This window comes from Ranitomeya imitator, chromosome 4 (genome assembly GCF_032444005.1).
Source record: "Ranitomeya imitator isolate aRanImi1 chromosome 4, aRanImi1.pri, whole genome shotgun sequence".
Lineage (NCBI taxonomy): Eukaryota > Metazoa > Chordata > Amphibia > Anura > Dendrobatidae > Ranitomeya > Ranitomeya imitator.
Window position 1 is genome coordinate 524,254,115 of NC_091285.1, and position 72,089 is coordinate 524,326,203.

Below are 72,089 nucleotides of genomic sequence, written 5' to 3' on the forward strand. Positions count from 1 at the left end.
ACCCTCTGGGTCATGACTTCAGAGCCCCCGAGGGCGAGTGAACCAGATGGTGCCACCCCCTGTACAGGGAGCGTTAGGGACAGGTCCAAGGAGGGTGAAGCCGCAACTGCCAGAGCCAAAGGGACGAATGAGGATAGCGCAGAGAGAGAACTGAGGACGGAGGGAAGATGGAGCTACTGAAGGGGCTAGAATGGCGGAGGCACTGGACAAATAGAGGTAGTAAAAGACAAAGTACTGACCGGAAAGATGAAGGCACACGTAGACAAAAACAACGGGAACTAGAACTAGCAGGCACAGCAGGAATACAGGACTGGCGGGTATGGCAGGAACATGGAACTGGAAGGCACAGTAGGAATACGGAACTGATAGGTACGACAGGAACACGGGACTGGATGGCACAGCAGGAGCACGGTACTGAAGGGCACAGCACGAACACGGGACTGGAAGGCACAGCAGGAACACGGTACTGGAAGGCACAGCAGGAACACGGTACTGGAGGGCACAGCCAACCTAGAAACAAAGCAAGAGATGCACGGAGACTAGGAACCTAAAGAGATGCTGGTAGTAACCAGCAAACGCGATAGATGCAAAGGCGTCTTACCCAGGCAGATGCAGGGGAGAAATACCCAATGGGCGCCGCCATATTGGGGGCGGAGCCAGCGGGTCACGACCTCCCAGAAGCCCCGACGGTGAGAGGGGCACGTCTGCGCATGCGCAGACCGCCGAAGGGACGAACGCCGGGGAATCCAAACGGAGAGGAGCGAGTAGGAGTGTCGGGAGCACGCCAGCCGGACAGGTAAGTATAGCGTGGTGTAACACTGGGTAACATCTCATCTGCGATTTGTTTTCTCAGCCGAAATCAGACTGAGAAAAAAATTGCAGCATGCTGCAATTTGATGGACATCTCGTATGAGACTTGCCAATGCAAGTCAATGGATGTGAGAAAAAAAACACACAGCACTCGCTCCATGCGAGTGCTGTCCGTTTTTTTACACACCGGTGTCCTTTCAAAAGCCGGCAATTCATATGCGGCTACTGTAAATATCACACTGACAGGTTATAACCGAAAAGATAGAATGGATATATACACATAGAATACATATAGATATATATATATATATATATATATATATATATACACAGTATATATATATATATATACATGTCAGTAACACACATATATGTATGTATTTATATTACATAGAGAGATAGATAGAAGAATAGACGGTAATTCATTTGAGGGTTCTGTAAATTCACTGCAGGAGCCGACAGGATAGAAGAGATGGATTGCATACAGTAAATACATATAGAATAGGTAGATATATAGATATCAGTGACAAATACAATTAGTACAATGTGTGTGCAAATTAGGGGACATATATGTAATCAATACACGATTATTTTACAAAAAAAATGGTGTGGGTTCTCACGGAATTTTTAAAACCAGCAGAGGGAAAGCTAGCGATTGGGGGAAGATGTTTATAGCCTGGGAAGGGGGTAATACCGATGGAGCTTCCCAGGCTATTAATATCAGCTCACAGCTGTATACTTAGCCTTTACTGGCTATTAAAATGGGGGACACCCCAAAAAATGACATGGGGTCCCCATAATTAATAACCAACAAAGGCTATGTAGACAGCTGCGGGCTGATATTAATAGCCTGGGAAGGGACCATGGATATTGCCCCCCTGGCTAAAAACATCAGCACTCAGCCGCCTCAGAAAAGGCACATCTGTAAGATGTGCCAATTCTGGCACTTAGCCTCACTCTTCCCACTTGCCCTGTAGCAGTGGAAAGTAAGTTAATATTATGGGGTTAATGTCACCTTTGTATTATAAAGTGACATCAAGCCCGGCTTAGTAATGGAGAGGTGTCAATAAGACACCTATCCATTACTAATCCTATAGTTGGTAATGGGTTAAATAAAGACATAGCCAGAAAAAAGTCTTTTAATGAAATAAAACACTAAACACAGTTTGCCATCTTTATTATCCTAATTCATGCGACGCCTTCGATCTTCTGTACTAAAGAAAAAAAGAAAAAAACAACAATATACCATACCTGTCCGGCATTCAGTCCTACGCCATAATTCATATCTGGGGGATATATAGTTTGCAACCAGGAGCGGTGCTAATGCGACCGCCTCGGATGTAAACCACTGATGAATGAATAAGAAGCTGCCGGCGGCAGCATCAGTGACCAGCGCTGACGTCACTGATACTACTCTGACTCTTTGTCTTCTATCCTGTCGGTTCCTGCAGTGATTTTACAGAAGCTGACCAATGAATTAACGGCTATTATTCTATATCTCTCTCTATGCAATATAAAGACATATACAGTATATATGTGTGTCACTGATTTTATATATATATATATATATATATATATATATATACAGTATATATACACCTATTCTATGTGTATATATCTATTCTATCTATTCTATTATAACCTATTCTATTCTATACTGTACACGGCAGATGATTTGCTAGCATTTAACACCTTTACCCCCAAGTGTGGATTGCATGTTAATAACCAATTTAAATACCAAAATGTGTCTGACTGTAAGCAACTATGGCACTTCAAAGACAGATATACACCAAAGGCGGTCTTAAATTCACTTATCCGCAAGAAGAAAACCATTTGATAATAAATTATTACAAATATAAATCTTTATTTCAAGCAAAAAATTACCAAGGACACCGATATCAAAAAGAACAGAGTGTAACAGGAGAACAACACTCTGCACTAGGGTTGAGCAAAACGGATCGGACAAATTAAAAAATCGCCGACTTTCGGCAAAGTTGAGTTTCATGAAACCCGACCCGATCCTAGTGTGGGATCGGCCATGAGGACGGTGATCTTCACACCAAAGTCGCGTTTCGTATGACGCGTTCAGTGCCATGTTTAAGCCAATGAAGGAGGACGCAGAGTGTGGGCAGCGTGATGACATAGGTCTCAGTCCCCACCATCTTAGAGAAGGGCATGATACTGATTGGCTTGTTTTCTGCGGCGTCACAGGGGCTATAAAGGGGCGTGCACGCCGACCGCCATCTTACTGCTGCCGATCGTAGCATAGGGAGAGGTTGCCGCAGCTTCATCAGAAGAAGGGATATAGTTAGGGAGGGAAGATTAAGCCCCGAAACTGCTTGTGCTGTAGCGATTTCCACTGTCCAACACCACCTTTTCTTTGCAGGGACAGTGGAGTTTATATTTTTGTACATCAGCTCTGTAGCTTATTAGGCTGCCTTATAAGGCTCCCTGATAACCGCATTGCTGTTTGGACGCCGCTGTGCAAACCAACTGCTTTTTTAAAAGCAAAAATCCTGTTGCTCCTTTCTGCACAGTTATCTTGTTTATTTGTCCACACTTTTGTGTGCAGCAGTCCTTTTTATTGCTGCTATACTTGTCCTGAGATCATTGTAGGGAGATTGAAATTGTACTACAGTCCTTGTATTTTTTCATGTATCTTCCAGCCACTTTCTGCCACTTACATTGTGTTGTTTTATGCACAGGGCCTGAGGTTTGGTTTAGTCTCCCCCCCAAAAAAAGTGAGATTCCAATTATCACAAAGTGGATATACTGCAGTCCTGTTAGTTTGTGGTATATCAGCCAGCCACTTTCTGCCACTTACATTGTGTTGTTTTATGCACAGGGCCTGATGTTTGGTTTAGTCTCCCCCCCCAAAAAAAGTGAGATTCAAATTATCACAAAGTGGATATACTGCAGTCCTGTTAGTTTGTGGTATATCAGCCAGCCACTTTCTGCCACTTACATTGCGTTGTTTTATGCACAGGGCCTGAGGTTTGGTTTAGTCTTTCCCCCCCAAAAAAAAAGTGAGATTCAAATGATCACAAAGTGGATATACTGCAGTCCTGTTAGTTTGTGGTATATCAGCCAGCCACTTTCTGCCACTTACATTTTGTTGTTTTATGCACAGGGCCTGAGGTTTGGTTTAGTCTTCCCCCCAAAAAAGTGAGATTCAAATTATCACAAAGTGGATATACTGCAGTCCTGTTAGTTTGTGGTATATCAGCCAGCCACTTTCTGCCACTAACATTGTGTTGTTTTATGCACAGGGCCTGAGGTTTGGTTTAGTCTCCCCCCAAAAAAAAGTGAGATTCAAATTATCACAAAGTGGATATACTGCAGTCTTGTTAGTTTGTGGTATATCAGCCAGCCACTTTCAGCCACTTACATTGTGTTGTTTTTTGCACAGGGCCTGATTTTTTGTTCTGTCTCTCAAAAAAAAAGGGAGATTTAAAATCTCAACACGTTTATATACACCTTCTACCTTGTTTTACAGTACCATATAATTGTTGTTATTTTGGTTAGATTTCCCAAAAAATGAGGAAGTCAGGTGGAAGAGGCCGTGAGCGGTGGTTGCGAGCTGGTAATGATGGTGGTGGTAGTGGCAAAAGCACAATAGCACCTAAGGCTGGAGATGTTGAGCCAGCGTCATCGTCTGGCTACACAAGGCCTTGAAGGCTCCCTTATCTGGGAGTAGGAAAACGGCTTTTAAAGCCAGAGCAGCAGGAAAAAGTTTTGGCTTTCCTTGCTGACTCAGCCTCTAGCTCTTTCGCCTCCTCTTCAGAAAGTTCCAAATATAAAAGCAGCGAGTCGTCAGTGGATGCTCCCGGTCAGGAACAAGACGTTTCCTTGTGTCCTTCACCCAAACCAAAAGTGAAGGATGCGTCAGGCGACACCACAGGTTACTCCATGGAGCTCTTTACACATATCGTGCCTGGGTTAGAATGGGAAATTGTTAACTGCCCATTACAAGATGAATTGGACATGGAGTGCACTGATGCACAGCCACAGCTAGATTATAATGCTGTTCCATTGACTCAGATCACTACATTGCCCTCGCAGTGTACTGAGCCAGAATCTGACCCTGATGAGACTATGGTGCCCCGTCCCGAACGCTATAGCACCTTACACGGTGACACAGAGGAAGGTGCACATGACGTTGAAGATGAGGTGATAGATGACCCAGTTGTTGACCCAGATTGGCAGCCATTGGGGGAAGAGGGTGCCGCTGCCAGTAGCTCAGAAGCGGAGGAGGATGATCCGCAGCAGCCATCTACATCGCAACAGCTGTCATCTGGCAGGCCCGTATCAGGCCAAAAACATTTGTCAAAAACAAAAACAGTTTTAGGACAGCGTGGCCATCCGGTGAAAGTAGCACAGTGTGCAATGCCTGAAAAGGTATTCCATAGTAGGAAGAGTGCAGTGTGGCAATTTTTTAACCAAGATCCGAATGATCAGTCAAAAGTTATCTGTAAGAAATGCTCATAGAAAATTCTTTTACCCAAAGCGTGAAAGCACGGTTAATAATATAACTTTCACTACTAGTGTTGAGCGATACCTTCCGATATTTGAAAATATCGGTATCGGATTGGATCGGCCGATATTCGAAAAATATCGGATAGCGCCGATACCGATACCAATGCAAGTCAGTGGGACCAAAATATCAGAATTAAAATAAACCCTTTCTTTCCTTGTAGGTTAATTCTACATGAAGGAAAACAACTAAGAATAATGTAGGATGTATTGGGGAGGTGGAGGAGACATTAAAGGCTAAGCCCAATCAAATGGAATAGCAGGTATCATTATTATTTTTTAAGACGTTCGGAGTTACAAAGATATTGACTATGCTAAGATTTTTTATATTTTGTCAGATATCTATGTTTCACTACTTCCATGCTCTTCACCTTCTTTTTTACTTTTCCCACACTTTCTTCTTTCTTCCCACTTTCTTTCTTCATCATCCTCTCTGGGGATGTCGTCATCTTAGGGGTGGTCTTCAGGGTCGTCGTCTTTAGGGTCTTGAACTTGGAAATGTAGCAGAAGGTACAAGAAGGCTGAGGAAATGCCGAGAACCAGCTGACAGTACTGGAACCCGGATGGCTACCCGAAGGTCCAAGAGCCAATGGAACTACCGAGGACCAGCTGACGGTATTGGAACCCGGTTACTAAGCAGGAGGTACCCGTGCCAGAAAGCACTACCAAGGACCACCTGACGTTGGTGGAACTCAGATACCCAGTAGGAGGCACCTAAGCCAAAGACTCTGCCTAAACCAGCTGACAGTACTGGAACCAGGATGGGGAGCAGAAGGTACAAGAGCAAAAGACACTGCCGAGAACCAGCTGACGGTACTGGAACCCGGATGGGTAGCAGAAGGTACAAGAGCCAATGGAACAACCGAGGACCAGCTGATGTTACTGGAACCCGGTTACTAAGCAGAAGGTACCCTTGCCAGAAAGCACTACCAAGGACCACCTGACGTTGGTGGAACTCGGATACCCAGAAGGAGGCACCTGTTATGTAGGCAATCCAGTGACACAGTGTGCCAGCAATCAGAGCACATACAGTGATCTGACAATAACCCAAAAACAATAGAACGAGCTCTGAGACGTGGAATCTCTGTAGACCGCAATACCTGAACCTATCCTAAACACAACTAAAGGCAGCTGTGGATTGCGCCTGTCACTACCTATGCAACTCGGCACAGCCTGAGGAGCTGACTAGCCTGAAGATAGAAAAACAAGCCTGACTTGCCTCAGAGAAATACCCCAAAGGAAAAGGCAGCCCCCCACATATAATGACTGTTAGCAAGATGAAAAGACAAACGTAGGGATGAAATAGATTCAGCAAAGTGAGGCCCGATATTCTAGATAGAGCGAGGATAGCAAAGAGAACTTTGCAGTCTACAAAAAACCCTAAAGCAAAAAACCACGCAAAGGGGGCAAAAAGACCCACCGTGCCGAACTAACGGCACGGCGGTGCACCCTTTGCGTCTCAGAGCTTCCAGCAAAAACGAATAGACAAGCTGGACAGCAAAAGTAGCAACAAAAGCAAAAAGCACTTATCTAAGCAGAGCAGCAGGCCAAAGGAAAGATCCAGAAGCTCAGGTCCAACACTGGAACATTGACCAGGAGCAAGGAAGACAGAATCAGGTGGAGTTAAATAACAAAGCAGCCAACGAGCTCACCAGAACACCTGAGGGAGGAAGCTCAGAAGCTGCAGTACCACTTGTGACCACAGGAGTGAATTCAGCCACAGAATTCACAACAGGCACCTAAGCAAAAGGGTCTGCCCAGAACCAGCTGACGGTACTGGAACCAGGGGGACCTATTCAAGATTGTCTTCTTAAGAACCAGCTAATGGTGCTGGAATTTAGATAGGCAGCAGAAGGTCCACAGGAAAAAACAAATTTGCTAGGCCGCGAGCCGGCCGTAGTTACCGAAAACCCACAGTCCTACAGGGGGAGCTTGTCCTATTGGCACTATGGAACCAGCCTTGATTGCCAGTTCCCATAGCCCACATAGGAAGCACCTAAACTGCAGGCACCATAGAGTCGGCTAACCCGACCGCAACACGACAGGACAACGTATTGGAGGCAAAGTGACCTTGACACTACCCGGAAACAGCTGGCATGCTGGGACCAGGCTGGGCAGGAGGGAGTACCCGTGCCAAAGACACTTCATAGCAGCAACTGGCGGTGTTGGAGTCCAGGGATTAAATGACAGAGTGTAGGCTGAGGCCTAATTGGAGCAAGTTGAAAAGGAACCTGTAACCCCCCTCCCAGGCGTTTGCAACTAGAAGAGCCACCTTGTGCGGTAGTAATGCTGCACAAGGAAAAGGTGGCTCTTTTAGTTATGCTCCCTGCACACGCTGAACGAAACACTTATAAAATTTGGCCCCTCATACCGTGAAACCGTCCCGGAGGAGGGACTTTCCTTCTTAATGAGACGCAGCACAGCTGTCATTCATACCCCCTTGGCACCAGGCACAGCCTCCTGATCGTTGTGTACTGGAGCCTGCGCTGTTGTTATCCCTTGGCCATGTGCAGTTAGCGCTGCCCGTCTTCTGACATCATTAGATGTCATGGGCATGCACAGTGCATATCTTCACCTCTCATCTCCTTCTGCCTTCTTCAGACTGTGCGGCGTCAGCTGATCCCTAATCACATGCCACGGCCATGATGCCGCACAGTCTGAAGAAGGCGGAAGGAGATGAGAGGTGAAGATATGCACTGTGCATGCCCATGAATCCCAGCCACGCAGTGTCTTTTGATTTATTCACACTGCGGGGCTGGGATTCATGGCCTTGCGCAGTGCATATCTTCGCCTCTCACTCATCTCCTTCCGCCTTTTTCAGACTGTGCGGTTTCAGCTGATCCCTAATCACATGCCACGGCCGTCACGCCGCACAGTCTGAAGAAGGCGGAAGGAGAGGAGTGAGAGGCAAAGATATGCACTGCGCATGCCCATGAATACCAGCCCCGCAGTGTGAATAAATAAGGCACTGCGGGGCGTGATTTCGGGCAGGGTGGCCGCACAGGCGCAGCCAGACTGACAACGATTAATGTCAGAAGACGGACAGCGCTAACTGCGCATGGCCAAGGGATAACATAACAGCGCAGGCTCCGGTACACAAACAAATAACGGTCAAGAGGCTGCGCCCGGCGCCAAGGTGGTATGAATGACGGCTGTGCTGCGTCTCATTAAAAAGGAAAGTCCCACCTCCGGGACGGTTTGAAGATACAAGGGGACACATTTTCTAAGTGTTAACTTCAGCGTGTGCAAGGAGAATAACTAAAAGAGCCACCTTGTCCAAATGCAGCATTAGTGCGGCACAAGGTGGCTCTTTTAGTTACAAACGCCTGGGGGGGACAGGTTCCCTTAAATTTCTGTTGTGTCAGCGTGGGGTCGCAGGACACATTGCCGGATACACAGCAGGGGAGCAGCTGACGTTACTGAAACCCAATAGCATGGCAGCAAGTGTTGACTGTGCAAACAGCACTTCTGGGCAGCAACTGGCGGTGTTGGAGCCCAGGGATTACATGAGAAACACAGTGTAGGCATAATTGGAGCAAGCTTCAAATCTGTAGTAGTGTGAATGTGGAGGGAGCAGGCGAAATTGCCGCACAGACAGCAGGGGAGCAGCTGGCGTTACTGAACCCCAATAACAGAGGAGCAACTGTTGACTGTGCAGACAGCACTTCCCAGCAGCAACTGGCGGTGTTGGAGCCCAGGGAAAGCAGGAGGAGCAGACTTGAGTTATTGCCGCACACACAGCAGGGGAGCAGCTGGCGTTACTGAACCCCAATAACAGAGGAGCAACTGTTAACTGTGCAGACAGCACTTCCGAGCAGCAACTGGCGGTGTTGGAGCCCAGGGAAAGCAGGAGGAGCAGATTTGAGTTATTGCCGCACACACAGCAGGGGAGCAGCTGGCATTACTGAACCCCAATAACAGAGGAGCAAGTGTTGACTGTGCAGACAGGACTTCCGAGCAGCAACAGGCGGTGTTGGAGCCTAGGGAAAGCAGGAGGAGCAGAATTGAGTTATTGCCGCACACACATCAAGGGAGCAGCTGGCAATACTGAACCCCAATAACAGAGGAGCAACTGTTGACTATGCAGACAGCACTTCCGAGCAGCAACTGGCGGTGTTGGAGACCAGGGATTACAGGAGAAACAGAGTGTAGGCTGAGGCCTAATTGGAGCAAGTTGAAAGCTAACCTTTAACCCCCCCAGGCGTTTGTAACTAAAAGAGCCACCTTGTGCAGCACTAATCCTGCACAAGGAAACGGTGGCTCTTTTAATTATGCTCCTTGCAAGCGCAGAACTAAACACTTATAAAATGTGTCCCCTCACACCGTGAAACCGTCTGAGGTGGGACTTTCCTTCGTAATGAGACGCAGCACAGCCGTCATTCCTACCCCCTTGGCACCAGGCGCCGCCTCCTCAGCGTTGTTTAAATCTGTCCCGTAGCCTGCGCTGTTATGTTAAACCTTGGACATGCGCAGTTAACGCTGCCCGTCTTCTGACATCATTTGGTGTCAGGCTGACTGCGCCTGTGCGGCCGTGCTGCCCGAGATACCGCCTCGCAGTGTCTTCTGATTTATTGACACGGCGGGGCTGGGATTCATGGGCATGCACAGTGCATATCTTAGCCTCTCACTCATCTCCTTCTGGCTTCTTCAGACTGTGTGGCGTCACGGATGTGGCATTCAATTAGGTATCAGCTGACGCCGAAGTCTCAAGAAGGCGTAGGGAGATGAGTGAGAGCCTGAGGCAAAGATCTGCACAGCGCATGCCCATGAATCCCAGCCCCGCAGTGTGAATAAATCAGAAGACACAGCGAGGCGGGATCTCTGGCAGCGCGGCCACACAGGCGCAGTCAGCCTGACACCAAATGATATCAATATAACGATGCAGAAGGTGCTCACTAATTAGTAGGTGCTCTGGAAAAAATTGATAATAATCTGAAAAAGCTCCGGCACACTATTAGCCGATACGACGTTGCTCTATTCCTAAGGGGATTTCCTTAAACCGGCGGTGTTCTTATTATCAAGGAAATTGAATCTCTTGAAAAAGGCTTCACAGCCGAAACGTAGAGATGATTTATTATATGTCCATACGGAGTATAAGAAACGTATTTTTGGAAATCCCATTACTGTTTTGAAATATAAGAATATCTTGAAAATATCCTGAAATTCACCAACATTTTCTTGTAATAAATATTTTGGATGATTCAATAAACATTTTTTGGATGAATAAGAGACTCTTCTAGTATCTAATAGTCTGATGACACCAAATGATGTCAGAAGACAGGCAGCGCTAACTGCGCATGCCCAAGGTTTAACATAACAGCGCAGGCTCCGGGACAGATTCAAACAATGCTGAGGAGGCGGCGCCCGGCGCCAAGGGGGTAGGAATGATGGCTGTGCTGCGTCTCATTACGAAGGAAAGTCCAACCTCCAGGACGGTTTCACGGTATGAGGGGACACATTTTATAAGTGTTAAGGTCAGCGTGTGCAAGGAGCATAACTAAAAGAGCATTACTGCTGCATTACTGCTGCGCAAGGTGGCTCTTTCAGATTCAAACGCCTGGGGGGAGGGGACTGGTTGCCTTTAATTTGTATTGTAGTGTCAGTGTGGAGGTCGCAGGACACATTGCCGAATACACAACAGGGGATCAGCTGACGTTACTGAAACCCAATAACACGGCAGCAAGTGTTGACTGTGCAAACGGCACTTCTGGGAAGTAACTGGCGGTGTTGGAGCCCAAGGAATGCAGAAGCATAGCCGTCATTCCTCCCCCCTTGACGCCGGGCGCCGCCTCCTCAGCGTTGTTTGAATCTGTCCCGTAGCCTGCGTTGTTATGTTAAACCTTGGGCATGCGCAGTTAGCGCTGCCTGTCTTCTGACATCATTTGGTGTCAGGCTGACTGCTCCTGTGCGGCCGCGCTGCCCGAGATCACAGCCCGCAGTGTCTTCTGATTTATTCACACTGCGGGGCTGGGATTCATGGGCATGCACAGTATATCCATATATTCTTTTATTATAATGTTGGACGGCTGTAGTGATTGTGATAAATGGCGGGGAATTAAGAGTTAATCCGATACTTTTTGTGTGTGGAGTTGGGTCACATGATCTCGCTGCCGATTCTTTCCTCTCACGACAGTGATGATATGGCGTCTGTCATATGGCTTTCCTAGACTGATGTCACTGCCCCAATATGCCCCACATCATCCATCACATGTAGTACATGGGATAGGGCCGACGCCATCAGCGACTGTAAGCCAAGTGTAGTCTCCTCCACTAATGTCCCTGCAGGTCACAGATCATGTAGAGGACGCCATATTCCGTAGTCACTGTACTTACCCTGCAGGAGATCCACACCGAGCACCATCTCAGGAGCCTCCAGCCCATCACATATGGAAAGGTGACCTGGAGCAAGGGGATGTAATGGGATAGAATATTTTAGTGCAGCAAGAGATGTATTCGGAGGATAGAGATGGAAAAGGAGGTGTCGTTGGCCGTACAGAACAAGGAGGTACAGTGGCAGGCAGAGTCGTAGTTGGCATTCATGCTTCCCTAGCATGCCCCCTACTGATCAGTCGGACTATTGTAGGTGCACAAAACATCTTTTTCAGGCAGATCTGCTCTGTAACTCACCTGAAAAAGCACTAAATAAATGCTAAAAAGAATGAACTCGTATACTGCAATGTAGAAACAACTTGTTGTTCATATATTCAGTCTTTTGAGACATAATGCAGCTAAAGTAAGTGATCAATCCATTACATGAATGGAATGGAGTGGAGGTTGATCATGCGCACTACTGCTCAATTCATTCCAATGAGAATGTCCAAGCAACCAACAACACACAAAAAAAAACACACCTACTATATACAACAACTTTAACAGAAAAGTATTTTAAAAAAGGGGCTTATAAATAATCAAGCAGGAGTAGGTTACAGAAATAAGCAATAGGGCTACTGGCCCTAATTTTGGCCTATCGGTTACCCTACCTTGCCACATATTTTGGCACCCTAGGAAACGATATGGCACCCCTGCTCAACGCTAGGTTATCCTCACTGACCCTCATAGACACTGCAAAAAGAAAGCAGCACAGTAAAAACACAAACAGGAGCATGTGACCTAAATTATATAAATACAGAGATATTCATGTCAGGGACACTAGATACAGTGCCTTGCGAAAGTATTTGGCCCCCTGGAACTTTTCAACCTTTTCCCACATATCATGCTTCAAACATTAAGATACCAAATGTGAACTTTTGGTGAAGAATCAACAACAAATGGAACACAATTGTGAAGTTGAACAAAATTTATTGGTTATTTTAAATTTTTGTGGAAATTCAAAAACTGAAAACTGGTATGTGCAATATTATTCGGCCCCTTTACTTTCAGTGCAGCAAACTCACTCCAGAAGTTCATTGTGGATCTCTGAATGATCCAATGTTGTCCTAAATGCCTAATGATGATAAATATAATCCACCTGTGTGTAATCAAGTCTCCGTATAAATGCATCTGCTCTGTGATAGTCTCACGGTTCTGTTTGAAGAACAGAAAGCATCATGAAGACCAAGGAACACAACAGGCAGGTCCGTTATACTGTTGTAGAGAAGTTTAACCCCTTAGCGACCGCCGATACGCCTTTTAACGGCGGCCGCTAAGGGTACTTAAACCACAGCGCCGTTAATTAACGGCGCTGTGGAAAAAGTCCATAGCGCCCCCCAGAGGCCGATTTTCTCCGGGGTCTCGGCTGCCGAGGGTAGCTGAGACCCCAGAGAACATGATTCGGGGGGGTTTTAACCCACCCCGCATTTGCGATCGCCGGTAATTAACCGTTTACCGGCGATCGCAAAAAAAAAAAAAAAAAGCGATCTCTTTTTAATTTCTCTGTCCTCCGATGTGATCGCACATCGGAGGACAGAGAAAAGGGGTCCCAGGTGGCCCCCCAATACTCACCTAGCTCCCCCGATGCTCCTCGTGTCTCCCGGTGGGCGCCACCATCTTCAAAATGGCGGGCGCATGCGCAGTGCGCCCGCCGGCCGGCACCGGGAGAATCTTTGGGGTCTCGGCTGCCGGGGGTAGCCGAGACCCCAAAGAGCACGATCGGGGTCGGTATTACCGACCCCTGTTTTGCGATCGCCGGTAATTAACTGTTTACCGGCGACCGCAAAAAAAAAAAAAAAAAAGTAAAGTGTAATTCTCTGTCCTCTGATGTGATCGCACATCAGAGGACAGAGAAATAGGGGGATTCGGGGACCCTAGCATACTCACCTAGGTCCCTGGATCCTCTTGCTGCTCCTCCTGGCCGCCGGCAGCAGAACATGGCGGACACATGCCCAGTGCGCCCGCCATCTGTCTCCATCTGCCGGCCGGCAGGAGAACAGCAGTTGGGGCTAAAATTAGGGGTAGGGTTAGGGTTAGGGTTAGGGGTAGGGTTAGGGGTAGGGTTAGGGTTAGGTTAGGGGTAGGGTTAGGTTAGGGGTAGGGTTAGGTTAGGGGTAGGGTTAGGGTTAGGGGTAGGGTTAGGGGTAGGGTTAGGTTAGGGTTAGGTTAGGGGTAGGGTTAGGGGTAGGGTTAGGTTAGGGGTAGGGTTAGGGGTAGGGTTAGGTTAGGGGTAGGGTTAGGGGTAGGGTTAGGGGTAGGGTTAGGGTTAAGTTAGGGTTAGGTTAGGGGTAGGGTTAGGGGTAGGGTTAGGGGTAGGGTTAGGGTTAGGGGTAGGGTTAGGGGTAGGGTTAGGGTTAAGTTAGGGTTAGGTTAGGGGTAGGGTTAGGGGTAGGGTTAGGGGTAGGGTTAGGTTAGGGGTAGGGTTAGGTTAGGGGTAGGGCTAGGGTTGGGGCTAAATTTAGGGTTAGGGTTGGGGCTAAACTTAGGGTTAGGCTTCTTTCACACTTACGTCGGTACGGGGCCGTCGCAATGCGTCGGCCCGACATACCGACGCACGTTGTGAAAATTGTGCACAACGTGGGCAGCAGCTGTAGTTTTTCAACACATCCGCTGCCCAATCTATGTCCTGGGGAGGAGGGGGCGGAGTTACGGCCACGCATGCGCGGTCAGAAATGGCGGATGCGACGTACAAAAAAACGTTTCATTGAACGTTTTTTTGTGCCGACGCTCCGCCAAAACACAAGTGATCCAGTGCACGACGGACGCGACGTGTGGCCATCCGTCACGATCCGTCGGCAATACAAGTCTATGGGCAAAAAACGCATCCTGCGGGCACATTTGCAGGATCCGTTTCTTGTCCAAAACGACGGATTGCGACGGAATGCCAAACGACGCAAGTGTGAAAGTAGCCCTAGGGCTAGGGTTAGGGTTGGGGCTAAAGTTAGGGCTAGGGTTGGGGCTAAAGTTAGGGTTAGAGCTGGGATTAGGGTTAGGGTTTGGATTAGGGTTCGTATTAGGGTTAGGGTTGGCATTAGGGTTACGCTTGGGATTAGGGTTAGGTTTGGGATTAGGGTTAAGGTTAGGGTTGTGATTAGGGGTGTATTGGGATTAGGGTTAGGTTTGAGGTTAGGGTTGAGATTAGGATTAGGGGTGTGTTGGATTTAGGGTTTTGATTAGGGTTATGGTTAGGGTTGACATTAGGGTTGTTTTGGGGTAAGGGTTGTGATTATGGTTAGGGTTAGTGATTAGGATTATGGATGAGGTTGGGATTAGGGTTAGGGGTGTGTTGGGGTTAGGGTTGGAGCTAGAATTGGGGGGTTTCCACTGTTTAGGTACATCAGGGGGTCTCCAAACACGACAGCCAATTTTGCGCTCAAAAAGTCAAATGGTGCTCCCTCCCTTCTGAGCTCTGCCGTGCGCCCAAACAGTGGGTTACCCCCACATATGGGGCATCAGCGTACTCGGGATAAATTGGACAACAACTTCTGGGGTCCAATTTCTCTTGTTACCCTTGTGAAAATAAAAACTTGGGGGCTACAAAATCTTTTTTGTGAAAAAAAAAATATTTTTTATTTTCACGACTCTGCATTCTAAACTTCTGTGAAGCACTTGGGCATTCAAAGTTCTCACCACACATCTAGATAAGTTCCTTGGGGGGTCTAGTTTCCAAAATGGGGTCACTTGTGGGGGGTTACTACAGTTTAGGTACATCAGGGGCTCTGCAATCGCAACATAATGCCCACAGACCATTCTATCAAAGTCTGCATTCCAAAAAGGCGCTCCTTCCCTTCCGAGCTCTGTCGTGCGCCCAAACAGTGGTTTACCGCCACATATGGCGCATCAGCGTACTCGGGATAAATTGGACAACAACTATTGCAGTCCAATTTCTCCTGTTACCCTTGTGAAAATAAAAACTTGGGGGCTACAACATCTTTTTTGTGGAAAAAAAAATATTTTTTATTTTCACGACTCTGCATTCTAAACTTCTGTGAAGCACTTGGGCATTCAAGGTTCTCACCACACATCTAGATAAGTTCCATGGGGGGTCTAGTTTCCAAAATGGGGTCACTTGTGGGGGATTTCTACTGTTTAGGCACATCAGGGGCTCTCCAAACGCGACATGGCGTCCGATCTCAATTCCAGCCAATTCTACATTGAAAAAGTAAAACGGCACTCTTTCTCTTCCAAGCTCTGCGGTGCGCCCAAACAGTGGTTTACCCCCACATATTGGGTATCGACGTACTCAGGAGAAATTGCACAACAACTTTTGTGGTCTAATTTCTCCTGTTACCCTTGTGAAAATAAAAATTTGTGGGCAAAAAGATAATTTTTGTAGAAAAAATGCAATTTTTTTTTTTCACGGCTCTACGTTATAAACTTCTGTGAAGCATATGGGGGTTCAAAGTGCTCGCCACACATCTAGATAAGTTCCTTAAGGGGTCTAGTTTCCAAAATGGTGTCACTTGTGGGGGGTTTCCACTGTTTAGGCACATCAGGGGCTCTCCAAACGCGACATGGCGTCCAATCTCAATTCCAGCCAATTCTACATTGAAAAAGTAAAACGGCACTCCTTCTCTTCCAAGCTCTGCGGTGCGCCCTAACAGTTGTTTACCCCCACATATTGGGTATCAGCGTACTCAGGAGAAATTGAACAACAACTTTTGTGGTCTAATTTCTCCTGTTACCCTTGTGAAAATAAGAATTTGTGGGCAAAATAAGTTCCTTAAGGGGTCTAGTTTCCAAAATGGTGTCACTTGTGGGGGGTTTCCACTGTTTAGGCACATCAGGGGCTCTCTAAATGTGACATGGTGTCCGATCTCAATTCCAGCCAATTCTGCATTGAAAAAGTCAAACGGCGCTCCTTCACTTCTAAGTTCTGCGGTGCGCCCTAACAGTGGTTTACCCCCACATATGGGGTATTGGCGTATTCAGGAGAAATTGCATAACAAAATTTATGGTTACATTTCTGTTTTTACACTTGTGAAAATAAAAAAAATGGTTCTGAATTAAGATGTTTGCAAAAAAAAGTTAAATGTTCATTTTTTCCTTCCACATTGTTTCAGTTCCTGTGAAGCATGTAAAGGGTTAATAAACTTCTTGAATGTGGTTTTGAGAACCTTGAGGGGTGTAGTTTTTAGAATGGTGTCACACTTCATTATTTTCTATCATATAGACCCCTCAAAATGACTTCAAATGTGATGTGGTCCCTAAAAAAAAATGGTGTTGTAAAAATGAGAAATTGCTGGTCAACTTTTAACCCTTATAACTCCCTAACAAAAAAAAAAATTGTTTCCAAAATTGTGCTGATGTAAAGTACACATGTGGGAAATGTTATTTATTAACTATTTTTTATGACATATCTCTCTGATTTAAGGGCATAAAAATACAAAGTTTGAAAATTGCAAAATTTTAAAAATTTTCGCCATATTTCCATTTTTTTCATAAATAATCGCAAGTAATATCGAAGAAATGTTACCACTAACATGAAGTACAATATGTCACGAAAAAACAATCTCAGAATAAGCGGGATCCGTTGAAGCGTTCCAGAGTTATAACCTCATAAAGTGACAGTGGTCAGAATTGCAAAAATTGGCCTGGTCATTAAGTACCAAATTGGCTCTGTCACTAAGGGGTTAAAGCCGGATTTGGATACAAAGTGATTTCCAAAACTTTAAACATCCCAAGGAGCACTGTGCAAGTGATCATATTGAAATGGAAGGAGTATCATACCACTGCAAATCTGCCAAGACCCAGTCGTCCGTCTAAACTTTCATCTCAAACAAGGAGAAGACTGAACAGAGATGCAACCAAGAGGCCCATGATCACTCTGGATGAACTGCAGAGATCTACAGCTGAGGTGGGACAGTCTGTCCATAGGACAACAATCAGTCGTACACTGCACAAATCTGGCCTTTGGCAGAGTGGCAAGAAGAAAGCCATTTCTCAAAGATACCCATAAAAAGTGTTGTTTAAAGTTTGCAACAAGCCACCTGGGAGACACACCAAACAGGTGGAAGAAGGTGCTCTGGTCAGATGAAACCAAAATCGAACTTTTTGGCAACAATGCCAAACGATATGTTTGGCGTAAAGGCAACATAGCTCATCACCCTGAACACTCCATCCCCACTGTCAAAAATGGTGGTGGCGGCATAATGGTTTGGGCCTGCTTTTCTTCAGCAGGGACAGGGAAGATGGTTAAAATTGATGGGAAGATGGATGGAGCCAAATACAGGACCATTCTTGAAGAAAACTTGTTGGAGTCTGTAAAAGACCTGAATCTGGGATGGAGATTTGTCTTCCAACAAGACAACGGTCCCAAACATAAAGCAAAATCTACAATGGAATGGTTCACAAATAAATGTATCCAGGTGTTAGAATGGCCAAGTCAAAGTCCAGACCTCAATCCAATCGAGAATCTGTGGAAAGAGCTGAAAACTGCTGTTCACAAACGATCTCCATCAAACCTCACTGAGCTCGAGCTATTTGCCAAGGAAGAATGGGCAAGAATTTCAGACTCTCGATGTACAAAACTGATAGAGACATATCCCAAGCGACTTGCAGCTGTAATCGCAGCAAAACAAAGTATTAAGTTAAAGGGGCCGAATAATATTGCACGCCCCACTTTTCAGTTTTTGAATTTCCACAAAAATTTAAAATAACCAATAAATTTTGTTCAACTTCACATTTGTGTTCCACTTGTTGTTGATTCTTCACCAAAAATTTACATTTGGTATCTTTATGTTTGAAACATGATATGTGGGAAAAGGTTTAAAAGTTCCAGGGGGCCGAATACTTTCGCAAGGCACTGTAGATGTCAATCCTGACTCAAAAGTAATTAAACTAGAGGCAGCTCCCATACATCACATAGATAGTGATCATCAATGGCCTTGTCTGATAACAACAAACAGGAGTAATGTCTAGTTTGTCAAATATAGAATGGGTCACAAATATGGACATAGGGATAGGGATACTGACCCTAATCTTATGGCCTAATTGTATGTCTACCTTGCCGCAGAGGTAGGCACCAAAAAGAACAATATGGTGCCCCCGCTCGATGTCGGCTTACACTATGTGGGGTCTCTGGGGCTGGCACTGTGTGGGGTTCTGGGGCTGGTACTGTATGGGGTCTCTGGGGCTAGCACCGTGTGGGGTCTCTGGAGCTGGCACCGTGTGGGGTCTCTGGAGCTGGCACCATGTGGGGTCTCTGGGACTGGAACCATGTGGGGTCTATGGGGATGGCACCGTGTGAGGTCTGACTGGCACTATGTGGGGTCTCTGGGGCTGGCACCGTGTGGGGTCTCTGGAGCTGGTACCATGTGTGGTATCTGGGACTGGAACCATGTGGGGTCTATGGGGATGGCACCGTGTGAGGCCTGACTGGCACTATGTGGGGTCTCTGGGGCTGGCACCGTATGGGGTCTCTGGGGCTGGCACCGTGTGGGGTCTCTGGAGCTGGCGCCATGTGGAGTCTCTGGGACTGGAACCATGTGGGGTCTATGGGGATGGCACCCCTGTGAGGTCTGACTGGCACTATGTGGGATCTCTGGGGCTTGCACCGTATGGGCTCTCTGGGGCTAGAACTGTGTGGAGTCTCTGAGGCTGGCACCGTGTGGGGTCTCTGTTATTTGCACTGTATGGGGTCTCTGGGGCTGGAACTGTTTGGGGTCTCAATCATTAGCACTGTATGGGGTCTCTGTTATTAGCACTTTGTGGGGTCTCTGTTATTTGCACTGTGTGGGGTCTCTGGGGCTGGCACCGTGCGAGGTCTCAGACTGGCACTATGTGGGTTCTCTGGGGCTAGCACTGTGTGGAGTCTCTGGGGCTGGTACTGGGTGGGGTCTCGGGGGCTGGCACTGTTTGGGGTCTCAATTATTATCACTTTTTGGGGTCTCTGTTATTTGCCCTGTGTGGGGTCTCTGGGGCTGGCACCGTGTGTAGTCTCTGGGGATGGCACTGTGTGGGGTCTCTAGGTATGGCACCGTGTGAGGTGTCAGACTGGCACTATGTAGGGTCTCTGGGGTTAGCACAGTGTAGGGTCTCTGGGTCTGGCACCGTGTGGGGTCTCTGTGGCTGGCACCGTGTGGGGTCTCTGGGGCTGGCACCATGTGGGATCTCTGGAGCTGGCACCGTGTGGGGTCTCAGACTGGCCCTATGTGGGGTCTCTGGGGCTGGAACCGTGTGAGGTCTGACTGGCACCGTGTGGGGTCTCTGGGGCTGGCACCGTGTGGGGTCTCAGACTGGCACTATGTAGGGTCTCTGGAACTGGCATCGCGTGGGGTCTCTGGGGCTGGAACCGTGTGAGGTCTGACTGACACCGTGTGGGGTCTCAGACTGGCACTATGTGGGATCTCTGGGGCTGGAACCATGTGGAGTCTCTGGGACTGGCACTGGGTGGGGTCGCTGTTATTAGCACTTTGTGGGATCTCTGTTATTTGCACTTTGTGGGGTCTCTGTTATTTGCACTGTGTGGGGGTCTCTGGGGCAGGCACTGTGTGGGGTCTCTGTTATTAGCACTTTGTGGGGTCTCTGTTATTTGCACTGTGTGGGGGTCTCTGGGGCAGGCACTGTGTGGGGTCTCTGTTATTAGCACTTTGTGGGGTCTCTGTTATTTGCACTGTGTGGGGGTCTCTGGGGCAGGCACTGTGTGGGGTCTCTGTTATTAGCACTTTGTGGGGTCTCTGTTATTTGCACTGTGTGGGGGTCTCTGGGGCAGGCACTGTGTGGGGTCTGTTATTAGCACTTTGTGGGGTCTCTGTTATTTGCACTGTGTGGGGGTCTCTGGGGCAGGCACTGTATGGGGTCTCTGTTATTAGCACTTTGTGGGGTCTCTGTTATTTGCACTGTGTGGGGGTCTCTGGGGCAGGTACTTTGTGGGGTCTCTGTTATTTGCACTGTGTGGGGGTCTCTGGGGCAGGCACTGTGTGGGGTCTCTGTTATTAGCACTTTGTGGGGTCTCTGTTATTTGCACTGTGTGGGGGTCTCTGGGGCAGGCACTGTATGGGGTCTCTGTTATTAGCACTTTGTGGGGTCTCTGTTATTTGCACTGTGTGGGGGTCTCTGGGGCAGGTACTTTGTGGGGTCTCTGTTATTTGCACTGTGTGGGGGTCTCTGGGGCAGGCACTGTGTGGGGTCTCTGTTATTAGCACTTTGTGGGGTCTCTGTTATTTGCACTGTGTGGGGGTCTCTGGGGCAGGCACTTTGTGGGATCTCTGTTATTTGCACTTTGTGGGGTCTCTGTTATTTGCACTCTGTGGGGGTCTCTGGGGCAGGCACTGTGTGGGGTCTGTTATTAGCACTTTGTGGGGTCTCTGTTATTTGCACTGTGTGGGGGTCTCTGGGGCAGGCACTGTATGGGGTCTCTGTTATTAGCACTTTGTGGGGTCTCTGTTATTTGCACTGTGTGGGGGTCTCTGGGGCAGGTACTTTGTGGGGTCTCTGTTGCTCGCACTGTGTGGGGTCTCTGTGGCTGGCATTATGAGGTGCCTACTGATGCCAGTTTTGGGCACAGCACAGACAATGGATCAGGTCACCGCCCTAGTATTTTTCAGGCCTCTGCACATACATGTTTGCTCTTACAAGCCGTCCACTATAATGGACAAGCCCTGACAATAATGGATTAGTGTTTCCACCAGACCCATGATAAGCCCGGGGGAATCTCAGTCTCTCACTCTCTCATGAGTCGGTCACTGCCCAAATCCCCACTCGCACACAGCGCATGCTCCACCCCTCTGCTGAGACCTGGCCCCGCCTTATGCTCCAAACTCCGCCCAACAACACTTCAGTCTACACTTTATGTAGCCCGTCTCCGCCCAGTGCCTGCACAGACCGAGGCTGAGGGGGCGGGGTTAGCATTTGCCGGTCAGTCACATGGGGCTGGCTAGTAGTAAAGCCCTTACCGAGCATTGTGGGGCCGCCGGGGTTCGGGGCTGTGCGGCATGTAGCGGGGCCACCGCACACTGATAACGCTGCTCAGCCACATTGCCGGCCGTGCTCGGTCCACAGCAGCTGCACCGCTCTCCGCTCCTGCTGGGGAATTCCGGTGGGCAGGATACTAGGGCGGCAGCATGGAGTACTTGCTGCAGGTAAAGCTGGGCTGCCTGTCCGGGCTGCTGCTGCTCACCCTCTTCTTCGGATTGGTGCCGTCCAGGATGAAGTGCTTCCAGGCTGGGAGAGGTGAGGACGGGGTGGGCGGCAGGGTGCCATATCTGTGTACACGGGGTATACGGTGCCCTGTACTGGGGCAGAGCCCCCACACCGGCCGCTACACGTCCCTGACAGTCCCGTGGTGTGTATGGGGGGCAGTGTCTTCCCCTCCCCCGCCCATCATCCTCAGCAGAGCTGTCAGCACCATAGTCTCTGCCTCCCAGCACCGCACCCTTATTTAGGAGCTGGTTTGTCTCAGGGTCACATCTGCAGGTTTCATCTCCGGTTACTTATTATGTACAGATCAGGATTTTGTGTTTACAGATCCAACAATGCAAATACTTGTGACAATCGTGTGTAAGGCCGCGTTCACACATCCAGTAATGATCCCTTAAGGTACCGTCACACTCAGCAACTTTCCAACCAGAACGACAACGATCCGTGACGTTGGATAGCGATCTCGTTGTGTTTGACACGCAGCAGCGATCTGGATCCCGCTGTGACATCGCTGGTCGTAGCTAGAAGTCCGGAACTTTATTTGGTCGCCAGGTCGGCGTGTATCGTCATGTTTGACAGCAAAAGCAACGACGCCAGCAATGTTTTACATGGAGCTAACAACCAGCGAGAACGATAAGTGAGTCGCCGTTACGTCACTGGATCGCTCCTGCATCGTTCTGGAGCTGCTGTGTTTGACGTCTCTACAGCGACCTAAACAGCGACGCTGCAGCGATCGGCTCGTTGTCGCTGAGTGTGACGGTACCTTTAGAATGGAGCCAGCAGAAATCCTTCTTGCCAGATCCATTTCAGATAGACGACAATGGATGCCGCATTAACGGATTTGTTGCCCATTGACGCAAAATAGAAAAAAAAAAACATTTCTAAGGAGATCAGTTAGTGAATAATGAACTAAAAACTTGTGTTTAACTTTTTTTTTCCTACTGGATTTCTGCTGGCGCTGTACTGACGGATCATTACTGGACATGTGACCATAGCCTGAGGCATGGATGTGCGGCTGTCCCCATAGCCAGGAATGCTCCGCCGTGCGCTCCTGGGGTCACCCGGCAGCAGCTTGCCCCCCACGTAACAAAATGATCTAATGCTGAACTTCACCTAGCTGGATCCTCAACCAAAATCATTTGGGGCAGATTCAGGAGGCAGCCGTGCACGTTAGAAGGTCGTCCAAAATGAGTGAGTTCGCAGTCGACTATTATTGAGTATTGGCTGGGCGAGGGATCCTCTTCATGGTGTCTGTATGGACAGTGATTCTTTGAGAAATCCCCTTTAAAGGGAACCTGTCACTCGCTCAAAAAAAAAAAAGTGATAAATACCTTGTACATAAAGCCCTGAGCTCCCCTGATTCTGCCATCCTGTTCCATGTTGTGCTCCTTTCTTTTAGCGAGCATGTGATTATAACACTCTGCAGCTTTAAGATTTAATTTGAATGCATAAACAATAACCAATTTATTTTTAAACCTGTAAGATTTACCAGAAGATGACATTTAATAGACCACTGTCCAGTTGCAAACAGGACAGATGGCGCTAGGTGCTGCCGGCAGGTCTGAGCGTACATCTGGAGCAGAGCATGGTTGTCCATGTCCTAGCTGGCTGACTCCTCACTCAGTCCTTCACTTGCAGGTTTTCTGCTCTACAAGTGAAGGATTGAGCGAGGAGTCGGCCATCGAGGACATGGACAACCAGATGTACGCTCAGACCTGCCAGGAGCACTTAGCTCCATATCTGTCCTCTTTGCAACTGGACAGTGGTCTATTATTACCTGAAGGTTGGCCGCTCTACAAGTGAAGGATCGAGTGAGGAGTCAGCCAGCGAGGACATGTACAACCATGCTCGGCTCCAGATGTACGCTCAGACCTGCCGGCAGCACCTAGCGCCATATCTGTCCCCTTTGCAACTGGACAGTAGTCTATTACCTGAAGGTTGGCCAGAAGATAAAATTTGTCCAACCATAAGTTCGGACCTGACCATCAATTAGTGAGTGATTGTCCACTGACCACAAGCAGCTTAAAGGGACACTGTCACCTGAATTTGGAGGGAACAATCTTCAGCCATGGAGGCGGGGTTTTGGGGTTTTTGATTCACCCTTTCCTTACCCGCTGGCTGCAATATGGGATTGAAGTTCATTCTCTGTCCTCCATAGTACACGCCTGCGCAAGGCAAGATTGCACCTTGTGCAGGCATGTACTACGGAGGACAGAGAATGAACTTCAATCCAATATTGCAGCCAGCGGGTAAGGAAAGGGTGAATCAAAAACCCCAAAACTCCGACTCCATGGCTGAAGATTGTTCCCTCCAAATTCATGTGACAGTGTCCCTTTAACTTTGTGGACCAGGATAGGTCATCACCACAGGATGTTTTCCTTGCCCAATACACGGATGAATAATTGATAATCCACACAGACATCATCTGTAAAAGCTAAAAATGATACAATTAGCAAACCCAGAGCTCCGGCCGGACATAAACTTTATAATGACCATCTACCCATATGGTTAATGAAAGGATTTAACCACTGATGGACACAGACAGAAAAGGGCCCCTGTGCATGAACAATATATGGGCCCTTTGCAGCACAAAAGCTCCTAAAATTGCACCTGCTTTAGGCCATGTGCACACGTTCAGGTTTTTTTTGCGCTAAAAACGTTATAAAAACTCATTAAAAACGCATACATTATGCATTCTATCATTTAGAATGCATTCTGCATGTTTTGTGCACATGGATGCGTTTTTTTTCCGCGAAAAAAACGCATCGCGGTAAAAAAATGAGCATGTTCATTATTTTTGTGGATTTTCTGTTTTTTACCCACAATTCTATGCATTTGGGGAAAAAACGCACCAAAAACGCGTCAAAATCGCGGTAAAAATGTCCGGTTTTTGTCAGGAAAATTTCTGCAAGAAATCTTGACGTGTGCACATACCCTTAGAGGTAGAAATGGGCCTCCTTACCTCTTTGGCCCCTGTGCAGCCACATAGGTTGCCCCAATGATATGTCTGCCAGTGGATTTAATCTGCTCTCGCTGCAGAAGTTGCAGCACTTCTCCAGACTGAATGAGAGGAAAAACCAGAGTGAGGTACTTAAATCACCTGTACAAAACCGCCTTAGGCTACTTTCACACTAGCGTCGGGCAACGTCCGTCGCAATGCGTAGTTGTGGAGAAAAAATGCATCCTGCAAAGTTGCCCGTCAGTTCCGCTTTTTCCGACCGTGCATGCGCGGCCAGAACTCCGCCCCTCCTCCTCGGACCTTACAATGGGGCAGCGGATGCGTTGAAAAACTGCATCCGCTGCCCCATTGTGATTATATTTCACAGTATGCATCAGTACGTCGGCCTGACGCACTGCGACGGGCCCGTACCGACACTAGTGTGAAAGTAGCCTTAAATTGAAACTGTTTTTTTTTTTTGTTTGTTTTTGTTTTTTTGGGGGGAGGGGGGGGGAGGTCAAATTACTGTGTGTTGACCATGATCTTTAAGGTTTTTTTGGTCTGATATGCTCACTTCCGACTGCACAGCTCTAGTTGCAATGTGGCAAGAAGTTTCTTGCATATTTGTGGTTACGTGACCGCCTGGTCTTGCTGCTAGCATCGGATAATCGTGACTTCGCATGCTGTGAAGATTCATTGTGACTGTCTACGTTCGTGCCAAACCTGGACACTCTTTAATAACTATTCACAACCCATGAATAATGCCAACGTGCAGCACACCAATGACCATCCCAAAAAGCACCAAAACCCATGAGATCTGTGAGCAGCTGCAGCCTTATGCCGAGACATTAGATCAGAAATTAATCCACAGAATTGACTAACCTTACTAAATGGCAGATAACACTCATCCATCTCTGAATCTCTGACCATGCCTAAATATTCAGTGCAACTAATGGGGTAAAGTTTTCTCCTTATGCTGAAGGAATACCAAAGTTACAACGAATAGCGGCAAACAAATGTAACCACCAATAAGTGGCAGCGCCCCGCATGGATTCAACTAATTCTAAAAGAGGACACTGCTTCACAATAAGATACAGAACAACATATGGGCAGACAGCTATCAAAGTAAAATAAACTAATAAACTAAGAGCCAAGAGAACTAAAACCAGACGAATAGACAGTAACCTGAAATCAGACCATATATCTGTTCTCACCATCCTTGCACCCACACCGTGACCTTCTAAGGGTACCGTCACACATAACGATATAGTTAACGATATCGTTGCTTTTTGTGACGTAGCAACGATATCGTTAACTAAATCGTTATGTGTGACAGCGACCAACGATCAGGCCCCTGCTGGGAGATCGTTGGTCGCTGGGGAAAGTCCAGCACTTTATTTTGTCGCTGGATCTCCCGCTGACATCGCTGAATCGGCGTGTGTGACACCGATCCAGCGATGTCTTCACTGGTAACCAGGGTAAACATCGGGTTACTAAGCGCAGAGCCGGGGTTAGTAACCCGATATTTACGCTGGTTACCGTTGTAAATGTAAAAAAACAAACACTACATACTTACATTCCCGGTGTCTGGTCATGTCCCTCGCCTTCAGCTTCCCGCACTGACTGGTGAGCGGGACTAAAGACGCTGTTAGCATAATGCAATGAGGACAGCGATTGTATGAATATAATCATCCAAAGTCTATAACGGCACGGATGATTGACCTCGTATAATCATCCAAAGAGCACCCAAAAGGAAATGAGATGGTGGATCAAATGGTACGAGGTACGCTCTTTTATTTGGCAAAAGAAAATCTGTACAAGGGAGTGCTACAATTGGGCCAACACTGTATTAAAACCAACTCTTTATGTAACTTTTTTGTTCACCTACATCAGCCAGTAAATCTAACTAATAATTTGTTTTTTCTAGTGGTGCCTGAGTAAATACAGGTCCTTCTCAAAAAATTAGCATATAGTGTTAAATTTCATTATTTACCATAATGTAATGATTACAATTAAACTTTCATATATTATAGATTCATTATCCACCAACTGAAATTTGTCAGGTCTTTTATTGTTTTAATACTGATGATTTTGGCATACAACTCCTGATAACCCAAAAAACCTGTCTCAATAAATTAGCATATTTCACCCATCCAATCAAATAAAAGTGTTTTTAAATAACAAACAAAAAAACCATTAAATAATAATGTTCAGTTATGCACTCAATACTTGGTCGGGAATCCTTTGGCAGAAATGACTGCTTCAATGCGGCGTGGCATGGAGGCAATCAGCCTGTGACACTGCTGAGATGTTATGGAGGCCCAGGATGCTTCAATAGCGGCCTTAAGCTCATCCAGAGTGTTGGGTCTTGCGTCTCTCAACTTTCTCTTCACAATATCCCACAGATTCTCTATGGGGTTCAGGTCAGGAGAGTTGGCAGGCCAATTGAGCACAGTAATACCATGGTCAGTAAACCATTTACCAGTGGTTTTGGCACTGTGAGCAGGTGCCAGGTCGTGCTGAAAAATGAAATCTTCATCTCCATAAAGCATTTCAGCCGATGGAAGCATGAAGTGCTCCAAAATCTCCTGATAGCTAGCTGCATTGACCCTGCCCTTGATGAAACACAGTGGACCAACACCAGCAGCTGACATGGCACCCCACACCATCACTGACTGTGGGTACTTGACACTGGACTTCAGGCATTTTGGCATTTCCTTCTCCCCAGTCTTCCTCCAGACTCTGGCACCTTGATTCCCGAATGACATGCAAAATTTGCTTTCATCAGAAAAAAGTCCAACAGTCCAGTGCTGCTTCTCTGTAGCCCAGGTCAGGCGCCTCTGCCGCTGTTTATGGTTCAAAAGTGGCTTTACCTGGGGAATGCGGCACCTGTAGCCCATTTCCTGCACACGCCTGTGCACGGTGGCTCTGGATGTTTCCACACCAGACTCAGTCCACTGCTTCCTCAGGTTCCCCAAGGTCTGGAATCGGTCCTTCTCCACAATCTTCCTCAGGGTCCGGTCTCCTCTTCTCGTTGTACAGCGTTTTCTGCCACATTGTTTCCTTCCAACAGACTTACCATTGAGGTGCCTTGATACAGCACTCTGGGAACAGCCTATTTGTTGAGAAATTTCTTTCTGGGTCTTACCCTCTTGCTTGAGGGTGTCAGTGATGGCCTTCTTGACATCTGTCAGGTCGCTAGTCTTACCCATGATGGGGGTTTTGAGTAATGAACCAGGCAGGGAGTTTATAAAAGCCTCAGGTATCTTTTGCATGTGTTTAGAGTTAATTAGTTGATTCAGAAGATTAGGGTAATAGGTCGTTTAGAGAACCTTTTCTTGATATGCTAATTTATTGAGACAGGTTTTTTGGGTTATCAGGAGTTGTATGCCAAAATCATCAGTATTAAAACAATAAAAGACCTGACAAATTTCAGTTGGTGGATAATGAATCTATAATATATGAAAGTTTAATTGTAATCATTACATTATGGTAAATAATGAAATTTAACACTATATGCTAATTTTTTGAGAAGGACCTGTAAGGGATCAGGAAACTCATTAAAGGGAACCTGTCTCCAGGCTTTTCCCATATAACCTACCGCCATTATATAACCTACCATCATAAAATGCTGTATACTTGGCTCCTATTCCACCTGTAAGGCAAAAAAAAACCCCTTTTTTACTTTACTTGCCTATGTGTCGGTCCAATCTGATGGCCGTCCCTGGTCTTGATCCTGCGCCTTCTCTTGTGATGCCGTCCTTTATTTCCTTCGTGTGGATGACTCTTGCGCAGGCACACGTCTCTCTGGAAACACTGTGTGGATGATGTAGGGTGCGAGTTATCCACACGAAGCAAAGAAAGGATGCCATCGCAAGAAGAGTGAAGGCGCAGGATAAAGACCAGGGCCGCCCATCAGATCGAACCGACCCATAGGTAAGTATAATAAAAGGCGTGTTTTCTTTTTTTCTTTGCCTTACATCAATTGTAGTCATAAACAGCGTTTGAGTGCTGTCACAGGGGGCTGAAAGGTTGTGGCCGTAGGTTATATGGAAAAAACCTGGTGACTGTTTCCCTTGAAAACCATCAATGAGCCATCTAATGGTTTTAGATATTTATCTACCCTTGGTCACATGTTTGACAACCTTACTGGATTCTATGCATCTTGCAAGTAGCTTTCTGGTTGAGTTATGCTTGGGCAAATTAGCTTTTTTTGAAACAACTAAACATGGGGTGACTGCCGATGCAAGAAAAAAAAAAAGGAACATTAATGGCGATATCTGCAGGAGGAAGGACACCAGCATTGCAATTCATTGAACACGAAGCAAATTTTTTATTTTTTTTTCTTAAGTAAAGAATTAGGAGCAGCAGCACAAAGAGATTGAGTTGCCATTGGAGTACTCTGTAGCAACATCAAATTAAGCCACAGGCCTATGCAAATTAGGAACAGCCAACATTTTTGGTGAAAACCTTCATATAGGAACAATCTCGTTCCAAATTTATGTAAGCTTCATGCGCAATATCATTTAAAAAAAAAATAAAAAATCCTTGGACATTTGCGGGGAGTCTTTTTGCTCAGAATTCTACAAAAATTATACCAAAAGTTTGAAGTCTGTTATTAAAATAAGACCCCTCCTACAGTAGAAGCGCTGGCATCCTGGCTATAAGTCACCCGCAGACTGACATTGCCATGGAGCTACTGGGGTGCATGGTGCTGCAGGGCAGTGAAAACAAATGTTGAAAAATCCAATACAAAATCTCCAGGAAGTGCTATTTTCTGGCTGCTGATTGAAGACCCATTGGATCATCGTGAGGAGCCTGGTTTGAGGAAGGGCATTCTGTGTTGCACACTTGGTCCATCAGAAAGGATTCCCCTACTTCTGCTCCAAAAACCAGAAGTGACGCTCCACTTGGCCAAGCACCCATAAGCGATGTTGGAGACATCCTCCTGTCAGCCTATGGGAGTGACACCGACATCTGTGATCGGACCACTCACAATGATCCTGCCACCAGGAGACTGCTGGTGTGCTGGACAAGTCTCTACAGACATTTCTTGAGTGGAGTTGGGCCAGTAAGGACTGAAACAGGTAGACTAGTCAGTAGTAGAAGCAGGGCTTTCTTGAAGCTGCAATCCACAGCCTTCTCCACAATTGATATAACTTCCAAAGGTCACCAAAGAACTTACTACCCTATGAAGAGTGATCACTGGGTAGGCTTCCATACTCCTCTACCACCCCACAACAGCATTGACAAAGGTCATGCTAATGACTCGATGACCGTTGCTACCCAGCAAGCATTCTGCTTTCACTTTAGGCGGGAAAACTTGCAAACGTGGTGGGTAAAAACTCCACAGAAGTGTACCAAACGTGAATACGATTACATAATAATAATTATTATTATTATTATTCCTTTAAACACATGCAGATCCCTCCTAAATGTCTGGAAACCAATCATTAGTTCAACTGCAAAGCTGAGATTTCACACAAGTCTTCCCTGGGGGTGTTAACTTTCACCCTTCCCTTCCAGATAGACCAGCTGAGCTATGATTGGCAGTATCTGTGAGGGAGGGGTGCAAGCACAAGCCCCCAGAGAAGACTGAAGAAACACCAAGTTGAGCTGCAAAGGCGAGATTTCACATGGTGATCTCCAAAAGAGACAAATGTCATTATCTCTACAATGGAGTGAAAAGTGGCAAAACTAAAAACAAGAGCAGAATCAGAGGAGCTCAAATTTTAACAAGGTTTACAAAGCGCCGCTTCTGAGTTTTGTTTTTACCACTGCATTGGTGTTCCTTATAAGTTTCCTGCCCCTAGTATTATATTCACAAGGTGCTTTGTCGGCCCTGCTCAGGTCTGTCTTTTGCAGGCTGTGACCTGTCGGATCACTCCAGTGTTTGCTGGGTGATCTGGAAACCAGAATTTGATGTAAGTCTGAGAACCAGAACGAGTCTCTCGTAGACTTTCATTGAGAGCTTGTGACCTTTTTTTTTATCTGTGATTTCAGGTCAGTCAGAAGTTGCAGTGACCGGAGCGGCGCAGGAAAGAGCTGAATCAGTGGCTACGTATAATACTATGGTCAGGGAACTTATTGGCACCATTCCAGCACTCGCAAAAAAAATTTCTTGTGCTGAGAATATTCTAAATGTGTCCCTGCTATGTACTGTGTAATGGCATACCTCCCAACCGTCCCGGATCCAGCGGGACTGTTCCAATTTTGACAGTAAGCCCCGCGATCCCGGGCGGGACATTAGTTATCCCGCAGTGGTTGGGAGGTGTGCTGCAATATCAGCCAGTCAGCCTCATCCCTGCACCCGCAGAGCAGCCTGAGCACAGCACACCACATATTGGCTGCTCTGTGTGCACAGGACCTGTGATGAGGTCACAGGAGGGGATGAGCAGGGGTCACATGATCAGGACCTCCGTGGATTGCAGGACTCGGCTGTGCTGGTTGCCATCTTGCCATGGTGCTGCTGGATGAGGTAAGTAAGCTGCCTGTTATGTGTGAGGTCAGGAGGTGTTTACAGTGTGGATGTAAGTAGAGGAGCTGCGGAGACACCATCACGTGTTTCTCAACGCAGGCAGTGAATAGCCAGGCCTTTCACCGGGAAGGAACAACCAAGGGAAGGGCAGCATCCAATAAAGGAAAACATCCAATAAAGGAAAACCACCTATGCCAAGCATAGTATCCATCCACAGACAGCTGTTTCATTTTTTTGCCCCTCATCAGTGTGGAGTAGGAAAATAGACTTTATAGACTTTCTACTAGGCACTGCTCCTGATATGAAATACACCAAAAAAGGACACATTCAAGAAAAAACACCAAAAAACAGGCAAAGATGCTTACCTGTCTAAATAGGCCTCAATACAAATGCACAAGCAGGGTGCAGCGGACCCAAACAAAATAGCAAGTGCACAGGTGCAATACCTAATGAAACAGCCAGCCTTCAATAAGGGTTTGGCCGTGTGGTACACCAATGCACTAAGATAAAATAATCCGTATGTGGCGTGTTCACACAAGGAATACAAAGCGTCTGGCTACAGCCCATTAATGACGCCATATGGCGGGCTGCCCAGTGCTAAAATGCATCCCGTGCGAACAGAGGCCACAGTGTACAGAACAATTTGGGCCCAGCTGCACCCTGCAAAAAATATACATGCAAAAAAAACATATAAATATATGTAAGGTATTAGTTGATATTAGGGCCATAATATGGAAGCTTGCCACACGGCCAAACCCTTATTGAAGGCTGGCTGTTTCATTAGGTATTGCACCTGTGCACTTGCTATTTTGTTTGGGTCCGCTGCACACTGCTCCTGATAGCCAGTTTCCTACTCCATACTGATGAGGGGCAAAAACCCCGAAACAGCTGTCTGTGGATGGATACCATGCTTGGCATAGGTGGTTTTCCTTTATTGGATGCTGCCCTTCCCTTGGTTGTTCCTTCCCGGTGAAAGGCCTGGCTATTCACTGTCTGCGTTGAGAAACACGTGATGGTGTCTCCGCAGCTCCTCTACTTGCATTTGCATATTTGGGGGCAGTGTTCTGGATCACTGCGTTGAGAAACACGTGATGGTGTCTCCACGAGGTCAATCATCCGTGCCTTTACAGTGTGGATGTAGCAGAGCCATGTGTGTACGAGGTGTGTGGAGCGGAGCCGTGTGTAGGAGTAGCTGTGTGGCCATTATACGGTACGGAGCATCATGTGCGTCCATTATACGGTACGGAGCATCATGTGCGGCCATTATACAGTACGGAGCATCATGTGCGGCCATTATACAGTACGGAGCATCATGTGCGGCCATTATACAGTACGGAGCATCATGTGCGGCCATTATACAGTACGGAGCATCATGTGCGGCCATTATACAGTACGGAGCATCATGTGCGGCCATTATACAGTATGGAGCATCATGTAGGGCCATTATACAGTATGGAGCATCATGTGCCGCCATTATACAGTATGGAGCATCATGTGCCGCCATTATACAGTATGGAGCATCATGTGCCGCCATATTTTTTGTTTATAATTATTCTTTATGAAACAGTGTGATCAGCAGTGCTAAATGGGTGTGGTTGGGATGTGGATATGGGTGTGACTAGTTATGAATGGGTGTGGTCAGAGGCGTGGCCTAAAATTTTCCGCAGCGCTGTGATATCAGACCATGTTCCTGTACGGTCAGACACAGCCATTACACAGCACACAGCAGGGGCACATTTATAACATTATCTCAGCACAGGAACTTCTTTTTTTTTTTTTTTTTTTTTTTCCCACCCCTGGAGTGGTTCCACTAATTTAAGTTCCCTGACCTTAGTATTATACTCACCAGCTACTTGTGGAACACATGTGAACATCTCCAATTGTGGGACATATTTTTATTCCAAGATCGGATTAAAATGTTTTGTTTGTGGGAAAGCACGTTCTACGGAGAAGTTCGCCCTTGAGTTCTCTCATTTTGTACTCGGATAAAAGGGCAGCATGCTGATCACCAAACATGCCTACATAGTGAACCTGGAGGAAAGGCCAATATGTCCAGCAGGCTTGGACTGGCTCACAATGTAAAGCGGGTGAATTCTCCCCGGTGGGCCTCTGTGCAGGATTTGTGAATTATGCTTTGTTCATTCTGCCATTTCGTTTATTATCCATTAGGTTAGTTTCAGGTGAGTGAATTATTGGCGCTTTTCCCCCACTGTATTACACATACAGTTCCGTGCCTGGCAGTGGGTTAGCGGATCTACATTGGAAGCTTCATTTCTGGTCTTGAGATCTTTGGTCAGGACTTGCCTGTAATATGCTAGTCTGAAGCTGGACTCACCCTTTTATTTTCCTTCCCAGAGGCGCAGCAGATGTGGTTGAGCTTTATCAGCTGCATAGCTGGGGGAGTCTTCCTGGCGGCCTGTCTGCTGGATATCGTTCCTGACTTTCTAAATGACATGAAGGAGGCGATGCAGGAGCAGCAAATAACAGTAAGTGGACGTGTCCCGGCTGTGGAGACTGCCGCCATGTGCAGTATGTGAGACTAGATGACATTTACGGGACTGGTGGTTTCATCACTATTAAAGGAGTCAGAAAATAAAAGTGAATTTAATACCTATTGTATATGTAACCACATTGCATCGTAGATTTTTTTTTTTTTTTGATTACTTAACCCTTTCTACCACTTTCACATATACAAGAAGGAAAAACACAGAGCGCTCCCTATGTGAATCAACAATATGAGCACAAAAAGATAAGGTAAATGGCGCTCACCTTGGATGTTTGAGCTGGATAGGCAAGTTAGGATGGATAACATCCCTAGACTGCTGCCGCTCCGACCGCCCGCTCCAAACACCACCCTGGGCAGGAGCTGAATCATGGACTAGGGAAAGTAAAGAGCAGATACTGTCCGGATGCTGCAATGGAGGAAACAAGCCAAACCAGATGATGGAAATGATTTAATGGCACTACGCGTTTTCAATGAAGGGCCATCCTCTTCATCAGTCACACAAGTTAAAGTCACTCGCAGCTTTTATAGAAATCCGCAGTGACGTAAAGATGCAATATTTTACACATTGAGTGCATACAATAGCACTTTATGATGGAATGGATTCCCATGAAGTATGTGTCAAATATTTCATCTTTACGTCACTGCTAATTTCTATAAAAGGTGTGAGTGAACTAACTTGTATGCATCTGATGAAGCGGACGGACCGTGCTTGAAACGCTTAGTGCCATTAAATGATTTGTCATCTGGTTTGGCTTGTCTTCTACATTGCAACACCCAAACAATATCTGCTCTTTTGCATTTTCATAGTCCACTTTTTTATATATAAAATTTGAACGGAAAATGAAACGTGAAGCATTATTAAGTATAGGCAGACAATTATCTATCACAGAATCCTACTTCTACTCATTAACCTTCGTCCGGCTGAGTAGGTACAATTGTAACGATTCCGTTTTAAAATTGCAATAACTTTTTTTTTCGAAAAGCCGTAGAGGGCTGAAATTTCATGACATCTCTGCAGTTTTGGTCCAGAATATATTGGCCAAATTTCAATAAAATATATATGAAGGTACAATTGTACCTCTGCAGCCTGTTAACGTTGTAAAATTATGCAGCCTGACGAAGGTTAAAGGGCTTGTCTGGCCTTAGACTAAAGTCTGCAGTCACTCTGTCACTAGACATGTGAATCCTCACACTGCATTCTCCAGTGGCAGCATTCGGAGCAGCGGCCATATATGATTTGCATACGTGACTTCTAGCTGGGCAAGTGTATTGCGCGAGGCTGGACACAGTAGGAATCTGGCTGGAAGTGTGCAAGTCACATAACCCCCCAGCATCTCCTCCCCCAACCCCCCCCCCCCCCCCCCCCCCCCGCTCCTGGCACCGGAGAATCCTCATAGTGCAACGTGAGGATTGACAAGTCTGCTGTCACTATAGCTGGACAACGCATGGATATTTCAGGAAAACTTCCCAGTGTTTGTGATGCAAGTGTCAAAGTTAAATAATTGTGCACCTTCAGAGCACTTGTTGGAAAGAAACTTACCGTATATACTTGAGTATAAGCCGACCCCCCCCCCCCCCTAATTTTGCCACAAAAAACTGGGAAAACTTAATGACTCGAGTATAAGCCTAGGGTGGGAATGCAGCAGCTACCGGTAAATGTCAAAAGTAAATAGATGCCAATAAAAGTAAAATTAATGGAGACATCAGTAGGTTGTATTTTTGAATGTCCATATTGAATCAGGAGCCCCATATAATGCTCCATAAAGTTCATTATGGCCCCATAAGATGCTCCATATTTAAATATGCCCCATACAATCCTGCATAAAGACTCCATAAGATGCTCCATAGACACATTTGCCCAATATAATGCTGCACAAATGTTGATTATGGCCCCATAAGATTCTCCATAAAGATATTCGCCCCATATAGTGCTGCACAAACGTTATGGCCTCATAAGATGCTCCATAAAGATATTTGCCCTATATAGTACTGCACAAACGCTGATTATGGCCCCATACAGACACTTGCCCCATATAGTGCTGCACAAACGTTATGGCCCCATAAGATGTTCCATACAGACACTTGCCCCATTTGCTTTTGCTGCGATAAAAAAAAGACATACTCGCCTCTCCGTCGCTCAGGCCCCCGGCACTTTCAGTATTCACCTGACTTTGTTCCGGCGCCGCTCCATCTTCAGCGTCTTCTGCACCGACGCTCAGGCAGAGGGCACGCACTAACAACGTTACCGCGCCCTATGACCTGAGCGTCACTGCAGAAAACGCTGAAGACAGAGCTGCGCCCGGAACGGGGAGCAGGTGAATATCGGGCAGCGCTCCCCCTCCCCATTACACTTACCCGCTCCTGGTGCGGTGCAGTCCCTGGTTCCCCAGCACCGCAGCTTCTTCCTGTACTGAGCGGTCACCGTTACCGCTCATTACAGTAATGAATATGCGGCTCCACCCCTATGGGAGGTGGAGCCGCATATTCATTACTGTAATGAGCGGTACCATGTGACCGCTCAGTACAGGAAGAAGCTGTCAAAGCCAGGGACCTGCAGGGACCGCGCCACGAGCAGTTGAGTATAATTACACAGCCCCCGCTCCCCCTCCCCTGACGACCCCTGGGTATGACTTGAGTATAAGCCGAGAGGGGGACTTTCAGCCCAAAAAATGGGCTGAAAATCTCGGCTTATACTCGAGTATATAGGGTAACTTGTTTCCACTAGAAACCCCCCTTCCCCCTACCCCTATCTATCCACAAGCTAGGTAGGTTCACATGAGCGTATTTTCCATCCGAGTGCTGTCTGTGAACAAACAAGACTGCACTAGAACCAATGTTATTCAATGGGACAGTTCGGATAAGGTTTTCTTGTTTGTGTTTTCACTGATGGAATCTGCATGTGACAATTCTCAGCATGCACTAGTTTCTTCCATATGTTAGGTCAGATTCACCCATTCAGAGCCATAGGTATGTAGAAAAAAACATCCCATAGGAAACCTCTGTATATTATCCAAAAAAAATTTTTCTTGGTTTTGTTTTTATTGATGCATTGCACTTTAACATGGGGAACCTGTAAATGGTCATGGCTGAAGAGTGGAAAAACTGCCTTGAGTTTTCTAGATTAAGCTCTTGACAATGTTTTATACGCTCATGTGAACCCAGCAGATAAGTGATAACGTATAGATGAGTGGGAGCCTGAGCGCTGGGAACCGTAGCAATCTGCAGACGGGAGCCATGATTTCTCAGCAATGCGCATGCTTGACCCTTGCTCCATTCATTCTATATGGGGCTTCTGAGCCCTGTGTTTGGCTTTTTCCGACAGCCCCATAGGGAATGAGTTAAGTGGCGGTTGGGCATGCGACCTCTAGCACCATTCTAATTTGGCTAAAAGTACCATGTTTGGGTACGAATTCCCTGTTCTGCTGACTGGTGCAAGTCCTGGCAGTCGGACTCCAAATGATCAATCAGTTATCACCTAATAACTTGTTTTCACTAGACACACTCTTTAAAGGAAATCTGTCAGCAGGTTTTTGCTATGTAATTTGAGGACAGCCAGAGGTAGGGGATAAAATACATAATTCAACAATGTATGACATGTCGGGCTGTGTGATGTTTTTTACTTACACTGAAGGTTTTATCCCCAGGACATTATCACTGCTGTGACTAGATGGCACATGAGTTCTCATCCTACTCCACCCCCTCCTGTGATGAGCAGCTCGCTGTCTATGGGCAATGTACATAGAGAGCCTGGTGTGGGTGGGGTTGACTTTTTCAGCTCTGCTACTTTGCTAATTCTGAAAACTGTCATGACAGCTGCACCCAGTAAACTAATTGACATATTGTTGGATTCAGGGTCTTTCTCTACATCATGCTTCTGACGGTTTCTGTTTAATTTTCAGATTCGTGCTGCTTTACAGAAATGTACCCTTAAAGGGTATGTGCCCACGATCTGGAGTTGCTGTGTTTGCTGCATGCTTATAACCTGCAGGAGCCAGCTGTTACAGCAGAGGGGCTGGGATTTCGAGAACTCCCACGTCCACTATGCACCAGACGCCCTTGGATCACCCACGCAGACTGACATGTGGCTCGTCTTTCCAGACCGCAACATTTCTGGTCTCCGCAAGAGAAATTTCGCCAACTCAATGTATTGGATGCTGTAAATCTGCACAGTTCAGTGAACACATGAGGATTTACCTGCGTTCAATAGACTGCAGTGCTTTGGACACAACGAACGTACGTTGCTTCCAAAACGCAGCTAGTTCCGGATCTCGGGCACCCGGCCTAATAGCCCTTAAAATTCCTGATGTAGCGCTGTCAACTGTTTTGCATGAGCAGAAAAACCACCACAGAAGCCACATCAGGAAAGCAATTGGCATTTTCCTGAATTGGCATCTCTGGTGCGCCACTATGGTAAAGACATGTGCACATATCCAATTAATGTTTGTAGGGACTGAGGGTTTTTGGTCATGCAGAGCGCCTTTTCTTTTTTCCACTAATTTTATGTGGTTTTCTCATTTCATCTTTAGACAAACTTCCCTCTGCCGGAATTCATCCTGGGGCTTGGAGTCCTCCTGGTGTTGATTGTAGAACGCATTGTTCTGGAGTGCAGCAATGGGCTGACTGAAGAGAACGCCCCGTTATTATCCAGCAGTGCCAGCTCTGCAGCTGTCCAGGAGCATGGCCACTCACACAATGGCCAACGTCACAATGTGGAACACGCCAGGCGCCACTTCCACGTGGATTTCAATGCTCACTCCTCCTTCCGCTGCTTCATACTTATCCTCTCCTTGTCTCTGCACTCCATCTTTGAAGGAATTGCCATTGGGCTCCAGAGCGCCGACACAGAGGTCCTACAAATAGCGATTGCTATTCTCATCCACAAAAGTATAATTGCTGTGAGTCTATCACTGCTCTTAATGCAGAGCAATGTGAAGGTCAAGTGGTTTGTGCTTTCAATGGTGATGTTTGCCCTCATGTCCCCTATCGGTATCGGCATAGGGATTGGGGTGATGCAGACGCAGAGCAATGAAAGCAGTCTGATTCCGGCTACTCTAGAAGGCTTAGCTGCCGGGACCTTCGTGTACATAACCTTCCTGGAGATTTTACCTCATGAACTAAACTCCAACAAATGGCGACTGCCTAAAGTCATTTTTATACTGCTGGGATTTTCTGGTATGGCAGGACTAAGGTTTTTAGGGTGAAAATAATTCACCATTATGTTTTTGTGCTTGCCTTTATTTACCTGAGAGACTTGAAGGAAAGGGACAAATTTTATTTTTTTATGCACTAAGAATTGTGTAGATTTTTTTTTTTTTTCTTTTTAATTTCTTTTATTGTTTCCCATTTCCCAAACAATTAAATGATCAAACATGAGAATCATGAAAGCCTCAGTATAGTAGGATCTTCAATAAACTAACTGTGGAGACTTCTATATTTCTCAATATTTAGTTTTTAGTTATTGAAAGCATTTTTTTTTTTTTTTTTAATTTTAATCTGCCAACTTTTTGATGTTTAGCCAGTCTAAGGAAAACAATTAGTAGCCAGTTGTATGATTCCCTGGGAAATAACATTGACGGCCTAACTATAGGGTCAAAGGCTCAAACACTTGTCTTCTGCAAGCAACCAATCAACAGAAAAATTATGCCATGGCATGTGTGGAGACAAATGCACATCCAATATATTAATGTTCATATAATAATATAATATGTTGACTGTCCAACTTAAAGAAGCATGCTCATTAACTTTTTTTCTTAAGCCTGCATATATTTTAGTGTAGTGTCAGTGTGTAATAGTCGTCTATTGCTAACGTCTCCGGATCACAATGAGCTCTGCAGGAGTCAGGAGTCTTTTACAATGTAAATCTATGGAGCCTCATTATGATGTTGCATAGACTAACATTGTAAAAAAATAAATAAAAAAAAAAAAAACACTTCTGGGTCACAGACGCAGTGTGATCAGGAGAGTCTGATCTGCCATCATGTTACTCAGAATAGGATTGAATGGTGCAGGGAACAGAAGAAAGCGTTGGGTGAATATATGAACACCTGGAATCTACACTACACTAACATTTTTACACAGGTTTAGAGGAAAAAGGTAATGGGAGTGCTTCCTTAATTCGCCTATCCCTAAATCAATTCTTCATACAAGCCATCAACGTCGTTTCCTAGACTGGATTTTTAATAAGCTAGTGCCTTTACTTATACTTTATAAGTGTACAGTTGCTACAAACAAATAAACTGTTACCAAATTCTCTTATTGAGTTTCCTTATGTGTTTTTGTGTTTAATATTATCTGCTTCTGTTGTGATGTATACTATACACTGTATTTCTGGTCTTGGTCAGGCTAAAAAAAAGCATTAAACTACCTGTTCTGTCCTCACTAAATGAGGCAGGCTCATATGTAGCTATACAGGCAGCTAAACCTTTATACCGGAGTCCAATATGACGACTGTGTTTGAGTCTGTGCTTTTTTGAACGTAGTAGTATATTGATGTGGTGAAACTGTAAACAATCATATACATACAATCAGTGCATGGTATAGCAGAAATACATACTAAACATGTTGTACATTATGTATTAACATTTACAAGGTTAGTAACTGAACTAGGAGTACAACTGACTAAGCTAAGCTAATATTAGAGCAGAAATTACCTACAGAAAGCATAAGGGCATACCGGCAATGCAATCGCAAGGGGGATGAAGTGGAAGCGTCTTTCCTTGAAAGCAGACTGAAGGAAGTGAAAAGAAAATGGAGGGAGATGTAGGCCGAGCTACCATAATGCTTTGCAAAGGGGAGGAGAATCAGACATGGACAATAAAAAACAGAAAATAGAACTGTGAACATGCTAGAGGGAGCCAAAACACTACAGACAAAGGTATGAATATATCAGTTACTGTATACTAGCTACTAAGAAAACTGCAAATTATGCAGATAATCAGAGGTAACAAATTAGATGGCGGAGACAGAACACTACCTCTGTATGATTTAGTATGTGCTTTCTTTTCACTGCAATATTTATTTCAATGCAGAGTGATTGTGCGCTCCTTTGGTGGCATTAATGAGAAGTGATAAGCCAGCAGAGTGCATTGTATAGTAACAAGAGAAAACTGCAAGCAGATAGCAGCCTCACCCCCATCTCCCCCAAAAGGGACATCACTTTTGGGGGTGTGGACGGGTTCACTCCCTACAATGTGTGCTGACAGTGCACTCTCTTGGCAGTTCATCACTTCTTATCAGAGCTGGCAGGGGAGTGCATAGTCACTGCTTTGAAAGGAATATTGCAGTGATAAGGGTGCTTGCACTGAGCATATGTCGAAATTGACAACAAACGCATGCTCAAGATAGCTAAAACTAGCCCAGCCCCCGGAACGGATGTCACTAATGGTTCTTCATTTCAGGCGGGGACATGGGCTGTGACATTCACCCCTGTCTGTGTGCCCAGATGATGACTAGTTTCGAGTTCCCCCCCCCCCCCCCCAAATAAAAAAAAAATTATATATATATATATATATATATCTATATCAGCACGGTGGCGCAGTGGTTAGCATTGCAGCGCTGGAGTCCTGGGTTCTAATCCCACCCAGGACAACATCTGCAAAGAGTTTGTATGTTCTCTCTGTGTTTGCGTGGGTTTCCTCCGGGCACTCCGGTTTCCTCCCACATTCCAAAGACATACTGATAGGAATTCTAGATTGTGAGCCCCATCGGGGACAGTGATGATAATGTGTGCAAAAAAAAAAAAAACTAAAGCGCTGCGGAATATGTTAGTGCTATATAAAAATAAAGATTATATATATATATATATATATATATATATATATATATATAATATATTTTTTTTTTTTTTCTCTGTAAAAGCAAATTAGGTGCTGTGCAGTGATCACTATGGATATGAGATACAAGGACAATATTCTAATATAACCTGTATGCTCTACAAGTATTTATAGCTGGTTAGAAAGTACTATTAAAAACTTAGCTTTTATTGCTATACGCTAAAACAACTATATTACCACATAAATACAAGGTGCCGCTGCTAACAATATAGTGCAAAATAAAACCAAAGGACGATATTGGCAAACCACACATGCCTCCTCTCAGGGACAGTCAAATTTTAGCCCCTTACTGGGTGTAGCAGCTAGTAGAGATTTTGCATCAATCCCCTTTATTACTGCTTATCTCTGTGGGGCGTTTTTTCAGCACCTTCCCTGTACATGGAAAGAATACTATAAATTTCACCCCACAATCCACTTGATAATGTGAGCGAAGTCCGTCTGATTTAGACCAACAAAAAATCATTCAAATGTTGGCATATGCCAAAAAAACAGCGGATCTCCCTTCTGTCACTCAGTTCTGCATATGGTGTTTACACATAAAACGCAAGCTCCACAATATAACAGAGGGATAGAAAAACCTCTCTTATGCTTTAAACCATAGATATTCCCAGAATACATATATACCCCCCTCACAGGGTTACATTTATAGGTATATGTTCAGTTAGTGTATCAAATGGATATGTATCAAAATGTTTGAAAGTTTATACTCATCCATAGGACCGGATCTCCCAGTGGTGCCTTTTCAGAGTACCAGGGATCTTTATATTTGGTAGGTGCAGCGTAGCACTCCGTCCCTTAATCCCTTTAAAGCTGATGTCTCCCTACGCGTTTCATAGTTATATTCATCAGGGGGGAACTGACATGTTTTCAGCATAAATAGGTGAGCATTGCTAAATCACTCAGGCTCTTACCGGTCTTAAATAGACACTGTATGTGTCGCCGTGCCGCATGTTTCCGGACGCCGGTGCATCACTTCCGGTTCTCGGAGCGCGCGCATATTGTGAAGTAAGTCTACATCACATTACGCGCTGCCATTGGGCCCTGGGCGGTGCATATTAAAAAGGTGTTCACCCTGTTTCCTGTTGCTGATACGCACACATGAGAGCTTTGACCCGCACACGCCATGTGATGTTACATGGTCACATGATCAGTGCCGGCGTCTTCAAGATAAACAGATGGGAACGGGATCGATCCGTCCCGCCCTCAGAAAAACAGAAAGAAACATCTAGCTGAGTGCAATTTGCACGTAGCCTTAGATGCTGTCCCTTACAAGGGGAAAATGTACAGGTTTTTGCAGTCCCTATTCTTCATATACCTCTAGGGTTATTGGCTATTCAAGTGTAACTCCTTCTAGTTCGGTGTATCCACGCATGTTGTTTATTAGTATCACATCATTTCAAAATTAAATGAGAAAAGCAAAAATATTGAAAAAATAATGAAAACATGAGAAAAATGGACACTGGCATTAGAGAGAAATAAAAAACAGAGGGGAGGTAAGGCAATGGGGGCCACTAAGAGAGACACCACGGACCCTTCCACAACAGAAAAGATGAAGGACAGAAAAGGGGTGCTGCTCACAAATATCCCTATTACCCCCTAACTAGTAAAGCCCTGCCTAACGCGGAGGTTGGCACCCTAGAACCTGCGCAGCGGCGCCCCCACTCGACGGCGGCTGTCCCTGGCTCTAGAGTCCCTCTCGGGCCGCTACACTTACAAGAAAAAAGAGAAGTTTAGTTGCTCATTCAGGCCCAATGGGCTCTGAGTCTGTAGACGAAAAATCCACATGCACTCCTTTTGTAAGATCCGTTTGTCCCAGTCACCTCCTCTTTGTGATTCGACAATCTTCTCAATCCCCATGAACCTGATCCCTTTCAAGTCACCATCGTGTAGACGATTGATGTGGTTCGCTATGGGGGTGTCTCTCCCATTTATGGTATCTCTGTGGTGTTCGCCCACCCTCCTCCTTAGTTCTTGACTGGTTTTCCCGACGTATTCCATTCCACAAACACGTCATTTTGTATACCACTCCTCTGGTCTTACAATTAATGAACTGGCGTATAGCGTAACTCTTTCCTGTCACATTGCTGACAAACTCTTTGCCCTGACTGATAGAATTACAATATTTACAGTTTCCACATCTGTGACATCCTCTCATTTGCCCACCAATCCAGGTAGAGCTTTGTGCCTGTAAGGAGGGGGGGTGAAATGGCTGTGGACTACCCTGTCTTTAATTGATCGTCCCCTCCTAAAGGTAATCTGGGGTGATACTGTAACCATGTCCTTGAGATCGTTGTCCATCTGCAAAATGGACCAATGACGTTGCAGAATTGTCCTTAAATCTTTTGCCCCATTTGTATATTTTGTGATGAATCTAATGGGGTTACCATCCTCCCGTTTCTCAACCGGGGTAAGAAGATCTTTCCTATCTCTTGTTGATGCTGAGGTGTATGCTTCCCTAAGGACATTATCAGGATACCCTCGTTCATGAAAGCGTGTTCTAAGTTCATCCGCCTGCTTCTTAAATTTGAGGGGATTCGAACAATTCCTCCGGATGCGTAGGTACTGTCCCTTTAGGATCCCCCTCCTTAGAGGGAAAGGATGGTTCGACTCCCATCTCAAGAGGGAATTAGACGCAGTGGGTTTTCTATACGTGCTTGTATGCAGCTGACCATCCTCCCCTTTTTCAATCACTACATCCAAAAAGGGTAACCTGCATGCATTTGATTCAAAAGTGAACTGCAGTCCCAGGTCGTTGCTGTTAAGACCCGTGACAAACGTCTGAAAGCTTTCCTCATCCCCTCTCCAGATGACAAAGACGTCATCTATATATCTTAGCCAGAGGATGATGTTGCTCTCAGCCGTATCTGTTGTGTCCCCGAAAACCACATTCTCCTCCCACCAGCCCAGGAGCAGATTAGCATACGAGGGAGCACAAGGGCTCCCCATAGCTGTACCCCTGAGCTGGTGAAAGTATTTCCTGTCAAACAGGAAGTAGTTCCTGGTCAGACAAAATTCGAGTGCCTGGATGACGAACCTATTGTGCTCATTGTATTGTCGTCCCCATGTACTCAAATAGTAGTCCACAGCCATGTCACCCTTGTTATGGGGAATTGATGAATACAGAGCTTCAACATCAATCGAACACAGTCTCATGTCCTCATCCAATGTGATCTGATCAAGCTTTAGGAGAAGGTCCGTCGTGTCTCGTATGTATGAACTCAGAGATATCACAAATGGTCTCAGAATTCTATCGATGTATAGGCCCAGTTTTTGTGTCAGACTATCAATCCCCGAAACAATAGGTCTCCCTTTCAAGGGATTAATGCCCTTGTGGACTTTGGGAAGGCAGTAAAAAGTCGCCACCACAGGATGAGAGGGTATCAAGTAATCTCTTTCATTGGCGTCTATTACTTTTTTCTCAAAAGCCCCCATTACCAGATCCTTCAGCTCTCTATGATACACAGTCGTGGGGTTACTTTCGAGTCTCTCATAGCCAGTGTCCATATTTAAAAGAGAGTAACACATCTCTCTATACTGGGTAACGTCCAGCACCACTACGTTCCCCCCTTTATCTGAGGGTTTTATAATTCTCTCGTGGTCACTCTCGAGCTCACGGAGACTTATCATCTCTGCTTTCGTCAGATTGTGAACATGTTTTTTCTCCCTACTCTCAAGTTCCATAATCTCCTTAGAAACTAGGTTTACAAAGACGTCAACTGTACCCAAATCATTGGTCACAGGTGGCATACGTCTACTTTTACTCTTTAAATCCGTAAATGGGCCTTCCCCTGAATCATTTGGGTTGGGATCCCCCAAATGAAACAGCAGTCTCACGTCACCCAGCAAATCTTCATCAATACCTAGCTCTGTACAGCATTTCTTATTCTCATTTCTGAAGTGTTTTTTCCACTTCAAGCGGCGAGCAAAAAGATTCAGGTCCTTTATAGCCTCAAAACTGTCAAAGTTAGTAGTGGGGACAAATGACATGCCCTTGCTTAGGACCGCCATTTGTTCCTTGGTTAGAGGTTTTGATGTTAAATTAATGATCTGATTTCTTACATGGGGTTCTGGGAGTTGAACCTGCTCCGGAGGGGGTAGCCCAGGTCTAAAAAACGCTCGTCTTTTGGTGATCCCCTGCCGGCTCCCCTCCCTCCATGTGCACCTCCCCTTCCTCTAGTCTTCCCCCTTGTGTTTTTGAATCTTGCCTCTGAGTCAGAGAATTCCGCCTCTGATGAAGAGATGTCTGTTTCCTGAGGTCTGAAGGGTTTCTGGTTTGGTACTAGGTATGCCTTGTTGTCCCGGAACTCCTGCAGGTCCCTGATGAAAAATTTGTTTCCTTTCTTTAAGGTGGTATTGGAATTTGTCTATGGTGTTTTGTAGACCGATTTCTTTGGCCGCAAACTCAGGTTCGGCCGAGAACTTTTTTGTTACCTCAATTTGTTCTCTCAACTTTTCATTCCCTCTGTTATATTGTGGAGCTTGCGTTTTATGTGTAAACACCATATGCAGAACTGAGTGACAGAAGGGAGATCCGCTGTTTTTTTGGCATATGCCAACATTTGAATGATTTCTTGTTGGTCTAAATCAGACGGACTTCGGTCACATTATCAAGTGGATTGTGGGGTGAAATTTATAGTATTCTTTCCGTGTACAGGGAAGGTGCTGAAAAAACACCCCACAGAGATGATAAGCAGTAATAAAGGGGATTGATGCAAAATCTCTACTAGCTGCTACACCCAGTAAGGGGCTAAAATTTGACTGTCCCTGAGAGGAGGCATGTGTGTGGTTTGCCAATATCGTCCTTTGGTTTTATTTTGCACTATATTGTTAGCACCGGCACCTTGTATTTATGTGGTAATATAGTTGTTTTAGCGTATAGCAATAAAAGCTAAGTTTTAAATAGTACTTTCTAAGCAGCTGTAAATACTAAAGGAGACGTCACTAGAATTCTTCCCTTAGAGGCCATACACATTAGATATATAATTATACTGGGGCCCTGTACGACATCTCCCCTGTTGGCATGTTAAGGAGAAAAGGAATGGGCGTGTTACATTTCAACATGCCTGATCCATTTAAACAGGAACTAGGAACTTGCAAAGGATGTGATTAACAAAAGGACAAGAGTATTAAGCCCCTATAGTGACCGGGTCTTCTGTGACTGATTATTCAATGGTTAATCTTTATCCAATTTTAAAACGATTACAGGGTTTAGTCAAGCAAAAGTGAAATAGGGACAATGTGAACTAGTGCATGCTTGTAATAAGATTATGGATATTTTCTTTCTAATATAAACCTAAGTCTTAAGGCCCCTTCACATTTAGCGACGCTGCAGCGATACCGACAACGATCCGAATCGCTGCAGCGTCGCTGTTTGGTCGCTGGAGAGCTGTCACACAGACCGCTCTCCAGCGACCAACGATGTCGGTAAGCAGGGTAAACATCGGGTAACTAAGCGCAGGGCCGCGCTTAGTAACCCGATGTTTACCCTGGTTACCATGCTAAAAGTAAAAAAAAACAAACACTAGATACTTACCTACAGCCGTCTGTCCTCCAGCGCTGCGCTCTGCTTCTCTGCTCTCCTCCTGTACTGTCTGGGAGCCGGAAAGCAGAGCGGTGACGTCCGTAAAGGTACCTTCACACATAACGATATTGTTAACGATATCGTTGCTATTTGTGACGTAGCAACGATATCGTTAATGAAATCGTTCTGTGTGACAGCGACCAACGATCAGGCCCCTGCTGGGAGATCGTTGGTCGCTGAACAAAGTCCAGAACTTTATTTCGTCGCTGGACTCCTGCTGACATCGCTGGATCGGCGTGTGTGACACCGATCCAGCGATGTCTTCACTGGTAACCAGGGTAAACATCGGGTAACTAAGCGCAGGGCCGCACTTAGTAACCCGATGTTTACCCTGGTTACCATGCTAAAAGTAAAAAAAAAACAAACACTAGATACTTACCTACAGCCGTCTGTCCTCCAGCGCTGTGCTCTGCACTCCTCCTGTACTGGCTGTGAGCCGGAAAGCAGAGCGGTGACGTCACCGCTCTGCTTCCCGGCTCCCAGACAGTACAGGAGGAGTGCAGAGAAGCAGAGCGCAGCGCTGGAGGACAGACGGCTGTAGGTAAGTATCTAGTGTTTGTTTTTTTTTACTTTTAGGATGGTAACCAGGGTAAACATCGGGTTACTAAGCGCGGCTCTGCGCTTAGTTACCCGATGTTTACCCTGGTTACCGGCATCGTTGGTCGCTGGAGAGCGGTCTGTGTGACAGCTCTCCAGCGACCAAACAGCGACGCTGCAGCGATCCGAATCGTTGTCGGTATCGCTGCAGCGTCGCTTAGTGTGAAGGGGCCTTAAGAAGCATTCAATGGAGGTGTTAAATCATTTCCTAAGGGTACGTGCACATATTTCTGCATCAAAAAGGACTCTCTTGGAAAGGAAAAAAATGACCTTTTGATGTCGCTATTTTTATGCATTTTCCCATTTAGTAGAATGTGTTGAAAATGCTGAAAGAATTGACATGATGTAGATCTGGAAAAGCTTAGTCTGAACGAAAAAAAATTAATAAAAATCATGTACATGAGATTTCAGAAATTGTATTCACTTTGCTGGGACAACGCTACAGCCAATTGTGAGACTCAACTCTTGCCATGAGCTTGGGTAGAGCTGCAGTGCTCTTGATGAATTGCAGGACCTGCAAACACAGAAGGACCCATGTGCAAGAACAATCTTTAGGCCCTTTGCAGTCCAATAGCTCATCACAATGCCACCTGTTTTGGAGGTGGAAATAGGCCCCCTTACCTCTTGTGTCCCTGCGCGTTTGTAATACGTCAGACCCTGCATTGCAGCCAACAATGGCCATTGAGAGCAGTGGCAGAGACTCTGTGCTGGACCTGTGAAGGGTGAGTAATGCCAACTTTATTTTTTTCTGATCAAACTGCAGCCAGGGAAGGGTGGTTTTCTGAATCCAGACAACCCCTTTTAAAGGGAACCTGTTACCACTTTTTTGCTCATCAGATAAAAATATAATTTAATTGATTGTCAGGTATGCATTCCACATCTACATTTGAAACTCCCTGACACCCCATGCATCACCCATAAAAACCTTTTTTATTTGTCCCGCGCTGTATGTTAATCTGTTCAGTCCAGTCCGATGGGCGTTGCCTCTGTTCCCTCACTCCACCACTCCTCAGCTTGCTATACACATTCTTCGCCGTAAATCTCGCAGAGCGCATACAGATTTTGCACGTGCATATTGCAATGTGACCTCGCCCATGCGCAGTATGCTTTGCCCAATTGCGGGCAAAGCTGAAAAGCAGTATTGCTCTATCAGCTAAAAAAAAGCATAGTTACTTACCGATAATGGTATTTCTCAAAGCCCATGACCGCACCACAGAGAGGGGATCTGCCCTAAAAGGACAGGAAACCTACAGGGTAAAAGGGCGGTACCTCTCCCCTGCATCAGTTTGGTTTACAGAGCATCGGAGGTCCTCCAGGTTAGTGACAACAAAAAATATACACTTTTATCATATTGCTTAACAGGTGTACACCGTGTCTATATAAAAACACACTTCGTATAATATAATGTGCTCACCGCACATGTGATGAGGGAATAAGCGGGTGCTGTCATGGGCTCTAAGAAATACCGTTATCGGTAAGTAACTATGCTTTTCTCAGTCCCCCATGACAGCACCAGAGAGAATTGCAGAGATTGTTGCTTAGGGAGGGATCACAGCCTGCAGAACCCTTCTTCCGAAGGTTAAGTCAGATGAAGAGGCTAGGTCTAAACGGTAGTGTCTAAAAAAGGTTGAAGGTGATGACCAGGTGGCCGCCTTACAGATTTGGTCTATTGATACCTCCGACCTTTCGGCCCAGGACTTTGCCATAGCCCTTGTAGAATGCGCTTTCAGCCCCTCGGGAACTGCATTTCCGGTAGACGAGTACGCCAAGGCTATCACATCTGTTATCCAGCGTGCTGTAGTGCCCCTGGAAGCTTTGAGCCCTTTCCTGGGTCCCTGGAAGCTGATAAAAAGAGACCCTTCCTTCCTATGCCGCTGGGTGGATTCTAGGTATTGAACTAGACACCTTCTTACATCTAATGTGTGGACTTTTTCTTCTTTCTTATTTTTAGGGTCTGGACAGAAGGAAGGAAGGATTATCTCCTCGGACCTGTGACATTTGAATGCTATTTTAGGTAGATAGGCAGGGTCAGTTTTTAGTATAACCCTATCATCCAGGATTTTTGTGAAGGGAGGGCTTGCGGACAGGGCTTGGAGATCACTTATTCTATGGGCTGATGTTAGGGCTATCAGAAGGGCCGTTTTAAGTGATAAGGTTTTAAGGAGTATTGACTCTATAGGCTCAAATGGGGAGTCTGTTAGAGCTGACAAGTCCCAAGGTAGTAGTCTTCTTATGGTTATGGGTCTAGATCTCACAGCAGCTCTAATGAATCGTGTTACCCCAGGGTTGGCAGCTATATTTTCACTATACAGTGCACCTAGAGCCGCTATCTGTACTTTTAAGGTACTTACTGAGAGGCCCAGATCTAGACCTTTCTGTAGAAATTCTAACACCTCAGCAATTGGGACCCCATCCTGTGATTTTACCCCGGAGATGGACACAATTTTTTTCCAGGTCTTGCCATAGATTTTTGTGGTCACGGTTTTTCTACTTTTCATTAGTGTGGAGACTAGCTTATCCGAAAACCCCTTTTCCTTCAGTAGCGACCTTTCAAATTCCACGCTGTTAAGTTGATATTCTCTGACTGAGGGTGGAACACTGGTCCCTGTGATAGGAGGTCTGGAAGATCCGGAAGAACCCAGGGATCGGTGACCGATCGCATCCTCAGCCAGGAGAACCAGGTTCTTTTGGGCCAGAAGGGGGCTATTAGAATGAGTCTCGCCCTGTCCTGCCTGACTTTCTGCAGAACTGCCAGGATGAGTATAGGTGGGGGAAAAGGCATATGCGAGACCCTGAGTCCAGGGAATCATGAACGCATCCAGTGCCCGAGGGCCCCCCTGGGGTCTAGGGAACAAAAGGCTTTCACTTTTCTGTTGTCTATATTGGCGAAAAGGTCTATTACAGGGACACCCCAAAGCTCTGTGATCTGATCAAAAATGCATTGATTTAGTGTGCATTCCCCGTTTTAATTGGGTGCGGCTCAGGAAGTCTGCCTTCTGATTCTCTACTCCTTTTAGGCCTGTCCCACACGTCCAGATAATTCTGGTACCGGAATTATCCGTGTCACTGTGCTCACGTGGCACATCAGTGTGGCACACGTGCGGCAGCCGTGTGCCGACTGGGTACCACACGCACCGTGCAGGAGACAGCGCTAGAGTTAAGCGCTGTCCCCTGCTTTGGGTGCTGAATCCAGAATTCATTCCTTCTTCCCAACTGCGTTCGCGGGAGAGAAGGAATGAAAAATCTTTTTTTTTTTAATTTTTTTGTTGCTCCTGTATGAGCGGTCACGTGGTGCCGCTTATTAAAATGATGAATATGCGGCTCCACCCCTATGGGAGGTGGAGCCGCATATTCATCACTGTAATGTGCGGCACCACGTGACCGCTCATACAGGAAGAGCTGCGACGCTGAAAGGATGGAAGCGCCGAGGGAGCTGGGTAAGTATTTTAATGCCAGCGGGCGGGTGGGAGGGGGGAGATTAGCGGAAACTTTATTTAAAAAAAAAAAAAATTTAAAAAAAAATATTTTTCATTCCTTCTCTCCAGCGAATGCTGCTGGAGAGATGAAATGAATGGGGCTTCAGCACCACAAGCTGGGGGGACAGCGCTTACAGTAGCGCTGTCTCCTGCACGGCACACGGACTGCACACGGACAGCATTGACTTTAATGGGTCCGTGTGATCCGTGCGTTGCCACAAACACTGACATATCTCCGTGTTTTCCAAACGGACACACGGTCCATGAAAACACGCTGACATGTGCAGATACACATTGATTTTAATGTGTCTACGTGAGTCTGTCTCCGGTACGTGAGGAAACTGTCACCTCACGTACCGGAGCCACTGACGTGTGAAAACGGCCTCCTATGGAGCGCAGATAGGGATAGGAAGCTGTTCTTTACTAAGCTGAAGATTTCAGAATTGGCTTTCATTAGGGCTCGAGACCTGGTCCCCCCTGGTGGTTCAGGTAGGCTATCACTACCTGATTGTCCGAAAATACCCGGACATGATGCCCCCGTAGGCTGTGAAGGAAGGATAATAAGGCATGGCCCACTGCCCAGAGTTCTTTTTGGTTTGAGGAAGCCTCGTGTTCCAGACCTGTCCAAACCCCCTGAGTGACCTTGTTGTCCAGGTGAGCTCCCCACCCCGTGGGACTTGCGTGTGTGGTAACTATTTGAGATATCTCTATTACCCAAGGAATCCCTTTTGACAGGTTGTTGGGATCCAACCACCAAACTAAAGAATGAATAGTGGCTGAACTTAGAGTCATGTGACTTTCTAAACACCCCCTTAGTGTAACCTGATTCATGCGGGACCAATTTGCTGCCTTTTTTGATTCAGATATTGGACGTGTGTCATGGCAGGACAATGTTGTGTAAATGTCCTGTTGTAATTAGATCTGTACAAGTAATTTTCTGAAATGATAATAATATTTCTCATTAATAAACTGTAGTTTTGGTTGTGTTGACCGTGTCTCCTATGATTTTCCTCTACAAACAAAGGCTGTCCTAAAACTATTAGTATTTGGTCTGTATTTAACCCCTTCCCGACCTTTGACGCCACGTAGGCGTCATGAAAGTCGGTGCCAATCCGACCTGTGACGCCTATGTGGCGTCATGGAAAGATCGCGTCCCTGCAGATCGGGTGAAAGGGTTAACTCCCATTTCACCCGATCTGCAGGGACAGGGGGAGTGGTAGTTTAGCCCAGGGGGGGTGGCTTCACCCCCCCCCTCCCCTGTGGCTACGATCGCTCTGATTGGCTGTTGAAAGTGAAACTGCCAATCAGAGCGATTAGTAATATTTCACCTAAAAAACTGGTGAAATATTACAATCCAACCATGGCCGATGGTGCAATATCATCGGCCATGGCTGGAAGCACTGATGTGCCTCCACCCCACCGATCGCCCCCACCAGCCCTCCGATCTGTGGTCCGCTCCCCTCTGTCCTGTGCTCCGCTCCCCCATCCTCCTGTCCGCTCCTCCTGTGCTCCAATCCCACCCCCGTGCTCCAATCCAACCCCCCTCACTTCGATCCACCCCCCCCCGCACTCCGATCCCCCCCGCACTCCGATCCACCCCCCGTGCTCCAATCCACCCCCCCATGCTCCGATCCACCCCCCCGTGTTCCGATCCACCCCCCCGTGCTCCAATCCACCCCCCGTGCCCCGATCCACCCTCCCCCCCGTGCCCCCCCCCCCCCACGCCATCATACTTACCGAGCCTCCCGGGGTCCGTCCATCTTCTTTCCTGGGTGCCGCCATCTTCCAAAATGGCGGGCGCATGCGCAGTGCGCCCGCCGAATCGGCCGGCAGATTCGTTCCAGAGTGAATTTTGATCACTGTGATAGGTTTTATCACAGTGGTCAAAATAAAAAAAACAGTAAATGACCCCCCCCCCCTTTGTCACCCCCATAGGTAGGGACAATAATAAAATAAAGAATTTTTTTTTTCACTAAGGTTGGAGTTAGAACTAGGGTTAGGGTTAGGGTACGGTATGTGCACACGTATTCTGGTCCTCTGCGGATTTTTCCGCAGCGGATTTGATAAATCCGCAGTGCTAAACCGCTGTGGATTTATCGCGGTTTTTCTGCGCATTTCACTGCGGTTTTACAACTGCGATTTTCTATTGGAGCAGTTGTAAAACCGCTGCGGAATCCGCAGAAAGAAGTGACATGCTGCGGAATGTAAACCGCTGTGTTTCCGTGCAGTTTTTCTGCAGCATGTGTACAGCGATTTTTGTTTCCCATAGGTTTACATTGAACTGTAAACTCATGGGAAACTGCTGCGGATCCGCAGCGTTTTCGCAGCGTGTGCACATACCTTTAGAATTAGGCTATGTGCACACGGTGCAGATTTGGCTGCGGATTCGCAGCAGTGTTCCATCAGGTTTACAGTACCATGTAAACATGAAAAACCAAATCCGCTGTGCCCATGGTGCGGAAAATACCACGCGGAAACGCTGCGTTGTATTTTCCGCAGCATGTCAATTCTTTGTGCGGATTCCGCAGCGTTTTACACCTGTTCCTCAATAGGAATCCGCAGGTGAAATCCGCACAAAAAAACACTGGAAATCTGCGGTAAATCCGCAGGTAAAACGCAGTGCCTTCTACCCGCGGATTTGTCAAAAATGGTGCTGAAAAATCTCACACGAATCCGCAACGTGGGCACATAGCCTTAGGGTTAGGGTTGGGTTGGAATTAGGGTTGTGGTTAGGGTTAGGGGTGTGTTGAGGTTAGGGTTGTGGTTAGGGGTGTGTTGGGGTTAGGGTTGTGATTAGGGTTATGGCTACAGTTGGGATAAGGGTTAGGGGTGTGTTGGGGTTAGTGTTGGAGGTAGAATTGAGGGGTTTCCACTGTTTAGGCACATCAGGGGGTCTCCAAACGCAACATGGCGCCACCATTGATTCCAGCCAATCTTGTATTCAAAAAGTCAAATGGTGCTCCCTTACTTCCGAGCCCCGACGTGTGCCCAAACAGTGGTTTACCCCCACATATGGGGTACCAGCATACTCAGGACAAACTGCGCAACAATTACTGGGGTGCAATTTCTCCTGTTACCCTTGAGAAAATAAAAAATTGCTTGCTAAAACATCATTTTTGAGGAAAGAAAAATTATTTTTTATTTTCACGGCTCTGCGTTGTAAACGTCTGTGAAGCACTTGGGGGTTCAAAGTGCTCAATATGCATCTAGATAAGTTCCTTGGGGGGTCTAGTTTACAAAATGGGGTCACTTGTGGGGGGTTTCTACTGTTTAGGCACACCAGGGGCTCTGTAAACGCAACGTGACGACCGCAGACCATTCCATCAAAGTCTGCATTTCAAAAGTCACTACTTCCCTTCTGAGCCCCGACGTGTGCCCAAACAGTGGTTTACCCCCACATATGGGGTATCCGCATACTCAGGAGAAACTGGACAACAACTTTTGTGGTCAAATTACTCCTGTTACCCTTGGGAAAATAAAAAATTGCGGGCTAAAATATCATTTTTGAGAAAAGAAAATTTTTTTTTTATTTTCATGGCTCTGCGTTATAAACTTCTGTGAAGCACTTGAGGGTTCAAAGTGCTCACCACACATCTAGATTAGTTCCTTTGGGGGTCTAGTTTCCAAAATGGGGTCATTTGTGGGGGATCTCCAATGTTTAGGCACACAGGGGCTCTCCAAACGTGACATGGTGTCCGCTAATTTTCCATTTAAAAATCCAAATGGCGTGCCTTCACTTCCAAGCCCTGCCGTGCGCCCAAACAGTGGTTTACCCCCACATATGGGGTATCCGCGTACTCAGGACAAACTGGACAACAAAATTTGTGGTCCAATTTCTCCTATTACCCTTGGCAAAATAGGAAATTCTAGGCTAAAAAATCATTTTTGAGGAAAGAAAAATTATTTTTTATTTTCATGGCTCTGCATTATAAACTTCAGTGAAGCACCTGGGGGTTTAAAGTGCTCAATATGCATCTAGATAAGTTCCTTGGGGGGTCTAATTTCCAAAATGGGGTCACTTGTGGGGGAGCTCCAATGTTTAGGGACACAGGGTCTCTCCAAACGCGACATGGTGTCCGCTAACAATTGGAGCTAATTTTCCATTCAAAAAGTCAAAAGGCGCGCCTTCCCTTCCGAGCCCTGCCGTGTGCCCAAACAGTGGTTTACCCCCACATATGAGGTATCTGCGTACTCGGGAGAAATTGCCCAACAAATTTTAGGATCTATTTTATCCTATTGCCCATGTGAAAATGAAAAAATTGAGGCGAAAAGAAATTTTTTGTGAAAAAAAAGTACTTTTTCATTTTTACGGATCAATTTGTGAAGCACCTGATGGTTTAAAGTGCTCACTAGGCATCTAGATAAGTTCCTGGGAGGGTCCAGTTTCCAAAATGGGGTCACTTGTGGGGGAGCTCCAATTTTTAGGCACACGGGGGCTCTCCAAACGCGACATGGTGTCCGCTAAAGAGTGCAGCCAATTTTTCATTCAAAAAGTCAAATGGCGCTCCTTCCCTTCGAAGCCTGGCCGTGCGCCCAAACAGTGGTTCCCCCCACATATAAGGTATCAGCGTACTCAGGAAAAATTGGACAACAACTTTCATGGTTCAGTTTCTCCTTTTACCATTGGAAAAATAAAAAAATTGTTGCTAAAAGATCATTTTTGTGACTAAAAAGTTAAATGTTCATTTTTTCCTTCCATGTTGCTTCTGCTGCTGTAAAGCACCTGAAGGGTTAATAAACTTCTTGAATGTGGTTTTGTGCACCTTGAGGGGTGCAGTTTTTAGAGTGGTGTCACTTTTGGGTATTTTCAGCCATATAGACCCCTCAAACTGACTTCAAATGTGAGGTGGTCCCTAAAAAAAAAATGGTTTTGTAAATTTCGTTGTAAAAATGAGAAATTGCTGGTCAAATTTTAACCCTTATAACTTTTTAGCAAAAAAAAATTTTGTTTCCAAGATTGTGCTGATGTAAAGTAGACGTGTGGGAAATGTTATTTATTAACTATTTTGTGTCACATAACTCTCTGGTTTAACAGAATAAAAATTCAAAATGTGAAAATTGCGAAATTTTCAAAATTTTCTCCAAATTTCTGTTTTTATCACAAATCAACACAGAATTTATTGACCTAAATTTACCACTATCATGAAGCCTAATATGTCACGAAAAAACAATCTCAGAACCGCTAGGATCCATTGAAGCGTTCCTGAGTTATTACCTCATAAAGGGACACTGGTTAGAATTGCAAAAAACGGCCAGGTCATTAAGGTCAAAATAGGCTGGGTCATGAAGGGGTTAATATCAGTATTTGTAATCCAAAACCAGGAGTGGGTGATAAAGGCAGAGGTGCTAGTTATTATGTTAATATCATAATTTACCTCTAATTGTTCCAATCCTTGTTTTGGCTTACAAATACTGATATAAAACACTGACCACATACTGCTAGAGTGACGGCAGCCATGTTGCTTTAACCCCTTTCTGCCATATGACGTACTATCCCGTCGAGGTGGGGTGGGCCCGTATGCCCACCAACGGGATAGTACGTCATATGCGATCGGCCGCGCTCACGGGGGGAGCGCGGCCGATCGCGGCCAGGTGTCAAGCTGCCTATCGCAGCTGACATCCGGCACTATGTGCCAGGAGCGGTCACGGACCGCCCCCGACACATTAACCCCGGGCACACCGCGATCAAACATGATCGCGGTGTGCCGGCGTTGCAGGGAAGCATCGCGCAGGGAAGGGGCTCCCTACGGGCTTCCCTGAGACCCCCGCAGCAACGCGATGTGATCGCGTTGCTGCGAGGGTCTCCTACCTCCCTCCCTGCAGCAGGCCCGGATCCAATATGGCCGCGGCATCCGGGTCCTGCAGGGAGGAAGGTGGCTTACCAAGTGCCTGCTCAGAGCAGGCATTTGGTAAGGCTGCAGTGCTCTGAGACAGATCGGTGATCTGACAGAGCGGTATGCAAACTGTCAGATCACCGATGTGTGATGTCCCCTCCCGGGACAAAGTAAAAAAGTTTTAAAAAAAATTCCAAATGTGTAAAAAAAAAATACCAAAAATTCCTAAATAATGAAAAAAAATATATATATTATTCCCATAAATACATTTCTTTATCTAAATACAAAAAAACAATAAAAGTACACATATTTAGTATCCCCGCCGTAACGACCCGACCTATAAAACTGGCCCGCTAGTTAACCCCTTCAGTAAACACCGTAAGAAAAAAAAAAAATGAGGCAAAAAACAACGCTTTATTATCATAGCGCCGAACAAAAAGTGGAATAACACGCAATCAAAAAGACAGATATAAATAACAATGGAACTGCTGAAAACGTCATCTTGTCCCGCAAAAAACGAGCTACCATACAGCATCATCAGCAAAAAAATAAAAAAGTTATAGTCCTCAGAATAAAGCAATGCAAAAATAATTATTTTTTCTATAAAATAGTTTTTATCGTATAAAAGCGCCAAAACATAAAAAAATGATATAAATGAGGTATCGCTGTAATCGTAGTGACCCGAAGAATAAAACTGCTTTATCAATTTTACCAAACGCGGAACGGTATAAACGCCTCCCCCAAAAGAAATTCAGCTTGTTTTTGATCATTCTGCCTCACAAAAATCGGAATAAAAAGCGATCAAAAAATGTCATGTGCCCAAAAATGTTACCAATAAAAACGTAAGCTCGTCCCACAAAAAACAAGACCTCACATGACTCTGTGGACCAAAATATGGAAAAATTATAGCTCTCAAAATGTGGTAATGCAAAAAATATTTTTTGCAATAAAAAGCGTCTTTCAGTGTGTGACGGCTGCCAATCATAAAAATCCGCTAAAAAACCCGCTATAAAAGTAAATCAAACCCCCCTTCATCACCCCCTTAGTTAGGGAAAAATTTAAAAAATGTATTTATTTCCATTTTCCCGCTAGGGTTAGGGCTAGGGCTAGGGTTGGGGCTAGGGTTAAGGCTACAGTTAGGGTTGGGGCTAAAGTTAGGGTTAGGGTTGGGGCTAAAGTTACGGTTAGGGTTTAGATTACATTTACGGTTGGGAATAGGGTTGGGATTAGGGTTAGTGGTGTGTCACGGTTAGAGGTGTGGTTAGGGTTACTGGTGGGAATAGGGTTAGGGGTGTGTTTGGATTAGGGTTTCAGTTATAATTGGGGGGTTTCCACTGTTTAGGCACATCAGGGGCTCTCCAAATGCGACATGGCGTCCGATCTCAATTCCAGCCAGTTCTGCGTTGAAAAAGTAAAACAGTGCTCCTTCTCTTCCGAGCTGTCCCGTATGCCCAAACAGGGGTTTAACCCAACATATGGGGTATCAGCGTACTCAGGACAAATAGGACAACAACTTTTGGGGTCCAATTTCTCCTGTTACCCTTGGGAAACTGCAAAACTGGGGGTAAAAAATAATTTTTGTGGGAAAAAAAAAGATTTTTTATTTTCACGGCTCTGCGTTATAAACTGTAGTGAAACACTTGGGGGTTCGAAGCTCTCACAACACATCTAGATGAGTTCTTTAGGGGGTTTACTTTCCAAAATGGTGTCACTTATGGGGGGTTTCTACTGTTTAGGTACATTAGGGGCTCTGCAAATGCAATGTGACGCTTGCAGACCATTCCATCTAAGTCTGCATTCCAAATAGCGCTCCTTCCCTTCCGAGCCCTCCCATGCGTCCAAACGGTGGTTCCCCCCACATATGGGGTATCAGCGCACTCAGGACAAATTGGACAACAACTTTTGGAGTCCAATTTCTCCTGTTACCCTTGGGAAAATACAAAACTCGGGGCTAAAAATTAATTTTTTGTGGGAAAAAATTTTTGTTTTATTTTTACGGCTCTGCATTATAAACTTCTGTGAAGCCCTTGGTGGGTCAAAGTGGTCACCACACAACTAGATAAGTTCCTTAGGGGGTCTACTTTCCAAAATGGTGTCATTTGTGGGGGGTTTCAATGTTTAGGCAATCAGTGGCTCTCCAAACGCAACATGGCGTCCCATCTCAATTCCTGTCAATTTTGCATTGAATTGTCAAACGGCGCTCCTTTCCTTCCGAGCTCTCCCATGCGCCCAAACAGTGGTTTACCCCCACATATGGGGTATCAGCGTACTCAGGACATATTGGACAACAACTTTTGGGGTCCAATTTCTTCTCTTACCCTTGGGAAAATAAAAAATTGGGGGCAAAAAGATAATTTTTGTGAAAAAATATGATTTTTTATTTTTATGGTTCTGCATTATAAATAATAAACTTCTTGAATATGGTTTTGAGCACCTTGAGGGGTGCAGTTTTTAGAATGGTGTCACACTTGGGTATTTTCTATCATATAGACCCCTCAAAATGACTTCAAATGAGATGTGGTCCCTAAAAAAAAATGGTGTTTTAAAAATGAGAAATTGCTGGTCAACTTTTAACCCTTGGGGCTTGTTTTCATTTGCGAGGAACACGTCCGTGTCTCGCATGTGGAAACGAAGCTCTGGCGCCGGCACTGTGGAGCGGAGCATGCAGCTCCATGTGTTGCTATGCGGCCGCACGCTCCGCTCCACAGTGTCGGCGCCAGAGCTTCGTTTCCACATGCGAGACACGGACGTGTTCCTCACAAGTGAAAACAAGCCCTTATAACTCCCTAACAAAAAAAAAAATTTTGGTTCCAAAATGTAAAGTAGACATGTGGGAAATGTTACTTATTAAGTATTTTGTGTGACATATCTCTGTGATTTAATTGCATAAAAATTCAAAGTTGGAAAATTGCGAAATTTTCAAAATTTTTGCCAAATTTCCATTTTTTTCACAAATAAACGCAGGTAATATCAAAGAAATTTTACCACAATTATGAAGTACAATATGTCACGAGAAAATAATGTCAGAATCACTGGGATCCGTTGAAGCGCTCCATAGATATAACCTCATAAAGGGACAGTGGTCAGAATTGTAAAAATTGGCCCGGTCAAACGTGCAAACCACCCTTGGGGGTAAAAGGGTTAAGCTTGGTGACGTCATTCTGTAGTATCCATTGGACACAGGCTGAAGAGACAATGACTGTCACATTAAAGAGATCTATACTCATCAAGTCAGGTGTCAGAAATAATGAATTCATGATGCACATATAACAGCCTCATGAATTCACTATTTCTGACACCTGTGCAGGTGAGCATAGATATGCCGTGTGTGACCACCATCGTCCCTTCAATTTGTGTGTAACAGATTATGTACACAGAAGAGAAAATGGAGGTTATACAAAGCAGTTCTCTACTCACCAGGTCAGGTGTCCTAACTAATGAGTTTTTTGACACCTGACCAGTTCAGTAGAGTTCTGCACTGTATTTCCGCCATTTTCTCTTCAGACTGCAACACTAGTCACATACTAAGCAGACAGAAGAGATTATGGAAATAACACATTTATTATTTTTTGGCCCACCTCATATCTTTATACTAAAGACACACAAAGCTGCAGTCTTTTTTTATAACTACTGGAGAAATGATGTGGCCCAAAAATTAAGTGTGTGGCGAAGTTTCTTATTTGGCGCACGTTGTGTGTTGCCGGCGGCGATAGACACAATAAACCAAACAAAATTGGGGCAAATCAAATTGTATTTATTTTTTAACAACCAAAAAATGTATTTAACTGCGCTGTCTTGGGGTAGAGTGTTGTAAACGGGGGGGTGTGAAGCACTGAGGCCTGGCTAACCGTGGACGACGCAGAGGTGACAGGAGAAGGGGCAATGAAACTAGTGGGGTCTGGTAGTTCAGGGATGGGGCTTGACACATGAGGCTTGAGACGCATTGGAAGGATGAGACAAACCTGACATTACAGACACATTGGGAGGTGAAGGGGGAGGAATACTAAGAGTCCTCTGTTTTTTTTTGTTGTTTTTTTGGGGGTTTGCTGGGTTCTGGGAGGTCTTGGTGGGCTCATATGGCGTGGTGGTGGGTGACCTGTCAGGGTCCATAGTGCTCGTAGAGCGTGCAGCTATGCCAGAGTCCATAGTGCTCATAGAGCATGCTGCCATGCCAGAGTCCATAGTGCTCGTAGAGCGTGCAGCCATGCCAGAGTCCATAGTGCTCGTAGAACGTGCAGCCATGCCAGAGTCCATAGTGCTCGTAGAGCGTGCAGCCATGCCAGAGTCCATAGTGCTCGTAGAGTGTGCAGCCATGCCAGATTCCATAGTGCTCGTAGAGCGTGCAGCCATGCCAGAGTCCATAGCGCTTGTAGAGCGTAAGGCCATGCCAGGGTCCTGCTGCATCGTGGTGGTGGCGATACGGAAGGCTATGCCAGGGTCCTGCTGCATCGTGGTGGTGGCGGTACGGAAGGCTATGCCAGGGTCCTGCTGCATCGTGGTGGTGACGGTACGGAAGGCCATGCCAGGGTCCTGCTGCATCGTGGTGGTGGCGGTATGGAAGGCCATGCCAGGGTCCTGCTGCATCGTGGTGTCATTGGAGGAGGTCCAAGCAGGAGCAGCGGTTTTCATGGTGGTGGCGGTGGGATGTCCAACTGCACTCGGCATGGTGGTGGTGCTGTAGTGGTGTCCGGCAGTGCTAGGAATTGAGGTGGCCGTGCAGTGGTATGCAGCAGAGGTTGGCATTGAGGTTAATCATGACAGTGAAGGCACAAGTGGATATGTCGACACTGTCTGCTGGAAATACCGATTCTGCTGCATAGCCTGCACGTAAGCAGCATTGCAGGCCTGCATGACACTCAGCTGGAGATCAGGAGTAAGGTGTTCCGACATGCCCTGCTCAATTTGGTTAAAAAAATTATGTGCTGGCCTCTGGAGGTCGGCTTTCACTTGGTCAAGGCTTTTGGTGACCTCCTGGATACGTGCATTCAAGAGGCTATGTGAAACATCCATTCGGTCACCCAAAGCCTTGATTGCTTCGTGTAAAACCGAGCTCAAGTGCAAAAACTCTGGCATGAGTGACCTGTCCAAAGCCCTCTGCCGCTGCCGGGAGGAGTCCCAAAAAAAAGGGGCAGTGGAAGAGGACTGCGAAAGGGGAAGACCTGATGGACCAGCTCACTGGTCTACAGTTAGTGTGGAAGGCCCACTTGGTGCTGCGCTGCTGGATGGCTGGGACGGGTCCGTGGCTGTCGGATGAAGGACCGCTCCAGAACCTGGGCCAACAGTAGTGCTCCATGTGCTGTGAAAAAAGGAAAAAGAAAATTAATACCAAAAATTAACCAGACGCAAAATCCTGTGGAATAGAAAAATACAGATTATGCCAATACAATACAACCTAATGCACGTGATCAATACTTACGTTCTCTGGGCAAGGACTGGTCTTAAAAATCCCAGAACTCGATAGTATTTGTATCTTCTGATCTTTGCTCCTGAACCACTGGGAACACGACTCTCTTGACGCCGGTCCTTATTGAAGCGGTCCTTCATCGAACGCCAATGTGTTTTGACTTGGGCCACTGTTAAAAAAAAAAAAACATTGTGGTCAGAAAAAGGACTTTTGGCTGTGCTCACACAACTGTGTGTGATGAGAGAAACTCCTGAGAGTTTCTCTCATCACACACAGTTGAGTGAGCACGACCAAGGTCTCTGCTGCTTCACACTGCAGTGCAATACTTACCAAATGCATTTCGGACCCGAGTCGGGGTGTTGTCCCAGCCATCCCACATCTATTTGGCCACCTCATTCCATAGGCGCCGCATCGTGATGTTGTGGGACACCTGGGATCCACTGCACTCAAACAACGGGACTCGCTCCTGGACCAGGTAGATGAGGAGGTCATTTTCAATTAGATTATCCTCCCGTTGTGGAACCTAAAAATTAAATAAAGTCATTAAAGTTTGGTCAATTATCATAAGGAAAGAAAGCAAAAAGATGCTGAGAAATGGTATGAATAGGAAAGTCAACATACAAAAGGATTCCAGAAGAAAAAAGTAAAGAAATAGGAATGGGAAGAAAGGAAGATTGAAGAATATTACACTGAGGATACAGTAAACAGTCAGCCTTGTATACGTACCCGCTGCCATTTTTCCACCCGACCTTGACTCCGCTGCTCCTGCCCAGTCTCTGCCGCAGATGAATAAGAGCTCTAAAAAAATGAAAAACAAAAATTGTCACATGTGTGGATGTGACAGTGAATACTTACCAATCTGAGGAGGCAAGTACTCACCTCACTGACATGTTCGACTTCAGAAGGCCCAGGACGTTGCTCCTCATCAGAAGAAGAAGACATTCTGATGCATGTAGAAAGAAAGAAATGCAAGAAATTAGGACATGTAGAGACAGAAAATAGAAAATAAAGGCATTGGCTAGGATATACTCACATTGTTCAGTGTCTTGTTTTCCTCCAAGATGTAGCCTGTGTCTCGTCTGCTTCAGTGTCTGCTGAGTAGTGACCTGCAAATGTCCACTACCTCCCTTTATCACCTACAATGTGGGGGGTGGCTTATCAGTGTCTAGACATGTTTGTCTCTTTTGAAACGCATGCGTTCACGAACGCAAGCAAACGCATGTGCTTGTGAATGCATGCGTTCATATAGTTAGCAATGCGTTTTTTGTCGCAATCCTTGCGCAATAGACCGCATACGTTTCCAGGCGGCAAATTGACGCCTCTAAAAATTACTACATGTTGCATTTCCGCGCCAAGCCGCAAACGACGAAACGACGCATGTGTCGTCAAACCGCGAACAATCAAAAACGCATGCGTCCCTAACGTTAAATATAGGAATACACAACGCGTGCGGATATATGCGGTAGAAACGCTGCGGACACAACCGCAAATTTGAAACCAGCCTTAGACCATGTTATATCATAGTTTTCCGTGCTGCAAAGAAAAGTCAGGCAGTCACTCTGCAGACTGCCTAATCGTGAGCGAGTAATCCACTCCTTGTCATGTAACCGTATGTATATGCAATTTTCATCCTTGCAGACATGTACTGACTTTAGTTTGTGCCATTTCTCTGAATGCTCTCTGTATACGATTCTCGTCGGCAAGCGATACAAGTCATGTGACCGCCCACTCATGTTACAAATACAGGGGAATCATGACCGGTTGTACATTGCACCCTGACCTGATTCGCCTGTCGCAGAGCGACTGCAGCCCAGAAAGCCCCTTTTAAGAATCTTTTCTGACTTTACAGTTATTTTGCGGATCCAGATTTGTGAAAAGAAAATCCATAGCGTGTCACAACATGGATGAAACAACAACAACAACAAAAAAAGTGTTTGCTGTTAAATATTTTTGTGGAAATTTATACACGGTGCTGATTTTAAATTAACATGTCAGTCCTTGTTGCAGATCTACACCCAAAATACCTAGAATTCACAACAGATTCTATTTATTTTGTCATGTGGACATATTGTAACAATATCCTTATTTTTCATTGTTTAATGTATTTTTTTTTTCATTGTGTCAAATCAGATTGTTCAGGATTTTACATGATGTGTAGCTTCTGCCAGTAGAGGTCACACACAGATCGTGTACGCCGTGCCCGGCTTGTCATTCCTACTTTTGATGAGTGACTTGATGAAAGTGCATAACCTGCGTGTATGCTTAGTGACGCACTCAGCCCACAACCATAAGGGCGTTCCTCCATTCTGAAAATTAATCTTGCGAAAGGAGCAGCCAGACGCACCCATCATGTTGTAGTCTAGTCCCAGAAATCTCTGCATGAACACGTCAGCTTTAGTGAAACTTTAGGATTTAAAGCCAGAAATGGGAACAAATTCATATAATGTCAAGATCTTTACATTTCTTCTAATAATAATTTTCTATCTGGTAAGAGTAAATTCTTTCTAAAGTGTCAGTAACGTGTCAGCTGGAAAACCTAAAATGATATTGTCAGGTATATACAGAACGTGAGCTGTGCTCAACCAACACCTATGCACCTGACCAGAATAATGAACTTAACCCCTTAGAGGCCAGGCAATGGTTTGGGGTTTTTTTTTTTTTTTGTTTTTTTTAAATCTGAGATATGTCACTTCGTCAACTACTATGGAATGTTTCAACGTATCCCAGTAATTTTGAGGATTATTTTTGTGACACATACTTAATGTTAATGATAAATTTAAGTAAATGTGTTTTGCATTTATTTAAAAAAAAAAAAAATTCAAACTATGATTATGATTCTCACTTTAACCCCTTTACCCCCAAGGGTGGTTTGGATGTTAATGACCGGGCCAATTTTTACAATTCTGACCACTGTCCCTTTATGAGGTTATAACTCTGGAACGCTTCAACGGATCCCGGTGATTCTGACATTGTTTTCTCATGACATATTGTACTTCATGATAGTGGTAAAATTGCTTTGATATTACCTGCGTTTATTTGTGAAAAAAAAGGAAATTTGGCGAAAATTTTAAAAATTTCGCAATTTTCCAAATTTGAATTTTTATGCAATTAAATCACAGAGATATGTCACACAAAATACTTAATAAGTAACATTTCCCACATGTCTACTTTACATCAGCACAATTTTGGAACCAAAATTTTTTTGTTAGGGAGTTATAAGGGTTAAAAGTTGACCAGCAATTTCTCATTTTTACAACACTATATTTTTTTTTTTAGGGACCACATCTCATTTGAAGTCATTTTGAGAGGTCTATATGATAGAAAATTACCAAGTGTGACACCATTCTAAAAACTGCACCCCTCAAGGTGCTCAAAACCACATTCAAGAAGTTTATTAACCCTTCAGGTGTTTCACAGGAATTTTTGGAATATTTAAATAAAAATTAACATTTAACTTTTTTCACAAAAAAATTTACTTCAGCTCCAATTTGTTTTATTTTACCAAGGGTAACAGGAGAAAATGGACCCCAAAAGTTGTTGTACAATTTGTCCTGAGTACGCCGATACCCCATATGTGGGGGTAAACCACTGTTTGGGCGCATGGCAGAGCTCGGAAGCGAAGGAGCGCCATTTGACTTTTCAATGCAAAATTTACTGAAATTGAGATGGGATGCCATGTTGCGCTTAGAGAGCCACTGATGTGCCTAAACATTGAAACCCCCCACAAGTGACACCATTTTGAAAAGTAGACCCCCTAAGAAACTTATGTAGATGTGTGGTGAGCACTTTGACCCATTAAGGGAGTCACAGAAGTTTATAATGCAGAGCCGTAAAAATAAAAAATCATATTTTTTCACAAAAATGATCTTTTCGCCCCCAATTTTTTACTTTCCCAAGGGTAAGAGAAGAAATTGAACCCCAAAAGTTGTTGTACAATTTGTCCTGAGTACGCTGATACCCCATATGTGGGGTAAACCACTGTTTGGGCGCATGGCAGAGCTCGGAAGGGAAGAAGCGCCATTTGACTTTTCAATGCAAAATTTACTGAAATTGAGATGGGATGCCATGTTGCGCTTAGAGAGCCACTGATGTGCCTAAACATTGAAACCCCCCACAAGTGACATCATTTTGGAAAGTAGACCCCCTAAGGAACTCGTATAGATGTGCTGTGAGAGCTTTGAACCCCCAAGTGTTTCACTACAGTTTATAACGCAGAGCCGTGAAAATTTAAAAAATCATTTTTTTTCCAGAAAAATTATTTTTTAGCCCTTAGTTTTGTATTTTTCCAAGGGTAACAGTTGAAATTGGACCCATAAGTTGTTGTCCAATTAGTCCTAAGTACGCTGATACCCCATATGTGGGGGGGGGACCACCGTTTGAGCGCATGGCAGAGCTCGGAAAGGAAGGAGCGTCATTTGGAATGCAGACTTAAATTGATTGGTCTGCAGGCATCACATTGCGTTTGCAGAGCCCCTAATGTACCTAAACAGTAGAAACCCCCCCATAAGTGACCCATATTAGAAACTAGACCCCCCAAGGAACTTATCTAGATGTTTTGTGAGAACTTTGAACTCCCAAGTGTTTCACTACAGATTATAACGCAGAGCCGTGAAAATAAAAAATATTTTTTTTTCCACAAAAATTATTTTTTAGCCCCCAGTTTTGTATTTTCCCAAGGGTAACAGGAGAAATTGGACCCCAAAAGTTGTTGTCCAATGTGTCCTGAGTACAGTGATACCCCATATGTTGGGGTAAACCCCTGTTTAGGTGCACGGGAGGGCTTGGAAGGGAAGGAGCACTGTTTTACTTTTTCAACGCAGAATTGGCTAGAATTGAGATCGGACGCCATGTCGCGTTTGGAGAGCCCCTGATGTGCCTAAACAGTGGAAACCCCCAATTATAACTGAACCCCTAATCCAAACACACCCCTAACCCTATTCCCAATGGCAACCCTAACCACACCCCTAACCCTGACACACCCCTAACCCTAATTCCAACCCTATTCCCAACCGTAAATGTAATCCAAACCCTAACCCTAACTTTAGCCCCAACCCAAACCCTAACTTTAGCCCCAACCCTAACTGTAGCCTTAACCCTAGCCCCAACCCTAACCCTAACCCTAGACCTAACCCTAGCCCTAACCCTAACCCCAATGGGAAAATGGAAATAAATACATTTTTTAAATTTTTTTATTTTTCCCTAACTAAGGGTGATGAAAGGGGGTTTGATTTACTTTTATAGCGGGTTTTTTAGCGGATTCTTATGATTGGCAGCCGTCACACACTGAAAGGCGCTTTTTATTGCAAAAAATATTTTTTGTTACCACATTTTGAGAGCTATAATTTTTCCATATTTGGGTCCACAGAGTCATGTGAGGTCTTGTTTTTTGCGGGACGAGTTGACGTTTTTGTTGGTAACATTTTTGGGCACGTGACATTTTTTGATCGCTTTTTATTCCGATTTTTGTGAGGCAGAATGACCAAAAACCAGGTATTCATGAATTTCTTTTGGGGGAGGCATTTATACCGTTCCGCGTTTGGTAAAATTGATAAAGCAGTTTTATTCTTCGGGTTAGTATGATTACAGCGATACCTCATTTATATCATTTTTTTATGTTTTGGCGCTTTTATACGATAAAAACTATTTTATAGAAAAAATTATTTTTGCATCGCTTTATTCTGAGGACTATAACTTTTTTATTTTTTCTTTGACGCTGTATGGCGACACATTTTTTGCGGGACAAGATGATGTTTTCTGCGGTACCATGGTTATTTATGTCCATCTTTTTGATCGCGTGTTATTCCACTTTTTGTTTTGCAGTATGATAATAAAGTGTTGTTTTTTGCCTCGTTTTTTTTTTTTTTTTTTACGGTGTTCACTGAAGGGGTTAACTAGTGGAACAGATTTATAGGTTGGGTCGCTACGGACGCAGCGATACTAAATGTGTACTTTTATTGTTTTTTTATTTAGATAAAGAAATGAGGCTTCCCGGCGCTTGCTCTAAGCAGGCGCTGTGAAGCCACCTCCCTGCAGGACCCGGATGCCGCAGCCATTTTGGATCCGGGCCTGCTGCAGGGAGGAGGTAAGAGACCCTCGCAGCAACGCGATCACATCGCGTTGCTCTTGGGGTCTCAGGGAAGCCCGCAGGGAGCCCCCTCCCTTCGCGATGCTTCCCTATACCGCCGGAACACTGCGATCATGTTTGACCGCTCCTGACACATAGTGCCGGATGTCAGCTGCAATAGTTAGCTGACACCCGGCTGCGATCGGCCACGCTCCCCCCGTGAGCGTGGCTGATCGCTCTGGACGTACTATTCCGTCCTTGGGAATTAGGGTCCACCCCACATGGATGGAATAGTACGTCCAATGGCAGAAAGGGGTTAATCCTTATAGCCATATCACACAAAACAAAGGGGGTGTCTGGTTCAAATCGATGTCTGCAGTCATTCTGTGTGACTGTGGACTTATGACTCCCCCCCCCCCCACGCAGTGTGTGCTGCAAGGATTCACCGGTTTCTGGGCCCAGACCAGAAGGTACAACCCCTGGCAAAATTTATGGAATCACAGGCCTTGGAGGATGTTCATTCAGTTGTTTAGTTTTGTAGAAAAAAAGCAGATCACAGACATGGCACAAAACTAAAGTCATTTCAAATGGCAACTTTCTGGCTTTGAGAAACACTAAAAGAAATCAAAAACAAAAAATGTAGTCGTCAGTAATGGTTACTTTTTTTAACCAAGCATAGGGAAAAAATTATGGAATCACTCAATTCTGATGAAAAAAATTATGGAATCGTGAAAAACAAAAAACACTCCAAAACATCACTAGTATTTTGTTGCACCACCTCTGGCTTTTTATGACAGCTTGCAGTCTCTGAGGCATGGACTTAATGTGTCAAACAGTACTCTTCATCAATCTGGCTCCAACTTTCTCTGATTGCTGTTGCCAGATCAGCTTTGCAGGTTGGAGCCTTGTCATGGACCATTTTCTTCAACTTCCACCAAAGATTTTCAATTGGATTGAGATCCGGACTATTTGCAGGCCATGACATTGACCTTATGTGCCTTTTTTCAAGGAATGTTTTCACCGTTTTTCCTCTATGGCAGGATGCATTATCATCTTGAAAAATTATTTCATCATCCCCAAACATCCTTTCAATTGATGGGATAAGAAAAGTGTCCAAAATATCAACATAAACTTGTGCATATTGGCTAGGTTCACATTTGCGTTGTGCAGTCTGTCTAGCGCATACGCTAAAGGAATGCGTTAACGCAATGTCTAAAAAGCGAGAACGGACCCAAAAATGCTGCAGACAGCGTTCGAGGTCCGTCAAAAAATAATGGAACATCGCTAACGCATACCAAAAATGGCATGCGTTAGGGATGCGTTACATACATTGCGGTCAATGGGTGCGCTAATGGATCCGTTACATTGCGTTAGTGGCGCTATGTAACGGATTCTGTCAGCGGACACCCACTAACGCAATGTGAACCTAGCCTAATGACAGCCATCTCCCCAGTGCCTTTACCTGACATGCAGCCCCATATCATCAATGACTGTGGAAATTTGCATGTTCTCTTCAGGCAGTCATCTTTATAAATCTCATTGGAATGGCACCAAACAAAAGTTCCAGCATCATCACCTTGCCCGATGCAGATATACGATTCATCACTGAATATGACTTTCATCCAGTCATCCACAGTCCACGACTGCTTTTCCTTAGCGTATTGTAACCTTGTTTTTTTCTGTTTAGGTGTTAATGATGGCTTTCGTTTAGCTTTTCTGTATGTAAATCCCATTTCCTTTAGACGGTATCTTACAGTTCGGTCATAGACGTTGACTCCAGTTTCTACCCATTAATTCCTCATTTGTTTTGTTGTGCATTTCCTGTTTTGGAGACATATTGCTTTAAGTTTCCGGTTTTGACGCTTTGATGTCTTCCTTGGTCTATCAGTATATTTGCCTTTAACAACCTTCCCATGTTGTTTGTATTTGGTCCAGATTTTAGACCCAGCTGACTGTGAACAGCCAACATCTTTTCCAACATTGCGTGATGATTTACCCTCTTTTAAGCGTTTGATAATCCTCTCCTATGTTTGAATTGACAACTCTCGTGTTGGAGCCATGATTCATGTCAGTCCACTTGGTGCAACAGCTCTCCAAGGTTTGATCACTCCATTTTAGATGAAGTCTAATGAGCAAATCTAATTTGATTCAGGTGCTATTTTGGGGTATAAAAAATTAACAGGGTGATTCTATAATTGTTTCCTCAGAATTGAGTGATTCCATAATTTTTCCCCTATGCTTGGTTAAAAAAATAGTAACCACTACTGACTACCACATTTTTTGTTCTTGATTTCTTTTAGTGTTTCTTAAAGCCAGAAAGTTGCCATTTGAAATGACTTTAGTTTTGTGCCATGTCCGTGATCTGCTTTTTTTTTTCTACAAAATTAAACAACTGAATGAACATCCTCCAAGGCCTGTGATTCCATAATTTTTGCCAGGAGTTGTATGTATGCTTTATACACAGCTCAAAAAAATAAATGGAACACTAAAATCCTACATCCTAGATATCACTGAATGAAATATTCCAGTTGTAAATCTTTATTCATTACATAGTGGAATGTGTTGAGAACAATAAAACCTAAAAATTATCAACGTAAATCACAACTAATATCCCACGGAGCTCTGGAGTTGGAATGATGCTCAAAATCAAAGTGGAAAATGAAGTTACAGGCTGATCCAACTTCAGTGGAAATGCCTTAAAGGGAACCTGTCACCCCGTTTTTTCAGCTTGAGATAAAAATACTGTTAAATAGGGCCTGCGCTGTGCGTTACAATAGTGTATGTAGTGTACCCTGATTCCCCACCTATGCTGCGAAATACATTAACAAAGTCGCCGTTTTCGCCTGTCAATCAGGCTGGTCAGGTCAGGTGGGTGTGGTGACATTGCTGTTTCTTCCCCAGCATTCCGTTGGCGTAGTGGTGTGCGCATGTCCAAGTGCCGAATCCACTGCGCGCAGGTGAAGAAAAAGCGCGCGGTCTGCGCCATTTTCCTGAAGCCGAGATGCAAACTCGGCTTTGGGAAAATGGCCGCCGCGATCTCCATCTGCGCACGCGCGGCATCCCGTGGCCATTTTCCTGAAGCCCCGTGCAGCAGAGCACTCCATCTGCGCACGCGCGGCCTCAGGAAGATGGCCGCCCCCACCGATGACAAGGGTAATAACGCAGATCGCGTGCTTTTTCTTCACCTGCGCGCAGTGGATTCGGCACTTGGACATGCGCACACCACTACGCCACCAACGGAAAGCTGGGGAAGAAACAGCGATGTCACCACGCCCACCTGACCTGACCAGCCTGATTGACAGGCGAAAATGGCGACTTTGGTAATGTATTTCGCAGCATAGGTGGGGAATCAGGGTACACTACATACACTATTGTAACGCACAGCGCAGGCCCTATTTAACAGTATTTTTATCTCAATCTGAAAAAACGGGGTGACAGGTTCCCTTTAAGACAAGGAAATGATGCTCAGTAGTGTGTGTGGCCTCCATGTGCCTGTATGATCTCCCGACAATGCCTGGGCATGCTCC

At 45.4% G+C, this 72,089-nt stretch overlaps 1 protein-coding gene and 1 long non-coding RNA gene across 2 annotated transcripts; one reads left to right on the plus strand and one right to left on the minus strand.

The window, feature by feature from the left end:
• Positions 1–9,196: 9,196 nt before the first annotated feature.
• On the minus strand, positions 9,197–21,707 carry LOC138676640 (uncharacterized). The gene is made up of 3 exons (XR_011320799.1): positions 21,609–21,707; positions 11,677–11,742; positions 9,197–9,323 (listed from the first exon to the last, which is right to left on the minus strand). It is a non-coding gene; the product is annotated as an uncharacterized lncRNA (long non-coding RNA).
• On the plus strand, positions 21,545–40,029 carry LOC138676639 (zinc transporter ZIP1-like). The gene is made up of 3 exons (XM_069766139.1): positions 21,545–21,885; positions 33,624–33,754; positions 38,301–40,029. Exons 1-3 carry the CDS (start codon positions 21,777–21,779, stop codon positions 38,973–38,975), a joined length of 915 nt encoding a protein of 304 aa, XP_069622240.1. The 5' UTR covers positions 21,545–21,776; the 3' UTR covers positions 38,976–40,029.
• Positions 40,030–72,089: the final 32,060 nt, after the last annotated feature.

Coding starts and splice junctions, on each gene's coding strand:
- LOC138676639 (XM_069766139.1), top strand. CDS start 21,777: ATGGAGTACTTGCTGCAGGTAAAGCTGGGCTGCCTGTCCGGGCTGCTG. Junction 21,886..33,623: donor GTGCTTCCAGGCTGGGAGAG/GTGAGGACGGGG, acceptor TTTCCTTCCCAG/AGGCGCAGCAGATGTGGTTG. Junction 33,755..38,300: donor TGCAGGAGCAGCAAATAACA/GTAAGTGGACGT, acceptor TTTCATCTTTAG/ACAAACTTCCCTCTGCCGGA.